The 61,791-nt window shown below is 48.6% G+C and overlaps 1 protein-coding gene across 1 annotated transcript; it reads left to right on the forward strand.

Moving 5' to 3' along the window:
• Positions 1 to 5,176: 5,176 nt before the first annotated feature.
• Positions 5,177 to 42,444, forward strand: WNT7A (Wnt family member 7A). The gene is made up of 4 exons (XM_054639946.2): positions 5,177 to 5,542; positions 6,417 to 6,643; positions 17,495 to 17,766; positions 39,014 to 42,444. Exons 1-4 carry the CDS (start codon positions 5,472 to 5,474, stop codon positions 39,491 to 39,493), a joined length of 1,050 nt encoding a protein of 349 aa, XP_054495921.1. The 5' UTR covers positions 5,177 to 5,471; the 3' UTR covers positions 39,494 to 42,444.
• Positions 42,445 to 61,791: the final 19,347 nt, after the last annotated feature.

Genomic DNA, 61,791 nt, shown 5'->3' on the forward strand with positions numbered 1-61,791 from the left:
GTTTGGGATCCAGCCCCAGCACCAGCCCAGGGTGAGCCTGGATGTGCCACAGGAGCCAGGGAAACCAGGGGGTGCAGCCACAGCTGCTCCAGAGGCAGCACAGGGACAGACAGAGGGACTGGGAGAACAGCACAGCAACAACCTCCACATTCTCCTGTGGGTTTTGCCACTGGTTTTAGAATTGATGGTCATGGCTTCATACAGACATCCTCAGCTCTCAGACAGAACCATGTGATCCCTTCTGAGAAACCAGGCTGGATGGAGCTCAGCAGCTCAGGCTTGGAGTAGCTTCACAAGCCATTACTTTGGTTTGGATGTAAGGTATTCCTTTGTGGGTACTTGGATTAAAAAATCTGAGCAAACTCAAACCCAGGGAAACTCTGGACTCACAGACCATATTTTCAGGAGCTTCTGAGGCCATGTCCAGCTCCAAAAGCCACAAGATGTGTTGGAGGCTGTGGCAGAGGAGAACCTGCCTGCTGCTGGACAGCCCTGCACCTCCCAGACCACAGAAGAGCCAGTAAAATCCTAACTGCTCCAATCAGAGCAGCTCTTTCTTCATCCCAAATCTTCTACTGGCTTCTGATCATCCATCCTCCTCCCCATCCTGCCCCCACAGCCCTCTGAGCCCATCAGTTGCTAATTAGATGAAGCTGCAAGTAATGAGGTGTTAGGCACCTGTGCTGCCCGAGCTCCTCCTCCTCCCTGGGTGCAGTAACTGTGGGGGTGTCCCTGTGCCTGCCTCGGGCGCTCCCCTGGCTGGGATGGGGGTCACAGCTGCCCTCTCAGGGGGAGTCACCCTGTCCTGGGCCCTCTGACCACTGGCCTGGGCCCAGCAGCTTTTGTGTCACCAGAGCAGGCGGTGGGAGGAGCTGGATCACAGTGGGCACTGGGCACTGCCACAGGGCTGCCAGGGGCAGGGCAGGAGCTGGGCTCATCCTGCCAGGGCTGGGCTCATCCTGCCAGGGCTGCTCTCACCCTGCCTGGCTCTGCCCCTCAGGGGCTTCACCAGGGAGCAGCTCTGCAGCCTTGGACGGCTCCTCCTGCAGCCCCACGGCTGAGCTGGGCGCTGAGCAGGCACCCGGCTGCTGATGGCGCAGGATCAGCAGTGGGCCAAGGAGAGCTCAGGAAATTACCTGGCTTTGTGAATGTTATTTATTTATTTATTGTATCTTTTGTTCCATGTGCTTTTAGGAGGCAGGAGATTCTTAATACAGGGAGAGTTGGTATATTAACCTCACATTTTTGCTACTGAAAGGACTCTCTGGTCTGGCTTCTACAGGAGATGTTTTGACGACAAAACAGTGCAGCTATGATTAGCCTGATAAAAGGGAGCCAGAGTTGGAGTATTGATGGTATGTGCATCTAGGATCTAGTTACAAAATGGGCTTTTAACCACATTTTCCCTTGTGAATTCCTGTTATCAAAGGCCATCTTAAAAGAAAAAAAAAAAAGAGAAAAAGAAAAAGACAGGCAACCTTTCTTTTTCATTTTAGATGGGGATGTTTCTTGTATTTCTTTATGCTTATGAAAAATGAGCCATTAATAACCCTGACCAGAAGCATGCACAGAGCAGTGTGTGCTGTGCACATTTCCTCACCCAGCTCCATGGGAGCAGAGCAGCCCTGAGCAGCTCCTGGACCCAGCTGTGGCTTCACGAGGGAGCTCAGCACTCCCAAAGGATTGTATCCACACCAATGGACTTTCCAAGCTTTTTTTTTTTTTTTTTTTTTTTGATCTAATTTATTTTGAGAATACATTTTCAGAGCTGATTAGCTGCTGTACTAAATCACTGCACTGTCTAACCCCAAAAAGCTGCCCTGACAAACAATTAACAATAGAAACACCATTGTGGCAACAAGTGATGGATGGCTCCAGGGTGCAGCTTGGGCCCAGGCTTTGTTCAGAAGAACGTTGCTGCTGCTAAATAAAGACATGGGTAGTAAAAGGTGAGAGCAGAGAGATTGTATCTGGAATAAAACTATTTGCCCTGCTTGGGGTGTGTTTCTCACAGCACTGAACATCTCAGGAGAGGCAGGAGAGCCCCATGGCTCTGGGCATGATCAGAAACTGCCAGGCACCAGGGAATCATGGAATGGTTTGGGTGGGAAGGGACCTTAATGATCACGTTCCACCCCTGCCATGGCAGGGACACCTTCCACTGTCCCAGGTGCTCCCAGCCCCAGTGTCCAACCAGCCTTAGGCACTACCAGGGATCCAGGGGCTGCCCTGTGCCAGGGCCTGCCCAGCCTCACAGGGAAGAATTTCCTCCCAAAATCCCATCTAAAGCTGGGCTGCCCTTCTTCAGCTTAAAGCCATTCCCCCTGCCCTGTCACCCCCAGCCCTTGTGGAAAGGCCCCTCCAGCCTCCCCCTTTGGTCACTGGGAGGAGCAGCAGAGCCAAACCTCCTCCTGCCACGAGCTCTGGGATTTCTCTTAAATCCTTTTAAGAGCATGGTTTTGAGTTAATTTCTCTTGCCACAGGCAATTTCCTGATTGCTACTGTTCTGTCATTAATCTCTAACTGTTATTCTAAGTTTTGTGTTAATTTACCAACTTGCCTGTAACTTATTACTCTAAAGAGAAGTAGAATTAGTTATCACAATACCTCATATTGATTCTATTATGCAGGTATTAGAATCTATTTATTAGAAGTAATAAATATGAAGACACAGTGTAAAAAAGGAAGCTGGATATGCAGACCCTGTAATGGTAGGTAAGGATTAGTTACTACAGACCACTCAAAAGACATTGTGGTTGAAAGGATGATTTAAGGTCCACAGCATTTAAAAAATTAAGAAAAAGCTTGAGAAACTTTGCCAAACAAGCCAAACTACCTCCTGTAATCTGCACAGGAATGTTATTTTATGTATGCTTCAAATGCATCTAGGTCACAACGTTTTTAGGAATGAACGGAGTCAAAGAAAGTCATTGATTAGTCCAGTAAGTTATTTTCTCAAGAAAGTTTGCCATGCTCCACTTTTCCTGAACCCCAAGAAAACAGTTTGCTCATCCTTGACCTGTCCCATAGCAGTGTGCTCTGCTAAACAGCTGAGGTTGAATTATAGTGATCATCACTAGCTTGCACATCAGAAATGAAGAAAAAAAATCAGAAAAATGAAGCATAAAAAGCTGTGGATATGTTTGCTGGAGGAGTCTGTGGTGTGTGGGCAGGGCAGCTCTCAGATTCCCAAAGCTCTGGCTGCTGCTGCCCTGTCCCTGTCGCCCCCTGCTCGCGGCACTGGAGCGAGCGCAGCTCTGTCAGCGCCCACGGCGTGTCCCGCTGCTGATGGAGGGGAGCGGGGCACGGCCTTTCTGCTGCCTTCTAATGGCACTTCACTCTGCTGGGGGGGTTCCCCTCCCAAAGAGAACCTGCTTCAAGCCTTGAATTTGTTCTCATCAATACCTGCTGCCCCCTACTCACCCTTGTAGACTCTGGCCCATCCCCTTGTCCCTGGTGCTGGGTGTGCTCCAGGGCTGGGAGCCTTTATTACATTGGAGGCTACAAAAGCCTCGGAGCAGCTGCTCCGAGCGCCCCAAATGCCCTGGAGGTGCGGAGGGCTGCCCGCTGCTGCCCGCTTTTCCCTCTTCCCCTTTCCCCTTTCCCGTCTCCTCCTTTTCCCCTCTCCCCGCCGCGCTGTCCGCGCCTGCAGTTCCGGCCGTGCCCGCCAGGTGCCGCTCTGACAAAGAGGTTGCGGCGGGCGCTGCCCGCGGGGCTCGGGGCTCCCCCGCACCCGAACCGAACCCAACCGAACCGAACCCCGAAGCCCCGAAATCCTGCGCTCCACACCCTGCACCCCCGAGCCCTGCACTCCCCGAACCCTGCACCCCTGCACTCCCACCCCCGCACCCCCCGCACCCCCCGCACCCCCGCATTTCGCTCCGGGCTCCGTCCCGGGCCGAGGCCGGGCCGCCCGCTGGCTCCAGTGGGAAGCACGGCCCGGCTGCACGGAGAGGCTGCGGGGATCCAAGGTGGTGGGAATCATCCGCCGCACCGGGGGACGCGGAGCGATGGAGAGCTGGACAGGGACACTCCTTCCCTGCCCCGGGCAGCCGGCAGGGACGGACCGGCCCAAGCCCCAGGACCGGCTGCGCCCCGCTCGGGCCCCCCTGCGGTGGCTCGGGAGAGCGGGGGGTCCGTGCGGCCGCTGCCCCGCGAGAGGGGCTCCAGCCCGGCTCCTCGGGGGCCTCTGCTCTTGCCCGGCTCCTCCGAGGGACGCTGAGGAATCCTGTCATCGTGTTTCTGTCATCAGAAAAACATTATCAGCAGAACAATTCCCGCACCACACCCCTGTTATCATTTAGGTAACCTCCCTGTTTGAAATATTTTAAGTGGATAATAAAATAGTCACCATATCCGTGTAAATTCCCGCAACGAGGAGCCGGGATCCTCTTCCCGGCCGGGCCGGCGCCCCCGCCCGCGGCAGGCGGGCGGCTCCGCGGAGCTCCCGGGCGGCCGCAGCCCCCGGGCCGCCCCCAGCGTGGGCTCGGACCGCGGGCACGGACGTGCGGCCACGGCCACGGGGACCGAGCCCTGCCCTGTCACTGAAGGATCGCCCACAAAACCGGCGGGGAGGTCACTGCGGGCGCACGGGGCTCCCTCTCGGCCCCCCCCCAGCACCTGCCGGTGCCGCCTCGCCCCCCGGTGCGGGCGGGGCGGCGCTCCGGAGATGCTGCGGCCGCCCGGGGCTCACCTCGGCGCGGGGACCGGGAGGCTGCGGGACAGCCCGCGACACGCGGGAGGCAGACCGGGGGGAGGAGCGTCGGGACAAACGCATAAAACCGGCCCCAGGTGCTCGGCGGCCCCGGCGAGCGGGCGGCGAGCGCGGAGTCAAAGCTGCGGCCCCGCTGCCGGCGCGGAGCAGCGCGGGGTGCGGGCCCCCGATGCCGCCCGGCGGGCCGGGGCCAGCCCCGGGGGCGTCCCCCGGTGACACCCCCCGGATCCCCCGCCGCGTTCCCCCGGGCCGTGCCCGCAGGAGGAGGATCGCGCTGAGCCTGCCCGCAGGCAGGTGATCCGTCTGCCGCTCCTGTTCCCCTCCTGCCCACCTCCCCGCCTCGCTTCCCCCCCCGGCTGGACAACTCCCTCCTTTGGAGAACACGCCCAAGTAGCTGAAAAAGAGAGAAAGAGAGAAAAAAAAAAAGGGGGGGGGGGGTTTGTGTGAAGAAGAGAGAGAGCCAATTCACACCGAAGGTGGGGACGCGGCTGGCGCTCGCAGGACCCCGCAGCCCGCCCAGCCCCGCGCTCCCGGACAGCGCCCGCAGCGGGGCCGGCAGCGCGGGCGGAGCGCAGCCCCGGCGGGGCCATGCCCAGAGCCGGCGGGGGCTCGGCGCGGAGCCGCGGGCGCTGCGGGGCGCGGCGGGGGCTGCCCCGCTCGGCCGGGCGGCCGTGAGCGCCAGGGACGGAGCGGCCCCGGCCCCGAGCGCGCCGGGCATCGTTTCGCGTGTTGGTCTGAGCCACGGCAAGCAAGGAATATGAACAGGAAAACAAGGCGCTGGATCTTCCACATCTTCCTGAGCCTGGGGATTGTGTATATCAAGATTGGGTAAGTAACTTTTTTTTTCTTTCCTTTATAACAATCGCGCTCTCTTTCGCGCTCAGCCCAACCTGCCCAGACCTGTTACTATTTAACTCGAGAAGTCTCAAAAAAAAAAAAAAAAGAAAAAAAGTGATGATGGTGGAGATCACGATTATTTCTCAAAAGACAGGTACAGCGCACCTCGGAGCGACCCTCCAGGGGGGCGAGGCGGCGGCCCCGGCGATGTGCGGGGCTGCGAGGGGCTGGGCGGCGGTCCCTGCCGGGGAGGGACGCCGGGGCGATTTCCGGGCAGCCGGCCCTTCCCCAGCCCGGTGCGGGGTGCCCCGGCCGCTCCCTGGCCGGTACCTGCCCGCGCCTCCCGCAGGGACATCCCTCGGCCGCTGCTGCCCGGGGGGACAGCGCCGCCCGGCCCGGGAGGGGCGCAGGGAGGGCGGCGGCGCTCCGGACCCGCAGCATCCCCGGCCAGGTGCGCTGGGTGCGGGAGGAGGCGGCGCGGCCCCGGGGCAGGGAGCGTGGGTTGTCCCCCTCCCTTCCTTCCCTCCCTCCCTCTCTCCTTCTCTCCCTCTCTCCTCCAACTGCTCGGCAGGTTTGGGAAAAGCCTCCCAGCCCGCTGCCAGTGCGCGGCCCGGGCAGACAATGCCGCTGCACGCACTTTAATTCTGGAAGGAGGAAGTTTGGTCCTGTTTTGGCAGGAGCCCGCGCGCTGCCGATCTCTGCCTCGGCTTGGAGAGAGGGACGGGGAGAGGGCAGCGGCAGGGGAGAGGCGGGCGCTCCCCGGGGCACCGCCAGCGCCGGGGCCGCGGCACGGGAAGGCAGCGGGTGCCGCTCTGCCTCCGGGACCCGCCTGCCCTCAGCCACCGCCGCTGTCTTGTCGTTGCAGGGGTTTCTCCTCTGTGGTGGCCCTGGGAGCCAGCATCATCTGTAACAAGATCCCGGGGCTCGCCCCCCGGCAGCGGGCGATCTGCCAGAGCAGGCCCGACGCGATCATTGTCATCGGGGAAGGGTCCCAGATGGGCATCAACGAGTGCCAGTTCCAGTTCCGCAACGGCCGCTGGAACTGCTCGGCCCTGGGCGAGCGGACGGTCTTCGGCAAGGAGCTCAAAGTGGGTACGTGCTCTGGGCTCTGCTCCGCCCACCCGAGGGCAGGGGATGGTGGTGGCACGGGCACCGGGGGTGGCACGGGCACCGCGGGCACCGCGGGCACTGCGGGCACTGTGTGCACCTGGGCGCTGTGCTGGCACTGCCGACCTGCTCCCTCCCGGCAGGGCACCTGCCTGCGCTTCACTCCCATGTGTGCCAGCTCCCACCTGGGCACTATTTCACAGCCCTGCTCTCAGAAATCCTCTCCAAAAAGCTTCCCGTTTGTGTGCACAGGACCCGATTCATGTACTTAGGGATGGGAGAAAAGGAGACTGGCTCTTGCTGAAGGCAGCGGTGAGAGCCAGAATGCTGAGCAGAGCTGGAACTGCACTTGTGGGGTGCAGGCACCCCCAGGGATACTGGGCTGATGTTCGTGCCTGGTGGGATCCAGGCACAGCCATCAGTCTCACTGTCAGAAATTCCCAGCACACAAAATCCTTCCACAGCAGCTGTGCCCCTGTGCCACGAGGAAGAGTGGGTGTGTTCTGCTTTGGGATGTCAGGGCATTCACAAACGCTGGTCCAATCAACTGACAGAAGATCCCACTTCCATTTTCCATGTTTTCAGTTATTGCAACAGTACAAAATATATGCAAATTCTGAACTAAAGCAGCATTAATAATAACTAATGTAAATACCTGAAGAAATGGGGCTGAGATTAAAACTCTCATGCCCCCATTCTGCAAAACACTGTAGTGAAATTTACCCAACGTTTCTTTGATTCCACTTAAAATGCAAAGACCAAGGACTGTGTTTTCCAAATACAGGCTAGTCTTTTTTAGAGCCACCACGGAAAGCTCACAGCTCTGCATTCCACGTCCAGAAGGATCTGTGGTTTCCAGTCTCTTCCCCATGTAAAATGAAGTTGCAAAAACCCAGAAACCCCATCAAGCAATACTTAGCATGGTAGAAAATGTGGATGTTTCATGAGGAGAGTAGGCAGCCCAGAGAACAGGGGCCAGGGGAGCCCTGAGCAGCCGTGGGGGAGCCCTGGATGGGCTGGCCCCAGGCACTGCTCAGTCCCATGGCAGGGTCTGTCCCAGGCCCTCATTGCTGGCACTGCCATGAAACACAGAGGTGCAGCCTTGCCACGGTGCTCTGGAGCCCCTGAGAACACTGAGTGTGTGTTTTACCACAGCCGTGCACACTGGGAGGTGTTCTCCAGAACTTTGGTAAGGCAGGAGCAGGAAGAGAGGAACTCGTCTCGGTTTGGAAACCCTGCCTTTCAAAACCTTTGATAATCACAGTGGCTCAAGTAGACAAAGTAAAAAGCTCCCTGCACAACACTGGGGATCATCTGAAAATGGAGCATTAATTCAGGTTAGCTCATTGTTTCTGTTCCTTGAGCTTAGCCCTTCCGGTCAGTGATGCAGGCAAGGCAAGTGTTTGCCACTTCTGTCAGTGAAGAGTCCATTTGGATGGCTGGCAGGTTTGGGCTCTTTTAGTCCAAGAGTAACATTTCCTAAAAGGAAAATGTGAGAAGGAGTTTTCTTCTCCCAGAAATTAGAAAATTGCGGAGTTGTTGTGGTCTGTTGTGTAAACATGCTCTCAGTTCCTTCCCTCCCTCCGAAAATTGAATTATTTAGCTAGCAGGTTATATTTAGGTCCTTTTAAAGAAAGTCAATATCAAAGGAAGTAGACTTTGATCTGTCTTTGAGGTGATAACTCTTAATATGTTCTATCTATCCATTATGAGGCTAAGATGGATAGGGCAAATTCTTCCTTGGTTTCAGAACACAGTCAAGAGTTGAATGGCATCCAAATTACAAAACTCCATAAAAATCGTTTAAGGAATAACAAACCCCTCAAATTTAAACAGGTTACACATGTTATTTTAAAGTAAACTTTGGTAAAAATCATAGGGGGTTGAAATCCAATGGTGATTTTTTCTTTTGCACAGACACTCCTGTGGCCTCAAGGATAAAACTACTTAGGCTCTCAAACACCACAAAATATTTATAACTGTTCCTGTTCAGGTGGTCTCCTTGCTTGGTCTCCTTTCTTCTGCTTCTTCCCTATCAGCGGGTACAGAAACTCTGAACATCTGACACAGCTCATCTTTCTATGGCTATGGGGAAAAGGCATCTCTTGCTCTTTCCCAAGGATCTCTGCCAGGGTGTGTTCCAGGTTACCATCCAGAGAAATAATATTTTCCTTGGTTAAAAAGGGTGCAACCTATGTGCCATAAAGCCGTAAGTCAAATTTGGTGCCCACAAACAAAAGGAGATCAGGTCTGAGGGCCTTACCCTGAATAGGAAAGAGAGATGTGGGACAAGAAGGACCATGAAGCCCTATAGGAAGGGTTTCAAGGTGACAGAGCCCCAGAACAGCCCAGGTTACCATTTGGTGAGGATAATGTACCCTCGGTGCTTTTTTAATTAGCCTTTGACGAGGTGTGTTCTAAAATACTGTTCCACAGCCCCGAGCACACCAGTCCCCTCCCTAGCATTTAAGAAGTGACTGTGCCTTTCAGGCAATGGCACCTGAAGTTATTGCCTGGGGAGTGCAGGGCACCTTTTGTCTGGCCACTTGCAATAAAGTCAGTGAGCCACACGTCAGCTCGTCCCTCTGTCTCTGCGAGGCTTCCTCTGCCTCTGGAGTGGTCCTGCTGGCCCTCTTGGCCCTCTGTGACGAGGAGGTATCTCCAGGGTGACAAAGGTGTGGCTGTCCTGGCCATGGCCCTGAGGGGTGGGTGCAGCCAGCAGGGGCTCACAGCAGCCTGGGAGGATGTGCCCGAGTAACTCCTGTGGAAATGGGGTTTGTGTGTGTCAGTCCTTACAAACAAACTCCCTTGGGTACCAGAGCATCTTGTGATCTATTTCCCAGCCCACAGCTTTGATGGCACACCAAGCCACATCTTCAGTTCCAGCTTTCTTTGCTTTTACCCCTGCTGGGTAATCTATTCTATGAATGTTATGCAAATGTACTGCAATTATTTAAATTCTCTTATTGCCATTCAGGGCAATTCCCCTCCTGGCCCTGTTGTTGTGTACCTAAGGGTCATGGCACTCTCTTCTTTTTTTCTCTTTTCCTATCTTTAAAATGGCAACAGGAATATTAACCTTATTGAAACACTTGGAATTCTCTAGAAGGAAAGCATCAAACAATATTTCCTTGTTCTAACCTGTAGCATGTGAGTATTTTTAAAAATTCACATACAATCCAGTATCCAGTGAAGTGATAGTTTATTTGTGGAGTTTATTTGTAGAGGTACAGTGAGCAACCCTTTGAATTCATCCTAGAGCATTTTTGTGCTCATGGGCTTGAGTTTCCCACTGGTGGCAGTGAGCTCCCACCAGTGCCCAGCACTGACTCTCCATTTCTTGGGTCATTTTATCTGCTTTGCCCTTCCAAAGAGAGGTGTCCCCTCCCGGCACCCTGTGGATGTAACCCCGTGCCAGCTGGTGACAGCAGTGCCAGGAGCACACAGAGAAGTCCCAAAGTGCCATCAGACTGCTCTGCTCCAGTCCCAGAGAGAGCAATGGAGACCAGATCAGCACAGGGACGATTTTTCTAGACCATTCCACAGACACCTTATTAATAATGTAGAATGGCAGAGAGAATTTCTAAAATAACCATGGAGATGATGCAACGCTGCAATTATGGACACACTTAAAACCAAATATCTTTGCCACAGTGGTCAGCAGTTCTGTTCCTGAGGACGGCCACAATCAAAACCAACGTTTTTAAAGCAGGATAGGCCAAAACCCTCCTGCCTGTCTGTCTTCAGGTGAAACATGGTTCAAGTCTGAGGATCTGAGATGCCTTTGATGGAGTCTGAAAATCAGATTTGGGCTCTGCTGGATCAAGGGCAGAGTGAGAGTTGTGGCAAAGGCTTTCCATCAGGTGCCTCAGGGGCCCATTTTGCAAGGTGCAACCTCGTGAGCAGGTGGCCAGCAGTGACGCTGCTGGTGTCCCAAAGGACTGCTTTGGGACACAACTACATTTCATGGGATCTGGAGGACACCACCACATTGGCATCATAGGGGGAAAAAACCCCATCTCCTTTTGCCACAAGTAAGCAGCACTGGCACTGTTAAAAAAGAAAGTGAAGTGGTACAAACTGTTTGACTGCATTTCCACAGAGGGAAATGGCCAAGTGGAGACTCCTCAGGACAGAACTGAGAGAAGAGAGGCACAAGAGCCCTGCAAAGACTGCAAGGACCCAGCAGGGGGGAGCATGGAGGGAGTCCTGAGGTGTGAGTGGTGGTCTGCAAGGAGCATTTCAGCAGAATCTTTCAGCCAGGTCCTCATCCTGGCCTTACTAAAATGCATCAATTCTTCGCTCTCTTCTACCCTGGAAAATGCTTCAGTACAATCACATTGATACTTCACCCACCTGACATTACTCTTGGGAATAAGCAAAGCTGAAATCAGAAGAAGAGTCCCCATAGACAGGCTGGTCCCAAAGCTGATGAGCACAGCAGGGCAGCCCAGCAGCTCTGCAGGCTGTGCCCAATGCCTTTGGCTCAGGGATCATCCCGGGCTGCCCTGAGGCACACACTAAACCAGGAGAGCCTCTATCCACTGCACTCTTGGCTCTGCACTGGACTGAATTAGCACTGATTCATTTGCCAGGTACCAAAATCAGCTTTTCTTCTCTGGCTTCAAACAATGTAAGGAAAGAGGGACATTCCCACTCCTGCCTATTGAAGCAAATGGCAACTGTCCTACAAGGCAAAGCCTTCACTAACCTGCTCAGAGCTGTCAGCTCTCCTGCTGGTATGGAAAAGAGAAGAAGATCTAGGACACTTTCCTCTCCAGCTGGGTAGATTTAACACAAAATTTAACAGGAAAGTTATGAGTAAATCTTCATATTGTCACTGTGTTATAGGCAAGCACTTGTGAAAACATCCCAGTAGAGGTGTGCTGAAGAACAGATTTAATCTTCAATCATTTCAGGGAGCATTTTGATTTTAAACACTGCTGTAGTCTCTCGTGCCAGGTTTTAAAGTCTGATTGTTTGAATTCCAGAATAACAGACCAAGTGAACAACCACTGGTGCAATCCCAGAATCCCAGAACCTCCTGAGCTGGAAGGGACCCTGAGGGATCACGGAGTCCAGCTCTGTCCCTGCACAGACACCCCAAAAATCCCACCCTGTGCATCCCTGAGAGTAGTGTCCAAACACTCCTGGAGCTCTGGCAAGAAAATCCTTCTTGTTTTTGTTTTGCATGGAAGATTACCTGCCCAGCTCTGTGGGAAACAAAGTTCTGAGTGCTGCTGCACTATGTGGTTTGGTGAATATTTAGAGGAAAGTTTGAGAAGTACTTTGTTTTCTCAACCACTGCTGTTAGGAAGCCCCCAAGATGCACAGAAAAAAAAATGTAATTAACGGGAGTCTTTCTATCCAGTCAGGTGAGGTCAGAGTTTGAATTTCTGTGCTAGGTTTCCAGCCCCTACAACCAGTTTTTACTGTCAATGTCTTGCAGGAGAACAGTTATTTGCAGGCAAAACAGAGGCCAGGCTGAAATATGGCCTGATCATCCAAAGCTGCTTTGTGCCAAAAAGTCAATCTTTCTCAGCAAGGACTGTCACTACAAGATAAAACACTGCCCCAAGGTCACTGCAGTTGGAATTCCCATCACAAGGTTTTCATACCTGCCTTCAGATGCGTCTTGTGAGTACTTGTTCCAGAGGAACAGAGAGATTGCATCTGACTGGGAAGCTGGGAGATCTGTGGCAGGGAAGGGTCCCCCAGGAGCGCTGGAGTCTGGGGGCTCAGAGCCCCTCAAAAGGGGAGACTTATTTGAATTCCAAAATAATGGCTCTGGGTTTTGCAGTGCACATGTCTTGAGTAGTAACTTTATGAATTTAAAGGGGGTATTTTCAGAAATAATCACTTTAGCTGGAGTGTTTCCTCTGCAAGAGTTTAATGTGTTGATGAAAGGAACTTTAGCTCATGAAAGTGGGCAGGGCCTAAACCCCCAGAGTCTTGAATGCCTCTTAAAGCCCCTCTGTACTTTATTTACTTGTACTAATCTTTGTAAAGCCACAGTGCTGTTTTATAGGGAACCATCCTTTTAAATCCAACTGAATACACTATTTTAAGGCACCAACCCCCCAAACTTTGTACAGAAGGGGAAGAAAAAATTAGGAAGAGAATACTTCTTTTTTTTTAAGCTACCATTCTTATTAATCACTTGTGCTAGATTAAAGAAAAATGAAAATAAAAAATCCTGGCAGACCATTTGTAGTCTACCAAAGAAGGAGGAGGCAAAGCCTGAAGCAGGCAGGGGATGGGTTCTGCTCTGCGTTTTTCCAGGCTGTGAATTATGGCCTCTATAGAGAGATGAGGAGTAATGTTTGCTGTGGCACATAATTGGCAAGGTATGCTGTGTTTTCCATCTTTATATTTTCCCAATCATATTTCAGCTCATGTCACTGCAGATAACTCCCTCTCTGACCCTTTGGCTTTAAATAGCAGAAAATACAACCCATGTTTTCCAGTGAGATAAACAGAAATTTGTCTCTCTTTTATTTCACAGCTTAGTCAATTTATGAGGGGGACTGATAGGGCAGGACAGGCTGTTTAGAAGCACCCTTAGATCCCAAACTGCTGAGCACCTACTGACTTCCTGCAAGTAAATCCACTCTGCATTTTGCAGGCTCAGGCTTTGTTTCCCAAAGGTATTGCACTCCTTTTAAAAAATAAGTTCCCATTTCTAATCTGTGTGAATGAAGTTTTTACAAAGTTTTCAAATGTAAAGATTAAACTTAAACCCAAGTGCCGTTAGCTAAATTAAAAGCAGAATGCAGACCAGTCTGTGCAGCTGGCAGACAGGCTGATCAGCCCAAACCCAGTCTAGCAAACATTCATATCCAAACTCAGGGGCATGCAGTGAGTGTTTGCAGAATGAAGGCTCCGAGGTGTGCGTGGGGTGTGTATAACTGTGCTCAGTGTTAGGAGAGAAGCTGCCCTGCTAATCCCTGAGTCTGCACCCACCTGGGACCCTCTCAGTGCTTCCCCTTGAGACAGCTGGCACCCCAGGGTGGTGCCTGACCGTGCAGAGCTCAGACACAGGTACAGAGAGCCTGGGAAGGTGCCCTGCCCAGGGCAGGGTCTGCAGACAGGACTCCAGTGCTTTGAGAGAGGATCTGCATCAGCAGGTGGAGCTGCAGAAATTTTGGGAGCCATCAATGCCAAGCTCTCTGCCATCAGAGCAAATGGAGCTGCAGTGTGCTGCACACCTCACTGTAGTCCAAAAAACACTGGAAAAGCAGAAGGATGTTTCTGTCCAACACCTGGAGAGAAGCCCCCGTGGTCCCACAGCACTGAGGCACTGGCTGGGGCTGGGGAGAGCCCCAGGTGAGGCTGAGGGAGCAGAGCCATGGCTGGAACCTGTCAGGTCATCGGCCCTGTGAATGGCCAGAGCAAGCTCTGACTGCTGCCAGATCCTTCTCTGGAGGTTCCAGTGCTTGGAGTTGAGCTCTGGAGTGTTTACCATGGTTTGTCTGAGATAAGGAGAAGAATGTGTGATTTGGGAGCTGAAAGGAGGGCTTGCAATTCTTGTACACATCCAGGGCAGGTTGGACGGGGCTTGGATCACCCTGGAGTGCTGGAAATGCCCTGCCCGTGGCAGGGGTGGAATGAGAGGAGCTTTAGGGTCTCTTCCAACCCAAATCCTTTGGGATTCCATGATTCTGTGACAGGTGACTCTCTACCTTTGCCCAACATCTGTAGGAGCAGCTGCCTGGCCATACCTTGGGAAAGCCACGTTTCCCCCTCAGATCCTCCAGGAATTTCAACTCTGCTGAAATCCAATGGAGAGGAGTAGAAATTCCACCTAAAAGTGGCAGGAGCACCCCCATGCTCAGGTTACCCTGTTTGGGCACAAACCCCTGGGATCTCAAGCACTGTCACAGAAGACACTCAGGCTGGTCTGAGCTTCCCCCCATGCTGGCATTTCTGTGAGCCAGGCCAGGGTAATGAGACTTGAAAAGTCAATCATTTATGAGAAACAGGAACAGTTGGATGCAGACGTGACAAATCCACATCACTTTTTCACCACTGCACGAGTGCCAAGGCACTTTCTACTTAGGCCAATCCTTCTAGGCACTTACTTTGTTTACCTTGAAATCTCCAAAATTTGAGTTTTTAAAAGCTGCTAAGATTTTCTTCCAAATAAGACAAACTTATAATTTATGTAATGTAATTTATGATCAGGCTTGACACTGGTTTCTGACTCTGCTTGTACTAATTTTGTATTTTCTACATTGTATTTTTCTCCCCTCTAAAAAGCAAAAGAGATGCTCAGCCTCTACAATGCTGAGTGTGTCAGATTCAAGTGGTTTTTGTTCTAGAACTTGAAAATAACTTGTGCTGAACAAAAGTAATCTGATCAAAATCAAAGGGAACAAAGAACCACACGTAAATTCAACTCAGAAATATTTCTTTGACAGTGTCCTGTTTGCTGCTTTGTGGAGGAGAAACCTGGTGTGATGCACTGCTGCCCTCTGAGAGATAAAGTGGGACTTCTTATTGTACACTGTTTACCAGTGCCTTTTTCATGGTGTTGTGTTTAAAATAGTGAGGGTGTTGATGAGTGTAAACTGGAGGAGACGGTCAACTCCAAATACACCTAAAGCCTGGCATTTCTCTTTCCACATTCAGGTTTTTATAAAAAGCCAAGAGTTCTAGAAAGCTTCATCTCCAATTTACATGGTCAAAACCAAAAAATTTTATGGGTTTTTTTTAAAGTAAGGAGAAACAAGGAATCCTTTGAGAAAGTCAGATAATTGACTGTTCCTTAATATTTATTAAGTTCCTTAATAAATGCAGCACTTTGCAGCATTAGGGAATACTGCCTTTGCTAATAGAGGGCACAAAGTTGACTATTAACAGATTGTGATAATGTCATCTTGTTTTCCATTTTACTTCCTCGATATAAGGAAGTGAACATTTGTCATTAAAAGAGACAAGCAGAGAAATCCAGATCATATTACACAAAAGGGATGCAGGCAAGGCTGAAGTATTGTAAGGTTTCTTTCCCAAATGATGGTATTTTTTTTTTGTGAAATGCAATGAGCAGCAGAAATGGGCTTGTTTCATGGGTAACAGACTCCTGCCAGCAGCTGAGGTCTGCCAGGACTCAGCTGAGGAGCACTTGGAGAAGGGAAGCAGATCTTCCCATCTGCACTCCCCTAATTAAGAGCCTGATTCTGATTCTATTGAACAAGGGTGCATTTTGTCATTGGAGAAGTAAGAGTAGGACAAGTTCTTGGTTTGGGAGATCCAAAAAATTTTAAGGGCCGTTTGACATACATGGGCAACCTCTGCAAACCTCCTCAGGCTGTGAAGGGCCCTCTCTCAGCTGACCTGGCCCCCAAAGCTTTGCAGATCCCGTAGGGTCCATGTGTGGGAAACACACACACCAGCATGCAACAAAACTTCAAAAAGAGAAATTAAATCTTAAAGTGAGAACCCCCCTCAGGAAACAGAAGCCTGTCATTATGGCCTTGTTACACAAAGTAATATTGGCCCAACCTCTGTCTCATAGCCCTCTGGTGAGGCTGTTACTTCACCTTGCTCTGGTCACGGTGCCTACAACAGGTCAGGATTTTTTCTTCATTTTATGAGAAATTTTGAAATCAAACCAAGACTTATTTCATTGAGTCAGCATAGATGTCAGTGTTGAAAACGTTTGACACCTACCATGTGAAAAAATCATCCCAGTTGAGTTAAAATGTTTTCAGAACACAAGTAAAACAGAAGTGGTTGTCCTGTAAAAATACAATTTAGTGTAGAATTAATTTTTTAAATAAAACCCTATTTCTGAGCTGAATTTTTAAAAGATTGAATACAGGTGCTTTCAAAATTTAACCCCCAAGACCACCTCTTTTGTTTTCCTTTCTTTATTTTTGAGCTCTAACATTTTCCACCCCATCCTTCTGGTTTAAGTTTAGTTTGCCTACTTCTAATAGCATCTGGAAATACAGAGATGAAGCTGGCTTGATGCCTTGGAGTGGCCCCCCTAGAACAGAGGCTAGGCAAGGTAAAGAGAATAAAGTGGGTATTTATTGAAGGCCTTTAACAGGGACACCTTGGGCAGCCAGAGGCCTCCCAGAGGCTGCACCCAGAATGGACGGTGGTCACGAGCTTTTCAGACAATTATAAGTTTGGCCCATTTATATATCAGGGGTTAATTCTTCAATTACAGCTGCAGATATTTAAGTCGTTTACCCGCAGTTTCCTCCTCCCCGTTCACTTTTGTTTATACTTTTCATGGCCTGAGGCTGGAGGATGTCCTTGAGTTTCAGGCCTAGAGGGATTTTTTGCCTGACCAAAACGCAGAGACGGTAACTAACACTCTGTATGGCATTTAGAGTTATACATTGATCAGTACAGGATTTGAAACATATAAAAGTTAAACTCCAAAGGCATCAGCCTGAACAACCCTTGACCTCCCCATGCCTCATGGAGAGCCATGGCTTTAGGGATGAGGACGCAGCAGGTCAATCCCATGGAGCAGAGCCCTGTTCATGGAGCAGGCAGTGCTGTGTGCCCACAGCATTGCCGTTCATGGAGCAGTTTCCAGCATTTCCAGGGTGCTGTGTGCCCACAGCATTGCCGTTCATGGAGCAGGTTTCCAGTGCTGTGTGCCCATGGCCCTGCCGTTCATGGAGCAGGTTTCCAGCATTTCCAGGGTGCTGTGTGCCCACAGCATTGCCGTTCATGGAGCAGGTTTCCAGCATTTCCAGGGTGCTGTGTGCCCACAGCATTGCCGTTCATGGAGCAGGTTTCCAGCATTTCCAGGGTGCTGTGTGCCGTTCCCCTGCCGTTTCCCTGCCCGCCGCTCACGGCCGTTCTGCCTTGCAGGGAGCAGGGAGGCCGCCTTCACCTACGCCATCATCGCGGCCGGCGTGGCGCACGCCATCACGGCGGCCTGCACGCAGGGCAACCTCAGCGACTGCGGCTGCGACAAGGAGAAGCAGGGCCAGTACCACAAGGAGGAGGGCTGGAAATGGGGCGGCTGCTCCGCCGACATCCGCTACGGCATCGGCTTCGCCAAGGTCTTCGTGGACGCCCGGGAGATCAAGCAGAACGCCAGGACGCTCATGAACCTGCACAACAACGAGGCCGGGCGCAAGGTGAGTGCTCCGCTGTCCCCGTGCCCGCCCCGGGGCCGGACGGTGCCCTGCGCGGCGCTGCCGTGCTGCCATCGTTCACAGCACACAAGCAGGCACCTCAGCAGGTTGTTGGGCCGTCTGCTCGTCAAGCATTTGTCTAAATGTTACTCTTTGCAGCTGTAAGAAAGGAAAAAAAAAAAATCAAACAAGTGTTTTATCTGGGAAGTCAAACGGTACTTCTGGTAACAAGCTGCCTGCTGCTGTGTGGGTGAGCAGGAGTCTTGTCAGGTTCAGACATGAATGTCTCACTCAGCTGAAAAGGGATCATTTTCAACCCCGCTGTTCAAACGTTGCTCTTTGTGTGAGAGCCGCCCCTGCAAAGGAGGGAAAGGCTTCAGCAGCGAGAGCCCGGCCTGAGCCCTTTGTCACTCCGTGTCCCACTGTGACTCGGATTTGGGTTCAGCACAGCAGCATTGCCACCCACCCCATCCTTTGGGACCGAGAGCAGCTGCTGCCGAGGCAGCGCTGGGGAAGGCAGGACCCCAGCAGCTCCCACAGCCAGGATTCCTGGGGATCCCAGGCGCTGAACACCGGATTTGCTGCCTTGGCCGTGTGTCGGATCTCCAGGGGCAGCTGGGCCAGGCTCAGGAGCCTGCTCTGAGCCCTGCTCCCAGGTCCCTGCGGGCCGGGCATTCCCAGGCAGTCCCAGCGGGGCTGTGGCTCCAGTTCCAGCAGCTGGAATAGCCAGGGCTGTCTGTGTGCTCCCCACAGCCCGGGCACAGCCCAGCAGGGCTCTCCCTGCAGGAGTTCTGCTGATCCCATCTCTCAGGGATGTCAATCCTTGCTTCCTCAGCTCTCCTTTTACCTCCTCCTATGCAATAGTCCTGATTCCAGCATCATGTGAGTGTGACTTAGAGGCAAATAGGAGAAGGAAGTTGGGAGCAGCAGTTAATTTGTGGATGCTATTTTTGTTGTGGTAATTACCTGTAGGCTCTGAGACATCTCCAGTTATGCCGGAGCCAGGCAGATTGTATTGAAGAAAAGCCATTTCCACCCCAAACAAAAGCCTAACCCTTCTTTAATTTAATGCTACTGTAGGAGTTCTATAGGTGAGATTCTAGGTTTTACTCTGTGTAGTATCCTAAATGCCTTGTCTGGCTCTGTGGTGGCAAAACTTGTGCTTCAACACTGGCAAAATGAACCCTGAATTCTGAGAATAACTCAAGAATTGAGCATTAATATTTGCAAAATGAATGGTTCTGAGATCTTTATTGCTTAGCTTCTGGTAGCATGAAGGTATATCCTGAAAAGCTTGGTGAAGCACCAACCCCTACAGTCTGTTCTGCTGTACAAGCACAGACCCAGTGAAACAAAAAATAGCAGAGGAGTTTCACCTTTGTGGCACAGCTACTGCCTTGAAAGGTCTGCTTGTATTTGATGGGTGCTGGCAGTAGAAGATTCCCAGGAAATGACACAGCAGCCTACACCAGACTGCAAACATGGCTGGAACTGCCTACTGGCCAGAAATTTTTCCCCAAAGCAAAGCTTAAAAATGCAGAGCAATAGAAAAGATGCATTTTTTACCTTGGTTATCCCCCAGGTATGGACCGTGGGCAGAGCAGGGCCATTGGTGCTGGAGGTGGCTGTGGGAAGGCCGGCTCCAGGAGCCTCCCCAGCCTCCCTGCCAGGCTCCTCGTGTTTCTCACCTTTCTGTGCACAATTTGCTGTCCTGGAAGCTTGTGCCTGGAAGGTTCAGCTCTCCACATTGTAATCTGGGAGAGCAGTGGTTTGTGCTATCTCTGGCCATCTGCCATTTTTCCAGCAGGCTCAGGAACTGCTCTGATCTAGAGATAGCTCTGCACTTCTTCCTGCATCCTCACAGAGCAAAATTACCCATCTTTGTTTGAACACATCTCTGCTTGAAATCTGCAGGGGAGAGAAAGAGTAACAGGACTGAGGAGAGGCTTGTTGCTCCACTGTCCCGTAGAGAATGAATAAATGATGTTTTTGCTAGAGAGATTTCTTTCAGGCTTTGCTCCTGTGTGAAAGATCACAGTATTTAAAGACAATTGGCAGGGGAGGCCATTACAGGTATTTGGCATGCCAGGACTCTCACAACCTGACTCTTCCACAACAAAGACAGCCTTGTTGTGAGGTGGAACTCCATCTTGGAGCAGTATGGATCTTATCAGCCTCCAAACAATCTATTCATGGTGGCTTTCCTCTGGGCTACAAATTCTTGTCTTGTTTCACTTGCCCATGGCTAGGTTTTGATGATATTTATGCACTTGGGAGACAGACTGGCACCTACCAGGCTTCCAAAAATAAATCAATTCTTATTGATTTCTTACCAGCACCTGTAGGCATTGCAATGCTGTTCAAAATTCAGTCCTTTCTACTTCTTTGGCTTGCAATGTGAAACTGTGCTGTGCCCACTCACCTGGTGCTCACCTGTGACAGGGTCCTTCTTCAAGGTGACACCTGATGCACGTGGTTCAGGATGCACTCTAGAAAGCACAGATCCATCAATATCGAATTGTCTTCTTGAGAACCACTGGTAAAATCATCCATTCTGTCTCAGTGGGTGAGAATGTTCTGCTGGGCTTAGTGGGAGCACTGGGCACAGAAGGGTCTGCAGGGTATGAACCCACAGAGAACCACCAGGGAAAGCCTGATCCAGGATTTGGGGAGACCTCAGGTCAAGGCTTTCCAGCCTCTCACAGTCCTGTTTTACCCAGGCAATGTCTCAGTGCTCCCTGGGGTGCCAGCAGCAGCCTCTGAACATCCTGAACACACAGCTCTGTCAGAGCAGGGGTACAGTTATCCAGGGAATGGGCACAGCCCCCAGGGCTGCCAGAGCTCCAGGAGCCTTGGGACAAGGCTCTCAGGGATGCCCAGGGTGGGATTGTTGGATGTCTCTGCAGGGCCAGCGTTGACTGGGTGATCCCTGAGGGTCCCTTCCAGCTCAGGATACTCTGTAATTCCTCAATCTGTCAGCTCTTGCTGGAAATGAGACAACCAAGGGTGTCAGATGTGGAGGATTTCAAAGGTCAGGGGTAGAGAACATCCCTGTTCCTCTGCTGAACAGCTCGGGTCGTGCAGTGCTGGAAACCCCCGGGCACGCCCAGGATGCAGCCAGGAGCAGCCCTGGGAGCAGAGGGGGGACAGGAGCCATTCCCAGCTGCTCCCACCACAAATGCAGCCAGGGCTGCCCATGGCTCCTGCAGCCAGGCAGCTTTCCCTACACTGAAGGACAGGCTCTGACTCTGTTTGTCTGTCTGGGGACAATCCAGCAGGACTCACTTGTGTAGCACAAGTTCCTCGGGCTGCTGGAAGGGCAGGGGCAGAATTCTGAGCAGGGGTCACCAACACCCTCCCAAAGTGGCCCTGAGCAGCCCCAGAGCCTCACCTCATTTGTCAAACCTGCTGGAGAGCAGCGATTCCTGACCTTCAGAAGCAGAGTTTAGGGTGTCTTTCCTCTTTGAATTAGTGTTTCCTGAAGTGCTGATTCACTGCAGGAAGGAGCAAGCAGTACAGTGAGAACAGGAGGAGAATTCATAACAGCTGGGTCAGAAAAGGGAGATAAAGCTTCAATTAATTTAAAGGCATAATCCTTATTTGCCCTGCAAACTTCCATGTGAGGGGGTATAATTGCAAGACTGAATTGTCTGTTAGCAAATTTGTCTTCTCAAATATGAAGTTGATTAAATTACTGTAAGTAACACAATAATGTATGTCTGAGAAATATTTATACTCCAGGAAACAGAAATGTTATTCTCCAGGTTATCCTGCTAAAAAATAACGAAGTAGATACTGAAAGGCTCTACACATTCTGGCTGTAAGCATTTCATTCTGACAGCATGGCAAGGTACATGACCAGACTGCTCTCTCCTCTCTTTTTCCCTGTGACATTGAAATTCCACAAATGGCATCTTGCATCAGCGTTACATCATATTAAGTATAATGCAATATTATGAGTCATTGTTATAAATCATGGGCACAGGCTGCATTTAGAAGGCTTTTGCCTTCAAGAGCACATCAAGGTGGATTTTTATTCAGCATTTCTCTTTGGAGGCATGTGTAGGTGCACTAACTTTGCAATGTCTCTCCATGCTCTGCATCAGGAGTATTTCAGATTTCCCCTTCAGCTCTGAGGCTCCTGGGGGATGTGGAGGATGTGCCTCACAGAGCTGCTGCAAACAGCAAGCAAAGCTGGGAGCACCCAGGAGGTGTTCCTGACATGGATCATGCAGGGATCACAGCAGACTGGCGTGTTTAATGTTTTCTCCTGTAAAAACCTGCAGCAAGGCTGAAGTGACACAGTGGCATTAGGAAAGCAGGGAGCTCAGGGCCTCTCCCGAGCTGACCTGGGAAGCCACACTTACGGGACTCTTTACTTGCTGCTTCTCTGACCTCAGGAGGACATTGCTGCCCTGAGACTTCCTGAACATGTTCCTCTTCTTGTGGGGTGTGCAATCACCACTGCAATTAACTGTCTCTGGAGGGGACAGCTATTTCTACCTCTCTCAAAATACCTTTTTCTTTAACTACCCTTTCACCTGACTACCAGCAGCAGCACAGAACACAACCTCCTGCAGATGAATGACTTAAAAAGCTGTGAGCATCAGTTTGGAAAAAGACAGGGCTGATAAAAGAGGCTGCCAAACAATATAATATTTCTATTTTTCTGAATATAGGCCTGAAATTCTGGAGATGTAATAGTTCTGCCTGAGCTAAATCTTAAAGCACATGAAAAGATGCAGTGAAAGGGGAGTGCAGCTTGTGGGCTTGCAGCCCCACTGGAGTGGCCCTGCCTGGGATAGACCAGTGAGGGACCCCAGCATTCCAGCAGCTCCTGGCAGGAGCTCTGCTCCCAAAGATGACCAGGGATGCTGGTCTGCTTGGCAGGCACAGCTGGGTGCCAGGGGGACACAGAGGCACAGAGGAGCCAGGAGATGCCTTCCAGAGGGATGTGGCTGCTGTAAGCCAGCCCCTGCAGTGCCTGCACACAGCCCAGCTGCCTGAGAGAGCCACACCTGCCCTGCTGCCCCTCCATCAGCAGGAACTGCTCTCATGGCACCCACCAGAATAAAGATCCAGTGTCTGGAGCTGCTCACAGTTGCTGAAGACTCCAGAGAGTCTCAGAGAGCAGCTTTGAGCCAAGCAGGACTGGGAGAGGCTGCCCTGACACTCCTAGCACCAGCAATCAAAGGCTATTGGAGTTCCAGCAGCACAGCCACATTCCCTGGAGTTCGGGATTTAGCAGTGCCTTTGCAATTGCACTTCACATTTTCCAATGTGTTTTTGTTTGTGGTGGGATTTTTTTGGTTTGGTTTGGTTTTTAATTTGGTTTGGTTTGGTTTTTCTGGCATGGGCACAGATGTGTTCCTCATTTTCCTTTTCAGAAACTCCTATTCTTGATGTTAGGGATGCTCCTCAAACACTCAGCTGAATGGTGCCCCTTGGTGATAGTGGCAGTGACAATTCTGCCAGACCCCACTGTCACTGTCAGGGCTGTGACAGGGGAGGTTGGCAGATCTTGAGCTGCAGCCTGGCCATGGCACCCCTGTGCTGGAGACAGCCATGCCCAAAACATCCTGCAAGCCCTGCTCAGTCAGGACAGCACACAGCACTCCCACTCACAGAGCAGGAGTATTAATAGAGAAAAAATTGGCTCCACAAGCCCAGGAAACCTGGTGCTGGGTGCAGCAGATGTGCCTATGGAGGGTCTCCTAGGAGCTCTCCTGGGAGCTCTCCTGGTACAATATTTGGCCTAGATTAAAACCAGGCAGACAGAGAATGTTGAGGAGAAGGTTTACACACTGGGATTGTGTGTCACTGTGACCAGACAGAATGTGTAAAAGTATCTTCTGGCAAACCTCTGATGTGGCTGTGGAGGCAAAGAGGAGTGTCCACCCAAGGACCCAGACCCAGTTCCATCCATCCAAGGTACACCCAGTGCTCAGTGCCTGCCTTCCCTCCAAGCACTCTGGCCCCAGGGCCTGGCACCCCAGCTGTTCTTCAGTGCAATTAGAAAAGGAGCCTTAAATGCCACAAAGTCTGTCCTGGCAGCTTCGTTGGCTGGGGCAGCAGGATTCCCAGAAAGGCCAAGCTCTGAGTTTGGAGAAAATCCAGTTCACTGAATGGGAAAGCTCCCATTGAGGCTGGTGGGAGCACAGGGTGCAGCTGAGTGCTTCCAAAATCCCATCCAGCTCCATCCCAAGGCTCTGCTGGGCAGCCTCCTAGGTGTGAAAAGAAATACACATCCCTTGCAGCCTTAGAGCATTTTGTTTGTGTTTGAAAGGATCAAAGCACTATTTATGGCTTTCCTACTTTTTAGATAATAGTCTTAAAGCAAGTCTGAGCTTGACAGACAAGCTCTGCATTTTCTCAACAGCCCAGAGTAAGATAAAGGAAGCATTAATGTTGGTCTAAATTATGAGAGGGAATTGGACTGCACAAGAACTGTAATCCACAAAAATGAATTTTCATTCCACTTGTCCTCCACTTTCATCTAATCAGAAATGGTGATACATGGTCCTACCTGTATTTTGGCTTTCAGCTCCCTCCTATATCTCATGTAGTTGAAAACTGAATTCCTGATTTACACTGGAGATTAGGGAATGATAAATGCTATCACTCGCCTGGAGTCGCAGTTTTAGAGGATTCTGGCATTATGAGCAAAACATGCATTTCATGTGTGTGATTCCTGGAGCTGACAGTCTGTCATGCTGCTGACAGAGAGCTGGGACTGAGGGCCAGCCTCTCTTCATAAATAACAGACATCTCAAATTCCAAATTTAATAGGGGGCACCTTTCTATTATGGCAATAATCAGATGCTTGCTTTGGTGATTAATTTGCTCAGCAAAGCCACTGGCTGGGTCACAGGTTTCTGGACAATTTCTGATTTAATCTGGCCTTTCTCTTTGGACAGTTAGCAACGCTTCCCATAGGACCACGCTTGTCATTCAGTGCTCAGAGGGGAATATCAGCTAGACAAAAATAGGTGCTGTGTAGATTATTCACTTCTCTCAGGCTTTTCAGCACCTTTGGAGCCTTGATAGAGTCCTTGGTGTCTCTGCTGTTGCAGAACAAAACATTAATGATTTGAAGCATATGCAGCCTTCACACAGCACAATCTTCCCACAGCAGATTCCTGCTGTGTTTGGGGGTTGTAAAACTTACCCTGGTCATGGAAAAAAAAAGCCTGAGAGGCTGGAACAGGATGGGCTTCAAGGTCTCTTCCAGCCATTCTATAACTCTATGAAAAGTTGCGAGAAAAAAACCAGCACCTGTTAACCTTAACTGTGACCTATGAGCTTGGCTGTCCTGTCTTGTAATGTTTTTATTAACCTGTGCTCCTTGATGTTTTGTTGAGATCAGAATCCAAGATTTTTGAGTTTCATACCTGAATTTTGGCCCAAGTTTTTGAAAAAATTTCAGAAACAGTGGTTGAGAACTGTTCTGTTTCTTCCAGTTGGCATTTGTCGCACTGGAAATTCAGGTTTCCAAACCCAAGACTGATTTCCTTGCCTGATATTGGGATCTTCCGTATCCACACTTTAGCAAAACTCAAAGAAGATTGGTGTTGGCCAAGTCAGCAGGAAACCAATGGTTAGGCCAGTTCACTGAGACCACTTTTAATGCAGAATCAGTCTGTGTTTATACATGAAGTGTTCACCAAATTCTGGTGGAGATCTCCCAGTGTGCAGCCTCATTCACTAAATCTCTGACAAATCAAAGCCAAGACTCGGATGTGGGGCAGGATCTCTGCTCCATGCTGTGTGAAACTGGAATCCTCTGCAGTTACAGCCCAGATCTCCTGAGCCTGAGCTGAAAGTATCTCCAGGAACATTTCCAGGAGCCTCAGTGATGAGTCAGGAACATGAACTCAGTTGCCTGAGCTAAGCCTGTAACTCAACAGAGGTTTTGGTAAAACTGAAAGTTAAACCAAAGTTTGGTTCAAACCTTGTCATTAACATGTGATGGCAGAAAACTCTGAGCTCATGAAGCCCTGAATGCTCACCAAGAGAAATAATTGCCAGCATGTGCTGTACAAATTGAACTAACTTTTGCTTTAATGGAAAGAGTTTCCAGGTATGTTGAAGTAAACAATTTAAAAAATCAATGAATGAAGAACAACCTTTTAGTCCAAGGACACAGTCAAGGCCTGTTGGTACTGGCAGGATGCAGAACTGAGCTATGGAAGGACAGAAAGGTTTCAAGGAACTGCAGGGAGGATGCTTGGCTCTCATGCCCAGTTAGTGCCAGAAAGCACCAGCATTAATTTGAATTAGGGCTGGTTATTGAAAGCAGCCCAAGCCTTCTGGTACTTGAAAGGGAGCTGCACCTAAAGGGTGTCCCTGGGCCAAGCAGCAGGAATGCCATGGCATGGGCTGGAACCCAGATGTGAGGCAGCTCCATCCTGGAGCTCCAGCCAGGCTCTCCTGGGAGCAGGCTGGTGCCTGCCCAGAGGGAACCAGCCTTGCCTACAGCATTCCAGATCCTGTACCAAAAATGAGCCCACCCACAGTTAAGGGACAGCCATACACCCTGGGACAGAGCTGCTCCCCCAGGAGACGTTCCTGAGCCCCAGAACACACTGTTGTGTTTGGGTGGATAAACCCTGCAAGCATGAAACAAATAACCATCAAGAGGGCACAATAGCCTGTAAATAAAGAAGTGCAACAAGGAGTCAAAATAATGTGTCCAAAAAACATGGATTAAGACTTCACAGAAGTTTCTTTCAATATATCTACACTTTGTCATATTTAGCTGAATTTACTTTGAAATTTCCAGTGGGAAATGAGAAGGCAGAAGGAAGCCAGACACCAAGTGAGTGCTTAGGCTTTACTTTCCCAGGAATCAGCCTGAGAAGTCTGCCTTGCTATACTTCGTGCAAATTTAGACTGAAAGGTGTAGTCAAAGTCCTAAAATATTTTCTAGAAAACTGTAGATTTGAATAACTATGCTAAGGAATACCTTAGCATTAAGATATTTGTTTAATTTGATCCAACAGACTTCTGCTTTATAATAAGGTACCTTAATGAGAGATTTATAAAATTGAGATCAGATTAATACACTGAAGGTGCACTAGGGACATGCATGGTTTCTTCAGCTGATGCTTCATGTACTGGTGGGACTGGTGTTTAGCTCTGTTACAGGCATCTTGTGGCCTTCTGAACTGGAGACCTGGAGCAACTGGTTGACCCTTTGTTAAAAACATCCATCTCAAGGTGAAGACTCACTTGTGCATGGCTTATAAAGAGGAACCATCAATGGCATTGTAGGCTGCTGCTGCTGCTGAACTCGTGCATGAGTGGTGAGCAGGTAGATCAGTCAGGAAAAGCAGCAGCACTGGTGGTGTCAGGGTGAGCTGGCTCAGGGAACCCCATCCAACCACACAGCACACCTCAAGTGAATTCTGTTAGCATGTGATTCCTTTGTAAGACAAAAGCTTCAACTGTTGCTCAAAATGGTGCAATCACAGAATCACAGGGTGGTTGGGGTTGGAAAGGACCTTAAACCCACCCAGTCCCAGCCTGACCTTGGACACTTCCAGGGATGCAGGGGCAGCCACCCTGGGCACCCTGTGCTTAGGCTGCACTCAGCATTACACATAAATTTAGGAAATTCCACTTTCTTCTGCATAGGAGAAAATTTTCATTGAGAACAGGCCAGAAGATCCCTGTTAAAATTCTTGGCCTGGGTCTGGGCGTGCTGCTCTTGGCAGCTGTGGGGCTGCAGAGAGAGGCTCTGCTGGTAGGATCTTATCTCTGAGAAGTGGGAGCTATCTGAAAACGTGGAAGTGTGGACCTAGTGCCCCGACTGCAGCAGGAGGGGGAAAGCACTTATGGATTAAACTTAATTAGAAAGTCATCTTTGTAATATTACAATTAACACCAAAATCATGTTACTTTATGATAACATGAGTGTTTTGAATTGTAAACACAAAATGTGTGGAAGTCTGTGCCCAATATACACTCTGTCATTGTGATCCAGCTTCTGCTTTTCAATAACTAACATAATTGCATGGAGATTATTTGGAGGAATAATGAGACATTTCTTTTAAACTAACAGGAATGGCTCTCACTTCCCTGAGCAGCTGTGGCTTGATGTACCAATCTGGTGAGATCCCACCCAGGGTACAAGCACCCGTGGCAATGGGCTTGGAGCCTGTGCCACAGCCCAGGTTATCCCTGCTATCTCCAGGTGTTATCCCTGGAGAGCAATGGGGCTGGGAGAAGGAAGGGAATGGGACTGGGCGTGAGGTAGCTCAGGTGCTCTACCCAGATCAACAAATGGCAGGTAGGCAAAGCAGGCCATGGGTGCCTCTCCAGTGCCATTTACTGAGCTGTGAACAGTGTTAGGACTGAAGTTTAAATATGTCTCTGTATCAAATACAAGCATAGCTCATGTTTTGTTCTAGACCAAAGGATTTAATGAAGAAGTTGAGGTAAGAAACTTTGTGTTTTTATAAAGGCAGTACTGCAAAATTGATGGAGAATTACTTTGACATTACCTAAAAAGGCCAGTAGAAAGGAAAAACATCCCTTTCAACTAAAAGTACTGTCTTGGAGAACTAAAATTTATAAACATTTTTCAGCATCATGAATAATGTCCTCTGTAGTATCATCTGCTGGGTACCCTAGGGTTAACTCTCACAGTTTGGTATGCAACCAAATGATCCTATAATTAACTGTGTGTGGCTATTGGTTGAAAATGTTTGGAAGCAATATGAAGTGATAATATTCTGCAGCTCATGCTCCTGCCAGTACCTGGTTTTGTTAGTTTAGCACAAGAGGTGTTTCCTGATTACTTGTCTGGAACCAGCCAGGCTGCTCTCTTGGTTTCCATCACTCTTTGGAAACTTTCCTCTCAACAACTTCAGCATTTGTCAAAATGCTCTACCTGGTGGCTCCCAGCTCTTTATACACAATCCTTTACTGCCAGCACCACTTCCCTGGAGAGCTTCCCCTCCACTGGGGAGGGTCCCACAGAAGGTGAATTTCAGGGGATGAGTCAGGCCTGGGTCATTCCTCTCCCTGTGAATCCACTGTGATGAGTACAAATTCCAGTTGTGTCATTTCTTGTTTTCCCTGCATGGTTTTTATGTGCAGAATGACTCAGGCTCCATGACAAAACCCAAAGCAAGGGGCAGCAGTGACGTCCTTGTCTGAATAACCCCAAGAGTTTAACTCATTGTGTACCCAAACTGAGGAACATAATTAAATTCAGCTCCTCTTACCTGGGGGTGTTTCCCATTTCTTCAGAAATATCATGCTAAAACATAAGCTACAAGCACAATTAGCTTCTTAATGCCATCTTAGTTCAGAGGCCCAGAGAATGGGGGAAGATCACTGTCCCCAGATGAAAACTTTGAGCAGACACTCTGGGTGTAGGATGCTGCAAGGATTGCATTGGCTTTGAAGGGGTCAGGGCCAGCAGACACGGCTCAGCTTGGCTTTCACTGACTTCACTGTCCTGATCCATCCATTGACTGCAGGGTGAGCTTGTGGGGTGAAGCAGGGATTAAGGAAAATGATGTTTTTAACAATGGACATCCACGACATTTTGAATACATAGCAAAATACCACACAGATCACTATTTTAGAGAATCCTGATTGGAAGTATCAGTCTTTTAGGGTGATTTTTAATTGGTGACCAGAATGTAAGGGAGGAACATATGACCTAAGAAGAAATGTTATGTGGGTAGCATGTCAAAGGGCAGAAAAATTGCTGCCTCATTTTCTTTCTAAACTTAGTGTCTTAGTGTCAGTGAGCACCATGCTGTTTCTTCATTTCCAAAACTCCTCAATCATCATCTTTTATTCACTTCTGGCATGAACCTTCTATCCAGTATCTTTTTGGAAAGGAAGATATGTACTGTGGAAAACTTATGTAGTGATAGGAAGGAAAGCTAGATAACATAACCAACAACTCTATCTGTAATTCTGTGCCACCACCCCCATTCCAGCCTATTTCAGCTTCATCCTACAAAGTGCTCAGGTGGGCCAGACAACAAGACTGTTCAGTATTTCACAAGCTAAAATCCATCATGTTCACAGTGTCAGTTTTGCTTGGACAGCAGCAAGTAATGATCCTAGATAAATTTTCACTTAATCTCACAATCCCATTTCAGTAAGGGGCTAGGAAATCCCATTTTCATTTAATTATAGAATATAAAATCACATGTTTAATGTCTTTAAGACAATTCAGCTATATTCTAATAATAACAAGTGAAATTACATTAAAAGAAATCAGATTTTTTTCTGAACTATTTTTTCCAAGTTCCTTTTTATGACAGATCTTCAAACTTCCTACATGATGACACTTACTTGGCACTGCATTGATCCAGTCTAATCTAGGTGATAATGTGTCTCACAAGAGTTACTTTTCAAAAACAAGTAGTTTATCAAACCCATTGAGAGTTACGTTTTCAAATTATTTCAATTTTTTTTTTCTGTTAAAATATTTCCCTTTCTTTTAAATAGAAAACCCCTCAGAACCAAAAGGCAAATGGTGCTTCAGGCAGCTGTACCCAGGATCCAGAACAATAGTGACCCCTCAATAAACTGCCAGGCCACCTTTCAAATTGTGAGCCTTTGTCATCAGCAGCTGAGAAAGCACAAAGTGCCACACCAGGATCCCCCCATTTCCCAGCTACATCCAACAGATACTGGGAAAAGGCTGCTCTCAGACTCTGTCCTGATGTAAAACCTACCTAAGCATTAATTTGGAAATTTGCAGCTGAAATTTGTAGTTTTCTTACAGCATTTCCTGTGAAAGGGTGGGTGAGGAGGTTTTGCACTGAATGCACCACTGAAAACAGAGAAAACTTTGCAAAGCACGGGAAACCCAACCTGAGGCTCCAGCTGGGCATTAATGGCTTTGATTTGCATTTTGATGGCCAAAGAGAGATGAGAGTGCAGGTCCTTCCTGTCTGGGGAGAGCTGGAATGGGACAGAGCTGAGCAGGAGAGGGGTCCCAGGGTCCTGCAGCAGAGAGGAGAGGAGGAGAGGAGAGGAGAGGAGAGGAGAGGAGAGGAGAGGAGAGGAGAGGAGAGGAGAGGAGAGGAGAGGAGAGGAGAGGAGAGGAGAGGAGAGGAGAGGAGAGGAGAGGAGAGGAGAGGAGAGGAGAGGAGAGGAGAGGAGAGGAGAGGAGAGGAGAGGAGAGGAGAGGAGAGGAGAGGAGAGGAGAGGAGAGGAGAGGAGAGGAGAGGAGAGGAGAGGAGAGGAGAGGAGAAGGAAGCACCTAGAGACACCTGAGGCAGGAGGGCCTGACCCCAGGGGCACAGGGGATTTTGGGGTGTCACTCCTCTCAAACCCCTACAGATGCTGAGCTGTCAGCATCAGGGGCTGCCACATCATGGCCTCTACCTCAGCAGGCAGGACCCTGATGGAGGCAAACTCAAACTCCAGAGCCTCATTTGACTTCCATAAAGTGTGATCAGGTTTGCAGAGCAAACTCCTGAGGGCTGGGCAGGCTCAGAGCCCAAGCCACAGGCACGGGATCCCCTTGCACAGTTACTTTTGTGAAACCAAGAGGGCTTGGGTGGAAGTGTATCCCAAGAGCAGATAAGGTGCTCTCCTAAAAGGACCCCTCAGTGCCAGAAAGCTGAGGAAGAATTGAATTCTCAGGAGGAATTTCTTCATGGATGGCATTGTTAAACACCAGCAGGGGCTGCCCAGGGAGGGTTGGAGTCCCCATCCCTGGAGGTGTCCAAGGACACTCTGGATGTGGCACTCAGGCTCTGGGTTGGGGACAAGATGAGGATCAGACACAGCTTGGACTGGATGGTGTGGGAGGCTTTCTCCTCTAAATGCTTCTGTGGCCCTGAGGTTTTGTGACACCTTGTTTTATTGCACAGAGCAGCTCCTACAGCTTGAGAAAAGGCAAGGGCCAGGCCTTATGTTTGAGAAGAGCATTAATTAGGTGGTGTGAGAATCCATCTCATTAAATCTCACCTTTTGAAACCAGTTATGTCCTTTGTGTCCCAAGTTCAGCTATTCTTTAAAAATAACAACTATAAAAGTATTCTGTGAAATTTACTTTCTGGACCCAGAAGTGGTGATAAATTGATTTAGTCTACAGCAAGTCACAGAGGTTATCAGAAGTATAAGAAAAATATGCAGGAGAAAATATTTTTTGCTGCATTCCTCTCAGCTTTTACTGGTCCTGCTCTTGTTCATTTGCTATTCTGCTCAGTGTTAGGCAGTGGCTGAAGGGCTCCAGCTCTGTGATTTAAACAACACAACTTGCCCAGGGAGAGACGATCACATCTCATTCTGTTTGCACGTGCTGGCAGCATTGTGTGAACACTGTGACCATGCAGAAAGTACTTGTTCTTTACTTCTTTGACACACTGGGAAAACAGAAGCTGCTTTTCAAAGATAATTCCGGCAAATGATCATTTTTTTATAAAGATGAAGTAAAGGGCAACTAATATTTCAGGCAGAAAGTACAAAAATAAATATGAAATCCTGTAAAGGGCACACAAGAAATGAAAGGAATCTCCTGCTTTGGGTGGCATAGAGAAAGGTCAGAAATAGGACAAAAAAAGATTGAACTTATGAGAGTATAAAATTTCTGAAGCCTTCATTTTTCAGGGTGTCATGATTTCAAATCTGGAAAAAGTTTTTCTGCTCTTTAAAAGAGGATATCCCTTAGTGAAGGTAGATGGTGGTGAAATCCCAGCCAGCTGTGGTGTTTGCAGCAGGGTGTCATTTATCAGAATGCTCCCTGCATAATCAGCCCTCAGACCAGCAGGTTGCCCAATTTTCCTGAGACACCAATTCCAAGGAAAGTGCAAAGGTGGTTTGATTGATGTAGGTCACGTGCTGTGATGATTCCCTGCTCATTTTTTATTTAAAACACAAAAATTCTTGTCATGAGGAAAAGGGTTCAGCCTGCCTGGGGTAGCAGGATTTCTGGGATAGTTACAGCTCGTGGTGTTCTGGAGCAAAGTTGTTTGATACTGACTTCAGATATTCTGTTGCACGGATTTACTTATCAAAAACATGAGAAAAAACATCTTTTGGCTGTGCTTAATAAGATCTTCATAAAATGTTCAAGTGAGGTGTCAAAGCCTGTCTGGAATGAGTCACTCTGTGGGACACAATCCTTTCCAAGCTCATCCCAGTCAGTTTGCCAGAGGAGTTAGTGCAAAATGTGCTCCTACAGTAGACATCTGACAGCAGCTCAGTGCTTATAACTAGTGGCCATCCACTGATGGGAATATTTTCCATCTTTCCTGTTTAAGTATGCCTTTGCTAATTTTAAACTTGCATTTGAGTGGCTTTTACGCAGTTTCTCAATTTCTTAAAGATTCCATAGGATTTGTCTCTGACAGCAGGGTTTCTTTTTTTGTAGTCTCTCTTGTTCTTTCTTTTTCCCAGTCAAAAAGCACTAGGTATAACTTGTACTGCCCTCATATTTCAGAGCTTTGGTGCTAGAACAGTCCTGCAAGTTACTTAAACAGTAGCATCCTTTTGAGATTAATCTCACACTTGGATAAAACAAGTGGCAGAGACATTTCCCAATAACTTTAAGAGACATGGTCCTTTTGCTGTCTGTCCAGTCAGTGCTACACATCCACCCAGTGCCCTTTCCAGTTCCTGGGCTCACTCTGCACATGATTTGGTTCTCACGTTCTTTTGGTGAAAGACTAAATAAGACATGGCTTTATTTTATTAGCTTAAAGCATCCTTTTTATTCAATGAATCTTTCCAATAGCAAAACAAATGTATCTCAACATTATTCCCAAAGTTTGAGGAGCTTTGTCTTATTTAAGGAGCTACAATTGCCTCTGTAATAATATCAATCACCAGTCCTTCCACCAGCTGAAAGGGGCATCTCCCCATGGCATCCTTCACCTTCCACCAGCTGAAAGGGGCATCTCCCCATGGCCCTCTCCAAGCCCTGCCATATTCTTCTCTGGAGTGAAAATCTCACTAATTTTCCAATACTTACACTTTCCTTGACCTTTAGTGAAGGTGTGTGTGCAGACATTTGCAGGAGACAGTAATTGCCTGACCCAGGCAGTCTGATGTCAGGCAAAATTAGGCAAGACCATGGCCTTGGTGGGCAGGAGCCAGTATCTCACTAATTACTGATTACCTGGGCTGCAGATGCAGCCTGGGCTGGGGTTATTCTGGCTGCAGCACTGCACGGTGCCTGGCCCTGCACTGATCCCTTGGGAATCCTGCTGGAGGGGGAGTGAGCTGGAGGTGGGATGATCTCCAGATTTGAGGTGTAGGTCCTTGAGCACAGCTTTGGCATCAAGGGCTGCACAGCTCTGGCTGAGATGGGGCTGGGCACACGTGTGGAGTCCTTGGGGAGCTCAGCTGCTTTGGTGCTGGGAGCCCAGGACTGGGGACAGACTGACACCACTGAGGGACTGGGGACAGACTCTGGGCTGGGAAAAGCCCTGTGTGGGTGTGAGTGCTGTGTCTGAGCATGCCAGGCACAGAACCAGCTCTCCATGGGCCCCCCAGCAGGGTGGGACAGCCCTGGCTGAGCCTGGAACAGAAGCTGGAACAGCCCCACCAGGCTGCAGGGTCACAGAGCTGGAACAGCCCCACCAGGCTCCAGAACCATGGAGCTGGAACAGCCCCACCAGGCTGCAGGGCCATGGAGCTGGAACAGCCCCACCAGGCTGCAGGGTCTCACGGAGCTGGAACAGCCCCACCAGGCTGCAGGGCCATGGAGCTGGAACAGCCCCACCAGGCTCGAGAACCATGGAGCTGGAACAGCCCCACCAGGCTCCAGAACCATGGAGCTGGAACAGCCCCACCAGGCTGCAGGGCCACAGAGCTGGAACAGCCCCACCAGGCTGCAGGGTCACAGAGCTGGAACAGCCCCACCAGGCTGCAGGGCCATGGAGCTGGAACAGCCCCACCAGGCTGCAGGGCCATGGAGCTGGAACAGCCCCACCAGGCTGTAGGGCCATGGAGCTGGAACAGCCCCACCAGGCTGCAGGGCCATATGGAGCTGGAACAGCCCCACCAGGCTGCAGGGCCATGGAGCTGGAACAGCCCCACCAGGCTGCAGGGCCATGGAGCTGGAACAGCCCCACCAGGCTCCAGAACCATGGAGCTGGAACAGCCCCACCAGGCTGCAGGGCCATGGAGCTGGAACAGCCCCACCAGGCTGCAGGGCCATGGAGCTGGAACAGCCCCACCAGGCTGCAGGGTCTCACGGAGCTGGAACAGCCCCACCAGGCTGCAGGGCCATGGAGCTGGAACAGCCCCACCAGGCTCGAGAACCATGGAGCTGGAACAGCCCCACCAGGCTCCAGAACCATGGAGCTGGAACAGCCCCACCAGGCTGCAGGGCCACAGAGCTGGAACAGCCCCACCAGGCTGCAGGGTCACAGAGCTGGAACAGCCCCACCAGGCTGCAGGGCCATGGAGCTGGAACAGCCCCACCAGGCTGCAGGGCCATGGAGCTGGAACAGCCCCACCAGGCTGTAGGGCCATGGAGCTGGAACAGCCCCACCAGGCTGCAGGGCCATATGGAGCTGGAACAGCTCCACCAGGCTGCAGGGCCATGGAGCTGGAACAGCCCCACCAGGCTGCAGGGCCACAGAGCTGGAACAGCCCCACCAGGCTGCAGGGTCATGGAGCTGGAACAGCCCCTGCAGCTCCTGGGCTGCTGCTGCCACCCTCCCATGGCCAACCCCACACATTCCCTGCAAAGCTAAAGGGGGAGAGCAAACACGTTGTGCTCCCAGTAGCACTGCCCAAAGGTGCTGCATCTGGAGATAACATCAGCAGGGAGAGCCAGCCCAGCTCTCCCCACACAAACTATTTCCCAGAGGCAAATGGCAAAGGGAGACAGAGGGAGAAACAAGTACTGACAGTTTGCTGTAGAAGCTCAAAGAAAAAGTGGACAAAGCTAAAAGAACTCCAGCTCTTTGTCTGTATTTGATCCAGTTCAGAGCACCCACTGGTGCATACAGATTTACTTCCCATGGCTGGTGGAGCTGGATATGGTCATTTGGTAAGAAAAATGGGGTCTGAAATTTTGTGAACTCCATGCTCTTACCTTTTAGGAAAAGTCAGTCTGTAACACACCTAAAGTTTAAATCTGACGTAAAAAGTATGAGCTGCTGGATAATTCCTTCAAAGAGACAAATCCTGAAATAAAAGGTGAAGAATGCTTTCTGGTTTTAACACAGACAAAGTTTTTAATGGAAGGGCGCTGCTTTTGGCTCACAGAAACCAAGGAAAAGACTGGTCTGTGTCCCTACCCAAAGAATCCCACATTACAAGCACTGATTCATCAGAGGGTACTGGAACAATATAATAGTATTAAAATACCACCATGCACATATTTTAATGTAAAACAAATAGTCCAAGCACCTGCTATCAGAGTTCAACAGAACCACCAAATCACCACTGCAGGGTTTGCTTTTGCTGAGGCCAGACAGTTCAAGTCCCATGCAGCCTCATTTGTACAGGCTGTGGAGCCAATTCAGCCTTGCTGAATTTGCAGGACACGGCCCTGAAAGCCCAAAGAGGAGGATGGATTTGTGTGCAAGGACAGAAGCAACAAAAGGGGTTGTGAGCCACAGGTGGAGAGGACGGGTTAGAGGAGGCAGGGCTGGAGGGGACAGCTGAGCTGCAGAGGGCAGGGGACACAAATGAGGCAGATTTGCCAGAGAGATTCCAGCAGAGAGTTTGGAAGCTCTGGCACCTCTGACAAGAGCAGAGAGAAAGGGAGAGAGAGCCAGTAAACCTTAGGAAAATACAGAAACAATAAATGGGAGAGAGAACAATAAAGCAGAACTTTCTCACCCATGTGCTCCTTCCCATCCCCTTCCAGGTGTTTTTGGACCTCTAGGAAGGACCCCTAGCACTGGGGCTCAGCTGGTGTTGCTCAAACTTCTGTTCAAAAGCCCTTTTAACCCTGAGTGCCTTTGGCCAGGCTTGGCTGAGAGCAGAGCAGGGCCTGGCTGGGGCTGGGGCAGGAGACCAGCCCAGGGCATGAGGCCACCCCGAGGAGCCCCCATCCCTTCTCGAGGAGCCTCCATCCTTCCTGAGGAGCCCCGTCCCTTCCTGAGGAGCCCTGTCCCTTCCCAAGGAGCCCCATCCCTTCCCAAGGAGCTCCCATCCCTTCCTGAGGAGCCCCATCCCTTCCTGAGCCCCATCCCTTCCCAAGGAGCCCCATCCCTTCCCAAGGAGCTCCCATCCCTTCCTGAGGAGCCCCATCCCTTCCTGAGGAGCCCCATCCCTTCCCAAGGAGCCCCATCCCTTCCCAAGGAGCCCCATCCCTTCCTGAGGAGCCCCATCCCTTCCTGAGCCCCATCCCTTCCCAAGGAGCTCCCATCCCTTCCTGAGGAGCCCCATCCCTTCCTGAGCCCCATCCCTTCCCAAGGAGCTCCCATCCCTTCCCAAGCCCCCATCCCTTCCTGAGCCCCATCCCTTCCCAAGGAGCCCCATCCCTTCCCAAGGAGCCCCATCCCTTCCTGAGCCCCCATCCCTTCCCAAGGAGCTCCCATCCCTCAGACCCTGCTGGCTCTAGATGGGATGGTAATGAAACAACCAAAAGGCAATTTAGGCTCCTTAGCTACACTTCAGGGCAAAGCCCTGCCTGGGTAGGTGGCACATGATGTGTTTTGTGTTCATGTTCCAAGCCAATTTGGCGGATCCCCGTGGCAGATTGGAAATACTTTGTTGCAAGTTTGAACATCTTACCAGGAGGTAAGGCCTTCTACAAGAGCAGTGATTGAATTAGGGTTGAGAAATGTATCCCTGGCTAGTTTCAATTTCAAAAAAGAGAGCTTTTAAAAAGGTACAAATGAGGCTAAAGGAATTTATGTTATTTTTCCGGTTTCTGTGCTATAACTCCTTTTCCATCTCCTCATCTATCTTCCAAGTGTCCTGCCTTATGAATGAGTGAGCAATAAAAGAAGTATGCAGTGGCTGAGAGAGAAACTCAAGATAACAAGATAAAGCCAAAGCTTGAGCAGAAGTTAGGATGTAGATCAGAATATGGAATTTTCTCACATCTGAGTTTTAGGGCAGTCATTAGATCGTTTGCATGAGAAGCTGATTTAATATCAGTAGCACAAAATGTGACCTAGCATGTGCTGAGTTCACTTGTGTCAAAGGCTTGGACCTGTGCTTTTGGGGGTTGTGATCCTGTCTTCAGACCACATGTGCTCCTAGACTAAAATAAAAATAAAGCTATTTCATAGAACAAAAGAATTACAGAACCACGGAATGATTTGCATAGGAAGAGATCTTAAAGTTCATCTAATTCTGACCCTCATTCCATGGGCAGGAACCTTCCTCTGGGTCAGTGCTCTGTCTGTCCTTGCCACCCCCAGCTCACAGTGAGGATTTAGGCCTGAGGTCCCCACACATGTCCAGCCTCAGAGCTGGACCTGGCTCCTTCAGTGCAGGCTGCTGTTTTCTGCTGAAAATGGCCAGTGACAGTGTCTGCTGTTTCCAAACACCCCAAGCTGAAGGGAGAAGCTGTAACAAAGGGTTAATTCCAATTTCCATATCACTGACTGGCTGCCCAGGTTTGGAGCTGCATGGATCAGCTGGGTTTTCTCAGGGGAAAAATGATGTGACCACTCCCTGAGCCCTGATAATCCCTCTGCCTGGGCTTTCCAGTGCTGGGCTCTGCCAGGTTAGGCAGAGTTTCATCATCAAAATTATTGTGGCCTCTTTCAAGTAAAAGACAGTAGGAAATTAATTGCTGGAATTAGGTGTGTGTGCTTGCGTTATCCCAACGTCACTGCTGCTTGGGGTCAGCTGCAGGGCCCAGGACTCAGAGCAAGGGGACTAAGCTGGACTCCAGTTTTATTTGGCAAAGACTGGGCTGGTAAACAGCAGGAGAAGATACAGGGACAGAGTTTCAGGGGATGTGAAGGCATAAGGGAAGATGAGGCTTGTTAACTTCAAAAAGAGAGTGTTGGGCACTGGGCAATCCTGTTGAAGAAAAGCTGTGCCTGAGGAGGGTCCCATTCCAGCTTTGGTCCCTTGGCTGTGGAGTTAGGCACAGTTATCCTTCCTGCTGAACTCAAAGTGCAGAAGGGGAATCAGCTCTGCAGGCTGATGGGTCATCCTGATGAACATTTGACCCAGTATGACTGGGTCATACTGATGAGCATTTGCTGCCTGGGACAGCAGCGTGCCCTGTGTGTGGTGGCAGCTCCCAGTGCAGAGCAAACCCATCCCTGAGTGTCACCCAGCCAATGTCCCTCTGACAGCCCTGCTATTAATGCATCCTTCTTTGTTCTTCTAACCACAGATCCTGGAGGAAAACATGAAGTTAGAGTGCAAGTGCCACGGGGTCTCGGGGTCCTGCACCACTAAAACCTGCTGGACAACGCTGCCCAAGTTCCGGGAGCTGGGCTACATCCTCAAGGACAAGTACAACGAGGCCGTGCAGGTGGAGCCCGTCAGGGCCAGCCGCAACAAGCGCCCCACCTTCCTCAAGATCAAGAAGCCCCTTTCGTACCGCAAGCCCATGGACACAGACCTGGTGTACATCGAGAAATCCCCCAACTACTGCGAGGAGGACCCGGTGACGGGCAGCGTGGGCACGCAGGGCCGCATGTGCAACAAGACGGCGCAGCAGTCCAACGGCTGCGACCTCATGTGCTGCGGCCGCGGCTACAACACCCACCAGTACTCCAGGGTGTGGCAGTGCAACTGCAAGTTCCACTGGTGCTGCTACGTGAAATGCAACACGTGCAGCGAGAGGACAGAGGTGTACACCTGTAAGTGAGCCTGCCCCGGCCGCTCCCGGCCTGGATACATTTGCACATGCACTCCACGGAGCTGAGCAGAACTGCGGCAAGAGCTGCTCTCCCCAGGAGATGCTCACCAACGGAGCCCTCTCTTCTCTCCTCACCTTTCGTTGCTTATGTGGATACACATTTCAGACTCTTATAAAGTCAGCCAAGAAACAAAAACAAGCAAACCCTTCCCCGGGCCACCAGAGACATGAAAGAGAGAGGAAAGGATCGCCTCAGTGAGCCTGCCCCTCGGGAGGAGGGAGCGCTGGCTGCCTTGCGGAAAGAACCGGCCAGGGAGGCATCTCTGGGGCTGGCAACAACTCTCGGTTTGGGAAAGGGGTGCTCAAACACCTCTGTGTACGAGGAGCAGGGAGGGGTAGGGGAGAAATCCCTAGAGAAGGGCTTTGCACAGGATGGGATGGACAGAGCCTCCCCGTGAATTGCCTGTGGGAGTGTGTGGATAACACAGATTTAGGCTCCCACACTCGTGAAAAGCTTCTACTGGTCTTGCCCATATTTCCACGTCACAGCACTTGCTGCAGCAAGAAGAACTGTGGAAGGTTCTGTAGACACTGCTTTATCTGCCTTTCTCGTGTGTGTGTGTGAGCTGCAGATTTTAGCACAGGGATTTGGGACACTTGGGCATAATAATAACAATATTTAACAATTTATTCAGATAAAACTAATATTAATTTATTTAATTAAAAGAAGAACTTTACCAACCTTTCTGGAACTATTCTGCAATTAAAGTAGATAGCTGGCTTTCTTTGTGGAATAATTTTGTAGGATCAGCAAGGAAACACTGGAGCTGTACATATTATTCTTGACTAGGATATTTCTATTAGATGGACTTGCAGGATATGTTCTACAGTACTGGATGTTTAAGGACAAAAGCTGGAGTCTTTATATATATGTACATACACAAACACACTGTATTTGGGGGTTTTTGTTTGTTTGTTTCCTCCTGTTTGCTGCTAGTTGTCTGGAACAAAAGTGGAGTGGTAGGGGTTACAGATCTTTACCAGTTTTGCATTTTGTTTTTTTTTTTTTTCTTCAATTAAAGAAAGAAACATTAATAAAATCCTGTTTGGAATATGTCTAAAAATAAGAAAATCCAGACAAAATTCCATCTTTTGGAAAAATCAACCATAGGATAAGAGAGTATATTTTGTAAGAGACTATTTTTATATAAATATTTTATTTATACTACGTCTGCTTGTTCAACCTGTACTTTTTCTCAAAACAGGCATACAATTTGTAATTCTTAGGCTATTTAACAGAGAAAGGGTAATTAGTTTGTGAACACAACAGCAGCAAGCTGGATGCATTCAGCTGCAATTGGTGGATGTGTCAGAAAGCAGGATGAACTTTCTCTCCTGGCTCTTTTCCTGCAGCTCAGTTTGCAGAATATGCAAAACAAGAACAGGGTATGTAGCATCAATTTTGTCACATGGCTTGAATTCATGATTGGTATTAACTGGATGCTCATTTATCCCATTCAAGAAAAAAAAATCCGAATTAGCTTCCCACATGCATCAGTCATTAAACTGTGGCGTTATGACTCGCAAATGTGCTGTGTGTGCTGTCAGTTAAACCTCTGCTTTGTGCTGCTGTCAAAGCTGATTCCCATCAGGGCAAGACTGTAGACTGGGACTGTAATAACTTGCATGACACACATCGTCTGATTCTCATAGATAGGATACAAAGCTTACTTTTTGTCCAGCTCCTTTTGGCATTTACATTATTCTTTCCCCCCCTCCGAAGGCCAGAGCCCAAAAATACAGAAAAACATTCGGGCGAGTTTAAAGAGGCAAATTTAAAGACTACTCACTTGTTTTCCCGAGCCCAACTAAGCTGTTTTGCATTCCCTTTGGGGTATTTCCTTTTTATCACTGCTGATTTCTTCAGACATTGGAGTAGTAAATATTTCTCTGCATTTAGAATTGTTCTGTTCCTACTGCTTAACTCATTTGTGGCTGATAAAAAACCATGTCTAATTCTAACGTTGTTTTTCACTGGGTAAGAAACGTGGCCCAGCATTACAGATGATATTGCACATTGTCTGGGACAGATCAGGTTCTCTGCTCCTTCCAGACTGCAGGATCTCCCCAGTTAATGAGGTATCAGTGATGGGAATGTGTCACTGACTCCCTGCACAGCAGCAAGTGCCACCAGGGCTAGGTGAGACACCTCTGTCCTGTGTGCACTGGTCCTTCTCAGGCAAAACTCCCACCCAACACTGTGAAAACAGAGAATTTCTGAGAAGGGAAATAGAAGCATCACAAAAGATGCTGCAAAGTTTGACAACCTACCTGTTAGCACTTGGGTTTTAACTCATTCCTTGTATATATATTATTTAAGAACACAAGCCCATGCAGTACCTAATCCTAGCAATGTATATCAGGGGTTAATGCACAGTTTCTTTGCAGACCTGCCACTTAACATGAAATAGAATTTTTATTCAATTCAGGCACCAGACTGGGGTATCAAAATAAAGTTATTAATGTAATTTACTTCCAATCTTATGACTTGTCAATTCTCATTGAGTTATTGCTCTTAGTCCTCCTCAATTCCACACAACTAGATTTAAAATGCAGCCACATACCATAGGGATGTTCATTATAACTCTGTATTATAGTAAATAATTCAGATCTAACATTTAATATTGGAATCTCCCCTCCAGTTTGTAGTGGGCTTTGATTTAGTGAATACCATATCATAGTTAAAATTGTGTTTTCCTCACTAATTAGAGTTACTTTACAAGTTATTACTTTTGCAGCATGTTTTTACCGTAGAAAAGTAATGTGCAAAACTCCTGCTTCCTCTAAATTTCCATATGCAGTGATGTGCCATGTACAGCTAGTGGAATAATTATTGAAGGACAAATATCTTTAAACAGTTTTACTCACAATAATAAAAAACTGGATGCACAAGGAATTCAGTTTGGTACAAATTTTCCCTATATTTTACAGTATTGCTGATGAGAAAATGAAGAGAAGAAAAGGAAAAAAAAGCTGTCAATTTGTTCAATAACTGGAATGGCAGTTTGGGAACCATGAATTAAAGAGCAAGGAAAACCAAATGCTGCATTCAACTAGAAAGTATTTAGAAATTTGGCTGTGCCACCTTAGACAGGAGAAATCGGGCCCATCAGGATGTGCAATGAATGTGGAGTTAATTGGTCATTGGCTAAATGGGCTTGAATGGCCCGGAGAATAAACAGGAGAAGGGGGAAGATTTACGGGTTTGTGGATATTCCTCCTCCCACAACAGCTCGGTCTTTGTGCTCCGGGATAGAGGAGCTCTGTTTTTACGTGGGGAGGGAGCTCACAAAGGCACTGAAATGCACACAAGTGCAGGACAATGCAGCCCTCAAAGGAAAATCCATCTTTTCATGTGTGCTGCCAGGGCAGTGCTGGGCACAGGCACAGCCTGGTTGGGGCAGGGGAAACACAGCCCAGGAGCAGGGTCAGGGACAGCAGTGGGAAGCAGAAGGGGAAAAGCCTGGCTGCAAGTCGGGAACCTGTTAATTGTGGAATCTCCCTTCCCCATCCCATAGTGGAACCCCAGCTTGTGGAAATGAAGATGCTCTGCCTCAGGATTCCCAAGTAAGTTTTAAGGATTTTACCTCTCAGCCTTTCTAAAAGGACAATTAACCTGAATTCACTCAGCTTGACACTAGAAGCACTTACATAAAATGAATCAGTCTATGATTAAGTTTTCTTTGCCACGTATGCCCAAAGCTAATGGAGATATGTTTTTCAACAGTGATAATTAAACTTAAAACATCCTTAAAATATACTCTTAAGTGGTTTATTTGATAAAGTTATTGTAAGGGGACACAGTAACTTAGGCAAATAATGGCTACTAACCATATTGCACAAGGCTCTCTCAACTCTCCTGTGGATTACAAAACTCTTTTTAACTGACCACACTTCAAAATCAATTTGTTAAACAGAGAAACGTCACAGACTGCAGTTAGGACGCACAAATTCAAACTAGGATGCTGTATAACTATTTCTGACAATATTTTCACATTTGTCATTATAATAGACGAGGAAATATGCAATGTGAATATTAACCAATACTGCCCCTTGTCCCCAACCTGTAATCAAAGGAGTCCACGGAGTAAGAAGGTCTCAAGTCTGAGCTGCAGGGTGGCTGGAAAACTGGATGTGAGTCAGCCCAGCCTGGCAGCCAGGGGGGACATCCCTGTTCTGGGGGGCACCAGGCCCAGCATGGCCCGTTGGGCCAGGGGGGGATTGTCCCTCTCTGCTCTGCACTGGGCGGCCTCACCTCAAATATTGTCTGAAGTTTTGGTCACTGCAATGTAAAAAAGAGTGTTCAAAGGAGGGACACAGGATGGGCAAGGGTCTGGAGGGGCCCTACAAAGAGTGGCTGAGGGCGCTTGGTTTGCTCAGCTGGAGAAGGGAAGATTGAGGTCAGAGCTCCAGGGGCTGCAGCTCCTCCCGAGGGGCAGCTCCAACCTCTGCTCTCTGGGACAGGGACAGCACCCAGGGAACAGCTGGAGCTGGGCCAGGGCAGGGTTAGGGTGGACATCAGGGAAAGGTTCTTCCCCCAGAGGGTGCTGGGGCACTGAACAGACTCCCCTGGGTTTGGTCGTGTCCCCAAGGCTGCCAGAGCTCCAGGAGCATTTGGACAACACTCTCAGGGATAGCTGGGGTGGGATTGTTGGGGTGTCTGTACAGGGCCAGGGGCTGGACTCGATGACCCTTGCAGGTCCCTTCCAATTTAGGACGTTCCATGATTCTAACTAGGAGACAGAAAAAGACGTTTGTAAGATAAAGAAACTAAAGGCCTGTAACAAACAGGGTGCACTCCAGAAATGCTTTGGAGTACAGAGGAAAAGCCTCAGAAGGAAAAGCCCTGGACAAATCAATGCATGGAAGGCACAGCCCTGAGTCCAGCAGAGAACAGAACGGGCTCAGCAGCATGGGCAGATTGCAGCAAAGCTGAGCCTGCCTGCTGCTGCACAGCCCATAGAGCAATTTCATTCACATCAAGCCAAATCCATAGTATCTGTTCCCTGGAACCAGCAAGAAACCTCTTTTGTGAGTTGTTTCTCACACAAAAGTTTTTACCTAGCAACTTTTCTTGTACACATGGAAATATGCACTATGGACATCACATACAGTGTATTTTTTAGCATAAAATCCCACAGAGGATGTTAAATACTCATCACCTTGAGAAAGAAGTCAATGGAGAAAGACACAGAACCAATAAAGGCAGACATGTTAGACCATAATGTCATCACACAGGACTAGAAGATAGGTCAGTTATTAAAAAAAAAAAAGTATTTTCTACATATTAAAAAAACCTCAGGATAATTCCTCTTGGCCTTCTCTAATGCTGTGATGTCAAGTTGTACAAAAGTTCTGAGCTGAGCCTGGTCCCAGCCAGCCACTATTGTCCCTACAAACAGACAGGAAATCAGGAGACAGAGCCTGAGAGGGTTGGCCAGTGGGCACAAAGGCAGCCTGTGAGAGAAATAGGACTATGGCCCAGATTTCTCAGCTTCTGCCATCCCTTTTGTAAAGGAACTTGAGCAATGACTGATTTGTCTCCTTGTATAAAATACATATCCAGATTTGAGGGTTTGGGAAATGCATTCACTCGTGCAGTGATTTCCCTGTGTGTTCTGGGTAGCTGAAGAGAGGAGACTCCTTCCCAGGCTCATTAAATGCTGAGCACACAGTAATTAATATAACCTCCACATTAAGTATGAGTCATGCACCAGGGAAATGGAAGGAAGCTGCTCTCATGTTTTGTCTCCTTGAGTCAAGTGATCAGCAAAGCTGGGAGATAGCAAAGGAGATGGCAGAGCAGGCTTTTTGAGGGAGGGCATGTGGACAGCAGCTCCACAGAGGGAACAAACAGCCTCTGGCAAGCTGAAACTCAGCTCAAAGTCTCCACAATGCAGGGGCACGTTGCTCTGATGCCTCAGCACTGGAGGCATAGAAAAAGTTAGGGAATATTCTACTGGAAAGGGTTTAATAGGACCGCGTTAAAGCACATGGTGTTTGCTGCCACCAAAAGAGGGGGATGTGAGATGACTCACTGGGGTCAACGAGTTGTACCAACTAAGTACAAATTATGAGAATTAGAACAGAAGCTAAAACAAAAAATAAATTGATTAAAGCCTTTCTGAGAAGTTAGAAAGGCAATTTATCTGCTGCTGCCTCTCCTTTTGTGCTCCGCTCGGGCACCTGTCAGAATATTTTGATGCCTGCCCATTTTTAGTAGTGAGCCACATGAGCTGAATTCAGATTAAACAGTAAAGAAAAAAAGCATCCCAGAATATATATTGTGTTTATTTAGGCCAGAGCAGCTTGGACGACAGTGCAAAATCAATCAGAGCCTAAAAGGAAGCTGGCAAACCGTCAGTGCCTCGGCACATCCAGGCTGCACTGGCTCAGAAAGACAAGGGAGAGGGGCTGGGAAACTCCTGGTGTTTGTAACATACCCTTGGTTGATATAATAACGAGATGGGATGAGGGGATACACAGACCTGAATTCATGGCTACACATCAAAGTTGTCATTTTGATGACTTGTTTGGGCAGGAGTGGCAGTGGCCGGGTGATAGATTATTCTCCCTTTATCCTGTCACAATGACATCTGCTTTATTCACAGATCAGCCACCAGTTGCTACAACAACGCCAGTGTGCTTTAGAAAATGTTGTTGAGCTGCTGAGAGAATCTTGGCTACCCATTAGCAAAATGTTAACTATGCAAAACCAAAGAGCGTTTGGTTTTGTTGTAGGAAAGAAGTCAATGCTCTGCAATAACTAAGAATGTCAAAAAGAATTTACATTCAAAAAGTAGAGAAGGGGTTTAACCCATGATATCACCATGATTCAAAAATCCCCCTGGAATTCATTAGTGAGACATTAGGTCTGAAGAATAGAGAAAATAAATAATGAGTTTTAAAAAGAAAGAACAAATACACTTTCCTCCAAGCAGCATTTTAACACGTCTGCTGCCCTTCACTTTTTCCTGTTCATTGTCTTGGAGTTTTACACAGTAAACCTTCACTAATAGGGGTTTATTTATTTTTATTTATTTCTTTCCTGCCTGCTTAGCACTTGGAGGAGACCCTGGGTGCTGGTAAACCATGCCAGGACACGGAGCTGGCTGCCAGCAAAGCCTCTCAGCCCCACTGCAGGACAGGCTGGGAGAACCTCAGCCACCTATTCCTTAGAAAGGCAATTCCAGGGGAGCATTTGCAGCAGGAATGGCTGTGTCCTGCAAGCAGACAAGGCAGAGGCAGCCCCGTGTTTGAGGGCTGTGCTGGGGGGCAGGTGAGCATCCCTGGAAACAGGAGCAGCCCTGGAGGGGACAGTGCAGAGCTGTGCCCAAAGGCACAGAAATCCCCAGCTGCTGAAGGGGCTGCTTGGAGGGAGAGGTGCCTGAGCTGCAACATTTGGAGTGAAATTCCTCTAATTTCTAGGAAAGCTCTGCCTGCCATGGCCCAGGTGATTGATGGGGGCTGCCTGCCACTGAGGGTGCTGCTAATCTGTGTCAGGCAGATCCTCCTCTCAGAGAGGATCCCTGCTCCCAGCCCTCTCTGCCTTTGGAATACAATGGCTCCATCCATCTTGGCCATAATTTTTCATCCACTTCAAAGTTAAGTGAATGTAATTCTTAATTTGTTTTCCAAATGACTCAAACAATTTTCTTCCCTTTGTCTCCCCAACAAGATCAGATCGATTTTACAATGTGTTGTACTTCAAATTTAACTTCATTAAATGTTTATAACATTAAGAGGCTAATGACATAAGCCTTGTCTGTGGTATTTATAGGCTTTACCAAGAGACTGAAGACCTGAGAGGGCTGAAGTTCAGGTTAATTCTTTGAGAATGAAATTCAACACCTTGTTGGAGCTGTAATACACAAACTACTAGTACTATGTCAAGACTATCACGTTAATTTAATTTATCAACCATATTTACTGTTGAAGTTGGAAATCTCAACCCAGCCCACAATAGATCATAGGTGTATTGTTTTCCTGTCACAGTAAATAGGTCCCAAATGCTGATCTAATGATCTTGTTAAATAACCAAGCTCAAGATTTGTTAAGCTACTTATTACTGGAAGAATATATGTGAAAAATTGCCAGGAGCCATTTTTTGCTACATTCTGAACACATGCTGGGGTCTCCTCCCCACAGTGATTTCCTGGGTTCTATCTGCCCCAGTTTCATGTTATTATTGCAAAGCCATATGGTTTAATGAAGGATTCAGTCACGTTTTGCTGCTCACCACTGCCCTGTCCAGCTGCCATCAGTCTGGTTTCCCCCTTGGTTCTGAGCCTGCTTCTCCCAGAGATTCTTCCTAGAGCTGGTGACCTTCAGTCCATGGGAGTTCAAGGGACATCACACAAACTAGTGTCAACGATGGAGTAGCATTAGTTGAATCACATTCCAATATTTTTCAATTATTTTCAATTATATTCAATTTCCAATAATTTCCAAGGAAGTGTAGGTGAGGAATAGTTTTGGGGTCTTTTGTGGGCATTTTTAGTGGGGTTTTTTTGCTTTGTTTAGCTGCTGCTACAAGCACTCAAGGCAGCAAGGAACAGGGAAACAGGGGTATAACAGGGGACTAATGGGTTGCCTGAAGCTTTTGAATATGTTGGATCATACAGCTTTACCCAGGAGCGCCATTTCTGCACAGATATTTCTGTGTAACCCTAAACTGGGATTTCAGCTACTCTCAGGTCTACCTGGAGTGAGCTTTTGGGACTGGGTGCTGTTCTTTGAGCCTTGGTGCAGTTCAAGACCAAGCTGAGAGCTCAGCACAGCCACCCAAAGCACCCCAGGGTTCATCTCCTCAGGGCCAAAGCTCACTCCCAGCTTTAAAGGACGAGCACAGCACAAGAGGCCATTTTTAAAAGGACCCTTGTGTCTCAGGTACAGCCAGCAGGGAACAGCAGCCCTCGCCAGCATCGTTGGCATGGCTACAAATGGCAATCTCTATCTTCCACATGCATGGAATGGAATCTGGGAAGAGTCCAAAGAGCATCCTTAAAAATCCACTGCCATGAGAAGGCAGCGGGTCCTGGAGCCCCAGCAGGCCACCAGCAGCCACCCTGTCATTGTCCCCAGGGGTCTGTGCAGCACTGGCTGCTCCTTTCCCAGCCATCCAGTTAATCCCACCAGGTACCCCCACTGCCCTAATGTCAGCCAATTTCAGCTAATTATACACTAGGAACTTTATTTCCTGAAAATGGATATTGCCTAAGCAAGAGGTATGGATAACATCTTCATCTGCCAGAAACAGGATTAGTTTTGACAGAGTTATGTTTACAAACATAAAATTTATCACCTTTTTTTTGTTTTAAATAGCACCTGTGTACACCTGGAACAAGACAGTAGCTGATGATTTATGTTGGATGGTAACAAGGGCTGGCTTTGCTGGAGCTCTGCCACAGCTGTCTGTCACTCTGCCCTGCTGGGTCAAGACAACACATCAGTCAAGTAAATCACTTAAGTAAATTATTGAGGACTTAAATTGACTTTTTCTACATAATATGTAATTACTTCCTTGAACCAACATTCCCTTACATCACCGATCTAAAAAGCTTTCTATTTGTTTTTTAACTGAATATTGATTGAATTTAAATGGCAGCCAGCATGTACTATTCATCTGAAGTTTGGGTTCTAGGGAGCAAACTTGCAGCAGCTGTCAGCCCTGCAGGCCCTTCAGCCACACTCCCAGGGCACAGCTCAGCTCTGCCCAGGGCAGGAGCAGCTCCTGCAGGGCCAGGGCACCTGGGGGAGGCAGGGCGGGCCTGGGGATGCTGAAGCAGAGCAGCAGCACAGGGAAAGATGAAAGACAGCTCTGCAACACCAAGCTCTCACCCTGACGTGCTGGAACAATGAGGATTTCTGCTGCAGCCAGCAAAGCTGTTAAAGCCAGAAGTGAGAATTACAAGTGTAAAATCTCCATGGGGACTACAGGGATTTAGAGCCCCACAAGGCTGCATCTGCTGCTGGCTGTGCCTGTGCTCCTGTCACAGCTCTAGAAGAAAAGCCAAATATGCAAAGATTCCTCATGTCACCACAGAAAGACGAGAGCTTTTGGAAGATCCAGTCTGCCTCTGAGCTCTGTCCCTCACTCACACCCAGGGTGCTGCAGGGGAGTCAGAGCTCAGCAGCCCTGAGCCACAGGAACCTGCCCAGGCTCTGTGTGACAGCAGCTCAGCTCAGAGCACGGGGGCCTGTATCACTGCAATCATCTCAGATGGCAGGAAAAAATCCTCTGAGTGCAATATCCTTCCTGTCAGAGAGTTTGTGTGTCCTGTCCTCAATCATCCTCCCCAAACCACCCTTCCAAATCCTATTAAACCCCTCCAGTCTGGGCAGTAATTTTCCTGCTTTAGGAGACAACCGAGGGGAAACAAATACCAATCATTTTCAGAAGTGTCTGCATGCAAGTTTGGTGGAGGGCAGGAGAGGCAGGAAGGAGACACCGAGCTCAAAGAAGGAAGTTTTAAAGTTAGAGAGGTCTTACACCCACAGGGATCACACACCCCCTCCTCCTTTGGGCATAAATTAAAAGCCCTTTAATTTGAGTTTGAAACTGGTCAAGTGACCCTGGGCTGCAAAGCATGTCTGGCTTTGAGAAAAGGCTGAGGAGGAGGCTGCTGACCCCAGCAATGATGAGCAGAGATCAGATTTGTCAATGTGCAACATTTAATATTCCTTAGTCAGAATCGTTTCCGGTTAAAATTGGCAGAAGTGGTGAATATCATTCTCTCAGTATTTTATTAGTGAGATGGGAAGTTAATGGGAAAGGGCAGCTAAAAGTAGTTTTGCTAAGGCTAGAAAATACATTAAAGTCAGCATTGTCATGGATTACACCCAAGGTCACAGGATTCAGTCACAGGAATTGATTGGTATTTACAACTCAACAAATTGCTTTAAGCAAGAGTGACATCATGGCCCACACTATTTACCACAGGAACTGCACACAGGGAGGCTGCAGAGCAGCACAGCAGCTGTGGGTGGGTTAATGCACTTGCTGTGGGCTCGGCTACAATCAGGAGAATTCTGCCCTCCCAGCCTCGTGCTCTGCACAAAGCTGCACTCTGTGAACCCAGCAAAGTGAGGAGGCTGTTGTTGGGTGAGCACCTGAGCACTGCTGACCAACCACAGCATCACCACAGCATTCCTTTTTATTCACATGGGAGATTGGAGAAAGCCACTTTCTGCTTCATGCAGCTAACTGCATTTTAATTAAGAATAATTTCAGCAAGCAAGGTCCTCCTTGCACCCGTTGCAAGAGCAGGATGCTCTGCCCAGCAGGCAGAGGAGCAGGCTGGGGCCAGCCCTGTGCCCTGAGAACGCCTCCTCAGCCCTCACAGGCTCGTGGATGTTTCTTGCTTGGCTCTGTGCTGGGAGAGTTGAACAGGAGCTTTGGGGATGTGCATTCAGAATTGGCTCAGTGATCCGTGGAGGTCCCTTCCAGCTCAGGACAGTCCTGACTCTGTGATTCCATGGCAGCCCAGACAGAGACCAGGGAATCCCAAACCAGGAGCCATTTCATAGGTCTGTGAAGTGTAGGAGCTGCAGGAGAAAATCCTTCAGCTGCCCTGCAGGGGTTATGCAGTGCTTATTTCTCTCCACATGATTAAATGTGGAAGTAGGAGTGCTACAAAACCCCATGGACAGCAGGGACATGGATCTGGCTTTGGCTCAGAGTACAGTGGCCAAGGGACCTGCTCCTCCCATGGGCTGTGTGACCCCCCCACCCTGTGCTGTCACAGCCCCAGGCCCCGGAGCAGCTCCTCATGCCCTCCCTTCCTCACTCAGCAGGGCACATTTGCACTATAAAGTCCATTTTCTTCCATCACCAAAGCAGGCAAATCCCCTTTCATGTAATTGCATGTGCTTCAAGGTGCTTGTGGACTTTGACCAACTGGTTTGTACAATCAGACTTTCCCCCTCCCTGCTGGAATCTGTCATTCCCTAATGCATTACTTTACACAGCAAATTGAACGTGGGTTTGTGGGTATTTTTGCCAACATTTATGAATCCTCTTGAGTGATCTGTGGATGGGATCAGCAAACAAATTTTGTTCTAGCTCTCCAAATCCTGACACATGAATTGATTTCAGCAGGACACATTAAGTGAATGATGGATCTCTGCCAAAAGGGCATGTAGGATTTTGCAGGGGGAGGAGGAAAGAAGAAGACTTTGCTTTCTGCCTTTTTTCTTCTTCTTAGCCAGTCTTGTTAAGAAAGGGCAAAAGCACTTAAATTCATTGCTCTCAAATAAATTGGTTTTCTTTTCTACCCTCTCAGAAGTGTTTTTCCTCCCAGGCTTAGCCAGTTGTGCCTTCCTGGAGGCAAGAACAGGTGAGATCCTGCTCAGCCCTGTCCGCCCTGGAGCGGCACCGCGGGCCCTTCCCTTGGCACCACCGCCCCTCCTGTCCCTGCCCGAGGCTCCTCTGACACTTTCTCAAGCACACTGAGGCTGGCAACAAGAGCAGGGCTGTTTTAGCAAATGCCAGTGGGCTCGGGAGCTGGAGGGAGCCTGTTCCTCTGGCTCCTGGGCCGCTCTCAGAGGCTGCTCTGTATGCCTGGCCAGGGCTCTGATGCTAATTTGTTGGCACTGCAAAGTCCCGCTGCAAACGAGAGATCCCATGACCTTCTTCAGTTACAGATAACACAAACTGCAGTTCTATTTAAGTGGCAGATTGGTTAACCTCAGGACTCCATTTCTATCATTAATAAAGGGTTACGTTACAAAGGCACCTTGGAGCTGTCCCAGGGAAATGTGGCCAACCTGCCCTTTCTTGTGAGCACTTTTCTGCACTGAGCTCCTGCTTTGGGCAGGCTGTGCATTACAAATGCTCTGAAACTCCAGCAGCAATGAAGGCACTGCTTTAGGACAGGTGCTGTGGCAAAACACACTTTCTGAATCAGGTGTGCTCTGTAGTAACTGTTATTGCTGCTGTGATTTCCAAATCCTCCAAAAGGGTTTGTGCACAGAATCATCATGTGAAATCTCACCTGGGCTCTCAGTCATCTCTGGAGGAAGGCTGGTTTCAACCAAAAAAAGTCAAAATAGAGTTACAGAGATTTTTCTGTTTCTCAAAAAGATATTCAATACCTCTACAAAATACTCATTACCTCCTATATTATACTTCATATAGCTGTATCATATTTATAGCTACTTTTACCTGTAACCACCTAAAAATATACACAGGATTTCAGAAGTCAGTGTAATTTTTGTCTTATTACAAGAGGTGATGTGCAGCCATTGTAAATTTAGCCTTGTCTGTTGTAGACCCTTTATCTTGGGCATTAAGAATGTCATCATATCCATCACAGAAACCTTATTCCACATCAGAGATGAATCCATGGCTCCAGATCTTGGGAAGTTGCTGCTCTTCTGTGCCCAGCAGGACCTGCAGTGTGTTTCCATCAAAGCATGCCAACTGCCAGGCTCCATCAATGTCTCAGGGTACCACCAACCTGTGTGAGCAAAACGTGGTGGTGACAGGAGTCCAGAACTGGAAAAACTGGAGAGTTCCACACTTGGACAAGTTTCTTTAAGCAAGGCTGTTCTTGTGCAGCTGCTCAGGGTAAAGTTCTAGGTCCTTGTTTGAAGACAGCCAGAGGAGTCCAATGCTCAGTTGCACAGAACCAGGTGATTCAGCCCAGGGAGGCAAATCTGCTCCTTGCTGCTCATTTATCACTGCTGGGTCAGTTCTGTGCCAGAACTGTCTTAGACCTTCTAAAAGCTGATGTAGTTACACAAACACAAAGTCATTATTGCCTTGGCTCCAGATCTGCTCATTCATCTAACTCCTCAAGAGCTGGTTCAAGAATGCTAATTAATAGTAGTTTATCATTAACAACCTGGCTTTATTTACCAAGATTTGCCTTTGGTTTGCCAGGGACAAGACTGCTGGGGTTCTGTTCTGTTGTCTGACTTGCATCTTGTTGAACATTATAAACTGGATTTATATGTTATGAAATGATGAATGAGGGCTGAGTCATTTCATGGATTAGCATTTCACACTGCCTGAAATGAGACAATTTGTTAAGTTCTACAACCTGTGTAATTATTCCTCTACATCTCAGGTAAGGAAATGCTACAGCTCCACTCTGCCATAGTGAGTCTGAGAATCCAAATATCTTTTAAAGCATTCAGTGAGATTTATGATCATCTTCTACTTATTGCTAAAATGAGACTCTAGCATATGATGGAGGTGCATCTAGAACACCACTTAAACCCACCCAGCAGTGCACCCACACTCAGCATGTGCACTCTTACACAAGTGATCCTTACAGAAACCATTTTTCTCCTTTTTGTAGTTCCTGGAAATATTTATCATCAACTCAATAAAGTAAAGGAGAGCATCCTGCCTTTAAACCTGCTGGGTCAGATTATGCTGCCAGTAAAGGGGGGCCAGTGCTTGGGGCCAGTGAGACCCAGAAGGGGTAAATTCTGTCTCTGTTCCTCTGCCATGGGACAAGTGCAGATTGAGGGGGTGCATGTGTGAGGGACCACGCACTGGGAATGAGCCCTCCCACTCCCTTTCCCTTTCCTCCCAGCTGCTAAAGGTGATGAGCAGGATGCCAGTGAGATAGAGAGGTAAAAACCCTGAAATTAATAGAGGATCAGAGGCTCTTCCCAAAAGCTCAGTGCCAAGTGCTCCATTTCCAGCCTGCCGCACATGGGGATGGCTGCTGGCTCTCAGGAATGGCACAGGGATGCTGCTGGCTCCCAGCAGTGGCACAGGGACAGGGATGGCTCCCAGCAGTGGCCCAGGGATGGTGCTGGCTCCCAGGAGGGGCACAGGGACAGGGATGGCTCCCAGCAGTGGCACAGGCCCAGGGATGGCTCCCAGCAGTGGCCCAGGGATGGCTCCCAGCAGTGGCACAGGGACAGGGATGGCTCCCAGCAGTGGCCCAGGGATGGCTCCCAGCAGTGGCCCAGGGATGGCTGCTGGCTCCCAGGAGGAGCACAGGGACAGGGATGGCTCCCAGGAGTGGCACAGGGACAGGGATGGCTTCCAGCAGTGGCACAGGGATAGGGATGGCTCCCAGCATGGCCCAGGGATGGCTGCTGGCTCCCAGGAGGGGCACAGGGACAGGGATGGATCCCAGCAGTGGCACAGGGACAGGGATGGTTCCCAGGAGGAGCACAGGGACAGGGATGGCTCCCAGGAGTGGCACAGGGATAGGGATGGCTCCCAGCATGGCCCAGGGATGGCTGCTGGCTCCCAGGAGGGGCACAGGGATAGGGATGGATCCCAGCAGTGGCACAGGGACAGGGATGGCTCCCAGGAGGAGCACAGGGACAGGGATGGCTCCCAGCATGGCCCAGGGATGGTGCTGGTTCCCAGGAGGGGCACAGGGACAGGGATGGCTCCCAGGAGGAGCACAGGGACAGGGATGGCTCCCAGCAGTGGCACAGGCACAGGGATGGTTCCCAGCAGTGGCACAGGGACAGGGATGGCTCCCAGGAATGGCACAGGGACAGGGATGCCTCCCAACATGGCCCAGGGACATAGATGGCTTCCAGCATGGCCCAGGGATGCTGCTGGCTCCCAGGAGTCCCACACAGTGCCAGAGGCACTCGAGGCCCTGCTCAGCTGAGGGGGCAGTGGTGTCACCTCCCCAAGCAGGGTTCCAGCTGCTCCTGCTCTGGAGCAGTCCTCGAGGCCCTTGCCTGGCATTCAGAATTCCTGGCACACCCCAGCAGCTCCTTCCTGGGCACACATTGCTTCCCTTCTCCACCTGATCCACCAAAGCACCTTGAACTCCTCCTGACTGACTCCATCTCCTCTCCACAGCCCCAGCAGGAGTGGGACCCCCTGGGATTGATATTCCTAGCACAGTATTTTGAGGTAATTACATTAGATTGGTGCTCTCCTTCCTCGTTTATTGCTTTGGCAATTAAAAAGCATTAACTAACAAAGTCAGAGATTGGTAGATTTACTGAATGACTGAATATTTACAAGTATATTTTACTTCAAATTATTCCTCAGCTTTCAAGAGAAACTATTATAATGTACATTAATTTATTACATTGAGCACTTCCTCCTATTAGATTCTAATGTAATGAGATAATTTTCTTCCTTCAAGCATACAATTCGTATCAGCAGAGGATAGAAAAACACTAATTCCTTTCTTCTGTGGGTTATTTGGGATAACTCTGCAGTCCATTCTTGCAACTGGTTATTAAAGCAGTTGGGAGTTCAACCCAGCTGAGTGGGCTGAAATCACACAAGTTTGAACAACTTTGATCAAGTGATGCTCTGCTACATTTAATGATGCAACAAAGGGAGAACAAACAAACAAACAAATAAATAAATAAAAGAAATCCCCAGACTCCAAATCCCTACAAAATACATGGTGTGAAAAATTACATTACAGTATGAGATTTTAAGGCATGTATTATTCAGGGCAGCTGAATTAACACAGCCAAATATCATTACATGATAATTATATTATTACTTAGATTTGCATTTTGTGGGGGCCCATATTTTCATGATTTAGAACACATTGTCTCCTTCTCTAAGCTATGAAACATTACAAATAAGATTTGCAGGGTGGGAGTTTGAGTTTTCAAATGAAAACTTTGCTCTAAGGCAAGTCAAACGAAGAACTGTACATCTGTGGGGAAAGAGGGGCAGCAGGAACAGTGCAACCACCACCAGCTGACTCCTACCACCTTTCTTCTTCAGGTTATTGAACTCCTTAGTAAAAAGTCAGTCCCTGAAAACAAATAAAAATCCCCTCCCCAGTGAAATGGAGCTCTGATGGAAGACTGCATGGGAAAATTATTGATATTCTCTGCACAGGCTGAGGTGATGCCTGGAGAGCACAGGAGAACCTTGGCTGCACCAGGACCACGTGCAGGATCTGACTCTGCCAGAGCCTCATGTTCACCTCAGCAGGGCTCAGTAACTGCTGGTGAGAGCCTTGTGCCAAAGGCCCAGTGTGCCCTGTCACAGAGATGTGCCACAGTCCCCATTAGTGCCAGGGATCTGAGCTGTGCTCTGGGGTGATGCACGCTCCTGCGCTAGAGATTGCCCCACACTGACACCTAAAAACTTGCATTAGCTCTCCCTTCTGTGCTTGTGAGTTTGGATATAGGAGCCGAAAGATTCAAAAATAAGAAGCTCTTTGAAGTTTCCAATTTTTGCAGACCCAGATAATTTTGGCACAGGTCATGTCACAACCATCATTTGTCCTGAGGCTGAACTTTCTGAGCATTTCAGCACCAGCTCTGAGGCTGTGCTTTGAAACACAGATAAAGTCCTTGACTAATGCTGTTGTGAACTAAAGTAAATTCAGGTTCTGTCAGGGTGTTTTAAAATGCAGGATTTGGCTCAGAACAGATTATCTTCCAACTCTTCAACATTTCAGTCTTTTCTTGGATTTCATTGTCTTTCCTTTGCTGTGATTTAATCCAGGAACAGGGAAAGGCTGGGTCCTTTGGAACTGCCCCTCGCAGTGGCTTCTGTGCCACATCAGCCCCATTCACTCTGTCACTTGTGAGCCCATTAAAAACGGCTTTTGATGTCAGTGGCCTCAGGCATATCAATGCCAGGGACCTCCTTCTCCTTGTTCCCCATATTCCATCCCACACCCGGATTTAAGCTGGTTTGCAGTTTATAAAACTGTTGAGAAGATTCAGGGGGAATGGACAAATTCCAACTTCACAGATCCCACTGACAATTTTGAGTCCCAGAAAATAAAAACCCATAAAAACCCAAAACAGAAAATAAAAACCCATTAGGGTTTGTGACAAAACAGAATCATTCCTAAATTTCACAGGTTGTATGGCTTGTTGCCTCTTCTTCCAAATTCCTGAACTGCATCCCAATTTCCCCCAACACATCCACACTGTTTTTGCTGAAATCTTTAACCAGGAATCAAACCAGCAGCTGAGAAATGTCTTAGGTGCTCCTTTCACTCTCCATGGAATTATTCTGTTGGCTTGTCACCGTGTCTTGTCCCTGTTTAGGACTACATGGGTTTGGACACCAAAACTCTCTAATCTCAAATAGATCCAATTTCATGAAATGTACTACTTCTCTTCCCCATGGGAGAGGGAATGGTGTCAGGAAAGGGACTGCCAGGTCAGTGAGTGGTGACAGCATCCCCAGTGCAGGGCTGTGGGTCACCTCAAGTTCTCCCTGTTCCCCTGGTGCTGGAAAGATCACCCCAAATCCCAGGGTGAGGTGTTGGGATCTCCTCTAAAGTGAGTGATGTATGAAGCCTTAGCTGTAAGTTCTACTTTTCCTGAAACCATCAGAAATATTTATTTAGCACTTGATCACAAAATGCTGATTACTGGAAGAAGGGAAGTGCTCACATCAGGCAAAAGTCCTACAGAAAATACATTTGTGCTGTCTGCAGAGTCCCACATGTCAAAATTTTGTTGGTGTTAATTGCAAGTCATGGCTGGAGTCAAAATGAATCTGCTGAGCTACCTTTCACATGTATTCCCAGTCTGTGCACCAGTGATATCAAACTGTTTAGAGCTCTTCATGTGACCAGTAGTTAACTGACTTGGATTTGTAAACACTTGAAAAAATTCTTGCAACTTAAGTAAATCTTATTATGACTGGGGAAAATTCCTATCCTTTCTCCACATGCTAAACAGTCAGAAAACAAGGATGTTTTAAATTCCTTCAATTTAAAGGAGCTTGAGGTGTTCTTTGAAATGACAAATGCATCACCTCTTCCTGCCCCAATTTCCATTTACTGTCAATGGCTGAAGTTACTCTAAAACCGTTTCATATTTCATATAGCAGAAAAATGGATAGCAAACAGAAAAAACACAGACATTTCAGAGCTCAGAGTGTGTTTGTTTCTTTCCCTCCCCAGCTGCTTCTGTGTTGGTTATCAGACACAAATGGGGCCACTGTGTTGGGAACCAAGTCCAAACCCCACTAAGCTTGCAGGTGTGTGTATGGGAAAGGAGAGGAACAGAGGAGAGGAAACACAGTTCTCATTCCTTCTGGGGGGATTTCTCCTTTCCTAAGTGTGGCAGCACCCGGCCTTGGTGCACGCAGGGAGTCTCCCATCCCCTGATCCTCCCCCTGCCCCTCTCTTTTCCTGACCACATGGTCATCCACAGGAAAATAGACCAGGAAATTCTTTTGGCTCTTCAGTTCAAATCAGTGTCCCAAATACTTTACACTCAAGTGGCACAAAGCACAGGTACAGCTGAGTTTTCCCAGCCCAGGCATGGCCGTGCCTGTGTTCCCACTGGGAGCTCCTTCCCTGGGCCAGGATCTCCGTGTCCAGAGGAACTCTCAGCTCTCATTCCTTGCATTTTTAAGGGAAGCAATTCCAGCACTTCACAGAAGCAGAACCAATGCTCAGTTGTTTTACCTCTTTTCTTCTACCAACAGGTGACTTTGAGCTGAATTAAAATGGGACTGGTAATGAAAAATAGGCACTTTTGCTCTGCAGCCTCTAATTGCTCAAGTCATTACGCAGCCCCTGTAGAATGGAAAAGCTGCAGTGTTATTTTCATTTCTCTTTTCCCTTGTTGGTAACCCGTGCAGCATCCAAGGCACTGTCTTTGTGCACACTGAGCTGGGGCTGTAAAACAAAGTCTGTACTCCACACTCCATCCCACGAGGCTGTTTGAGGCAAAGAGCCCCCTGACACCCTTTGAGATTTTCCCTCCTCTTATTTCTTCTCCTTTTTAATTCCATCTCAGCAATCACCAGAGCTCTGGCTGAATGCAAGGCCCTTCCTCTTCAGAAGCTGACTGTAGCAAGACTTAGATTCTACCCCTTTCGAAGAAAAATGCTTCTTGACAGCTCTTTGGAAAGCAGGGGGAGTTACGTGCAGGGGTGACACTGGCAGAAAGAGTTGGCTCTCACCGTTCCTTGAAGCTGCATAATGAATGAAATGTTTAACAGAAGAGAGGATGTAGGCCTGGCAAAACCTATTAGTTAAAGGGCTTTTTGAAGCCATCTGTCCACCAGCTTTAGCCACCACTGAATGAAAATTGGTTTTGAAAGCAAAAGGGACAGACACTCTTAATCTTCCAGCTCCTCATCCTGCACCGCCAGCCAGCCAAAGGCACTTGCAGAGCTCAGGGAAGGAACGAGTTCCTCAGCTGAGGGAGGGGTGCTTTGCCCCTTTCAAATGGCTCTGCTCACAGTATTTTTATCAGTTAACAGCATTTACAAGTGCAACGTACCAATAAGGACTGAAACAACGAAAGCCAGCTATATAAAAATCTGCTATCCCTTATGTGAACTTCAGAGGGCAAATCAAAAGAATTTTAGACAAACCAAGGAGAGCTGCAGTCTCTTTTCCAAAAATAAAACTGTGCTTTAGTGCACCAGTCAGAAGCCCTGACTTTTGACTCCTCTCTTTAATCACTGAACCAAAATTTCTGTGCTAACACTGGCCCTGGCCCTGCTAATGCTCATTTTGGGGGTGCCTGTCTTAATGGTTCATACTCACCTCTATTTCTGCAAAGATCGAAGGACAATTCCTATAACATGGGGATAATTTGTGATATTTACTCTTCACACAGCTTAGACCAAATGAAAAACTTCTAGTTCTCAGTGCAAAGCTGAGATTTGCTAAGGGCATACAAGCAGTTTATTCACAAGTTTATGAAAACACCCAGCAAGAGGATAAACTGCAGATTTTAGAACTCTACCACAGACTTGTAAGTAAAGAGTGAGAAACAGAGATGGTTTCCCACACAGCAACATGAAGACACAACAACTCTCTGATGAAGCTCATCCTACTTGAGACCTGCTGCTGATTCAGTACAAGAGCAAGAGAGAACAAATCCCTGCTGAACCACAAACCCTCCATCACCAAATGTGGGAACATGACGTGTTAATTTATGCAACAGGATCTGAAGAGCAATGTAAAGGAAAGAAAACCATCTCAGCAAATGTCTTGGGTGCGCCCTGGCCTACTGGATCCGTGCACCTGGCAGATCAGCAAACTAAAGCAAACAAAAGTGGGAAGTAAGTTCATGTTTCTGAAGAAAAGAAAATAAGACAATTTCCCTCACCCCCATTCCAAGTTTGCATTATTCTACTTTCCCAGGGCTATTCCATGTTGGTTGTTACCCTCCTTCCCAGCCGTTGTTTAGACAGCTTGAGCAGTGGCTGCAGAAGTGCAGTAGGTGTTTATGCAGTTGAAACTGTAGCATTCAAGTGCATCTTTGGTCCTAATTTCAGCAGGAAGACATTATATGGAGAGAGAGACTTAAAATAGATATAAAATCCAAGGAAGAATAAGTCCTTGAAAGCTTTGACTCAAAATGTTAAAAAGTAGCATTTGAACAGAGTGTTCCCTTAGTGGTACCTTGCTGTTGAGTTGCAGGGTTTGCTCTCTGGAGCCCAAACAGCTCCCTCAAAACTGCAGCCTGGAGAGGAGAGAGAGGAGCTCCAGCCCTGCTGACAGCACATTTTGCAATCAGCTTGCCAAGCCAAATTTGTTAATGACAAAGTGTGTGTGTGCATGGCAGGAGCAAATCAGGTACATTTGGAAATATGTGGGCTCCTGGCAAGGCCCTGAGTCTGTGGCTGACCCACACCCCTGAGGGACAGCCCTGGCACTCAGCAGCCACCAGCATGGACCAGTGTCATCCCTCTTGGGTGGAACACGGAGGCAAAGCTGGAAGGAGCCCCAAGGAATTGAAAATTAAGACCCCCTAGTGAATGATTGACTTACATCCCAGGGGCCTGAAAGGCTGAGTCTGGGGCTCTGGCAGACCTAAACCCAGGCTTGGCTGGAAGAGCAGGCACAGGGAGAAGGACCAGGAAGGCTGGGGCTGTTCAGCATGCAGGGGAGAAGGGTTAGGGGAGATTTCTTTGCAAGATTCCAGGGAGAGCTCATGAAAAGGAGGAAGAGGGGCCTTTTATATTGGCAGATAGTACCAGGACAAAGGGGAAAGGTTTTAAACTGTCAGAGGGTGGGGTTGGATTGGATATTAGGAAGAAATTCCTCCCTGAGGGTGGGCAGGCCCTGGCACAGGGTGCCCAGAGCAGCTGTGGCTGCCCCTGGATCCCTGGCAGTGCCCAAGGCCAGGCTGGACAGGGCTTGGAGCAGCCTGGGACAGTAGAAGGTGTCCCTGCCCACGGTAGGGGTGGCACTGGATGGGCTTTAAGGTCTCTCCAAACCAAACCATTCTGAGATTCTGTGATTCAGTGATCTTTAAAAACCTGGAGGAGTGGCCTTAGGGAGGGAGCTGGAGAGGTTCAGCACCAAGGAACAGCTCACAGACAGTGAGTTGTTTGCTATTGCTGT

The sequence above is a fragment of the Agelaius phoeniceus genome, chromosome 11 (assembly GCF_051311805.1).
Source record: "Agelaius phoeniceus isolate bAgePho1 chromosome 11, bAgePho1.hap1, whole genome shotgun sequence".
Taxonomy (NCBI): Eukaryota; Metazoa; Chordata; class Aves; order Passeriformes; family Icteridae; genus Agelaius; species Agelaius phoeniceus.

Bases quoted from the DNA above. Each gene is read 5' to 3' on its own strand.
- WNT7A (XM_054639946.2), top strand. From the start codon at position 5,472: ATGAACAGGAAAACAAGGCGCTGGATCTTCCACATCTTCCTGAGCCTG. The intron at 6,644-17,494 runs GTACGTGCTCTG...TCTGCCTTGCAG, and splicing joins CGGCAAGGAGCTCAAAGTGG to GGAGCAGGGAGGCCGCCTTC. The intron at 17,767-39,013 runs GTGAGTGCTCCG...TTCTAACCACAG, and splicing joins ACAACGAGGCCGGGCGCAAG to ATCCTGGAGGAAAACATGAA.